The sequence below is a fragment of the Pristis pectinata genome, chromosome 27 (assembly GCF_009764475.1).
Source record: "Pristis pectinata isolate sPriPec2 chromosome 27, sPriPec2.1.pri, whole genome shotgun sequence".
Taxonomy (NCBI): Eukaryota; Metazoa; Chordata; class Chondrichthyes; order Rhinopristiformes; family Pristidae; genus Pristis; species Pristis pectinata.
Window position 1 is genome coordinate 2,615,704 of NC_067431.1, and position 72,089 is coordinate 2,687,792.

Below are 72,089 nucleotides of genomic sequence, written 5' to 3' on the forward strand. Positions count from 1 at the left end.
CCATCCCTTGGTATTGTGCACATACAAAATGCGCACACTTACACGCAGGTACACACAAACACGCACATGCATACAACACTCATACACACACAAACACACACATACATATACACATACACACAGATACACAGGCTTACACACATACACAGGGACACACACAAACATGCATACAGATAAACACGTGCATACAAACAGACCTCCAAGTGTGCGTAAACCCAAGCGAGTCGACACCTGAGGTTCAGGTGATCTTGTTTCGGGAGTGTAGTCACTGATGGTTGATCAGTTTAATGGTCAATGTGGTCGCCGTCAGGTGTAGTTCCAGTCAGCTCCACGCCCACGGGGAGTTTGTTGGAGGTGAGTTGCAATGATACAACAAGAAAGATTGAGAAAACCTTCGGGAGCAAAGTGGCAGCCTCGTCTGGCACCAGTCATCACTCCGATCCATTGCTTAATATTGTGGCTTACGTGGACACATGAAGCAAATGTAAGGTGCAAACATAAGGTGGAGCTGAATCCCTCCCAGGCCAACATCCCAGGGTAGACCAAGTCTGCAGTACACATCCAACACAAGTCCCCACAACAGGCACTGTCGCGGATGGAGGTTGCCAGGCAGACAGAGGAAGTGCAACATCCCCATTGAATCCAAGGAACCTCTGGCGAACAATCGTTCAGTGGGGAGGGAGCATTCCTGATGACACTGAGGACCTTGAGGCCTTGCACCAGGAGCACCATAGGCCCAGTGTAAGTGATGATCGAGAACACCATCTCACCAGCTACCCACCCACCCGCTCCTTCAGTCACCTCCTGCGTCATCCGTGGCAGAGTCTGCAGTTCCCACACTGGCCTCGTCAGTCTCCTCACACCCCACAGATTGGAGTGGAAGCAAGTCATCAAGTCATCCTCGATCACAGGGAACAGCCTGAGGAGGAGACAAACAGATGCACCCTCCCTGCTTATGTTTTGTAACTTACTCCACCTCTCGTGACAAAATTGCTGCTTCGTTGAGCAAGGCCAGACTCAAACCAAGGGCCTGATCACAGGTGGCAGACTTACTCCTCCCTGCACGGAGACTAGCATCAAGGCAAAGTGCCCTGGGAGTGAGTGAGTGAGTGGGGAGATGTTGTGAGCAATTGGTCTTAGTGTGGCCCTGACCATGGCCTGTGAGCATGTTGAGTGCCTGCCTGTCCACAGTGAGTGTTGGGAACAGTCTGGGGAAGGCGGGGGATGGAACAGAGTTAGACAAGCAGTGTGCAAGCTACACAGAAGCGGGAGCCTTGTCCACTAAACCAACACGCTGGTGGAATTCATGCACAAAGCCCAATGAACAAGTCATGGTTAAAGAGCGATGAGATAAATCCCTCAGGGTCACGGACTGGAATCCATCCAGTACACAACCCAGTTCCAGCTGATGGCAAGATTATACAAAAGTTGCACTCTTGTTTACATTCTCCCTTATTACTTCAGACAATTTTGCTAAGTTCTTTTTTAAACTTTCCGTGCTCTGACCTCATTCCCTGGAATCATACTGAAGGAATTTGCATCAGTTCTGGGCTGGGAAATTCTTATCCTCACTTTACTCAGGGGAAAGTTGGATTCAGTTCTGCTGACTGCTGATGGAAGCAGGAGCCAGCACCTCACCCCTACAGAGGACACTCCGTCAGGGTAGCATCATGGCACGTAGAGGTTGAAACTGGAGGTCATTTCAAACTCTGCTGCCCATGTCCAGACCCACAGCAAATCCCACTCCCCCTTCATGCCCCTGCTAAACAACCTGCACAAACCAACAAGCAACTCGTCATCGGTGTGTGTGTGTTTTAAACCCTCCATGTTTGTGACCCTCTCAATCTCTGAACCTCTTCCTGACCTATTGCCAATGACATCATTGCAATCTGCATCTGGGCCTCTGCTGCTTCCTCAAATTTAATTGCTCCATCATTGACAGCTGTGCCTTCAATCACCCATTGCCTAAGTTCTGGAATTTTCTTTGACTCTCCACCCCTTGCTTCTCATGCAAGTTTCTGTTATGGTGGGATTCCCCCATTCTTCAGCTGTAACTTCTGCAGGAGACACTGGAGATCCCCAAAACACCACCTAATCGTTTCCTTCATCTTCCAAACTCTCCCCCTAAATTTGAAGGCAGATAACACTGTCCAGGAAAATTCACCCTCAGTTCATCTGGACCAGACCAAACGTTCTGATGCCAGCACATCTGGTCCAGCTGACAGCTCCCTCAATGAACTTGGTTTGAAAGAAGAGGTGAGTAATTTTCTGTTGATAGCAGTATTTATCCCACAAAAAAGGATTTTGGATCTTTCTGTTGATCTGCCCCAATGAGCAACAGTGGTCAGGCTGGGAATTAATGCTGTGAATTGTTCCCTGAGATGGTAATGTTGGCCCTAACTTCTCCATGTGTCAACAGCATCCTCATGACACAATGGTACAGAGGTCTGTGAGATCCGTGTCGTTGGAGGTGACAGTGAATTGGGGGTGGGAGGGGAAAGTTCAGTCTCCGACGATGATTAAAATCTTTCTAAACATTGACACCAGAGACAAGGAGCACAGTGATGCTCTCATTATAAAGCAGTAGTTCACCATCATTAAATAGATCAAAAATCAGCTATTAACTTTTAAAGTATATAAATTACTCTGCCCAGTTGTACTGATTTATGAAAAATGTCCTGGTCAGGGAGTTGCAGATTTATTTGGAAATGAGCAAAAAAATTATTTCCAACAAGAAAGTTTGTTTTAAACACGTCAGTGATCGGACCCAAGGCCGAAATTCTACCCAGGCTGTTTTATTTCAAGGGGACACATTGCACAGTTATTGCTGGGAACCTATGAGTGATGTTGGATTGTATTGGGTACGTATAACAATCGATCAACAACAGCTGGAAGGAACAGTGTGGGCAGACACCCTCTGTTCAACGTTTTCAGTAACGTTGTAAATCCCTCCAGAGGAGCACTTTAATGATGTCACTTGACATAATGGCAGCAGCTCATGTGTGTAAGGGTTGGTTGGACACCTTCATAACAATCTGCTGATTGACCTGTGGGGCAAGTGGCTCATAAATAGGACAGGTTCCTGGTTAACAGCTCTGTGAGAGTAGTGCACGTGGAGACCAATGGTACTTTCTGCCAACAGCGAACAATAAGGCAACCGGGCAGCCACCAGTGAAAAAAATATACATTTCCTGTACGTCAAGGAACTTGCAATTGCAGGAGCAGACAAGGTCACAACAAGTCCATCACCATGAGAATCTCAGCAGGCTAGAGCCACACAATATTTAATGTAAACAGAAAATGGGTGGAGAGGGAGACGGTCTTTAATTTCGACCAACAACTTGAAAGCAAATCCCCATCTCTCCCTCTTCAAATAAAACACAAATGAGACTTTAATAAAAAGAATTACCTGATGTAGCTTACTGTAGATTACTAAAGAGGCAGTAAAGTAAACAACGCTCTCTGGCGTCTTCTCAATGATTCTGTTTAAAGACACACTCATCCTAACTTGTTTAGGATTTAATACATATTTTAAATACTTGTGGAGCCTTTAATTGCACCAGCCTCCTCCCACCATCCTCTCCAACCACAACTAAAGATAAACAGACTATGCAGTCCTGAGTGATAAAAGAAGTATGTCATTTTTATCTTGCTTCTGCTAAAGTAGCACCACCCTGTCAATGTGCAATTTTCTGTGATTGTGCGTGATTATAACCAAATGATCAAAGACAAGCTTTGAAGTTTGAATCAAGATGATTGTTTTGTTATTGAAGGACGGAGCTAGGAGAAGTTCCAATTCCCTGCCCTCCCCAGTTCTCCTTCTCAGATAGCTTCTCACATCGAGCTGCTTGCTTATCACAAGTCCTTCTCTTCAGGTCAGCTGTGGACATGGGGAGGTGGAGATGGGAGGAGAGAGGTGTAATCGGGGGGATTTGTTGATTCCTGCAGCTTTTCATGGCGGAGGGAGGGGACAGGGATTTCAGCCTGCCAGAGGTTTCTGTCTCCTTGATGCTGTTAAGATCTTCCAGAGCCACCAACCTGGGCACAACAACTAGAGGAACAGTTGTCCTGTGACCAGAGAGTGGGGCTTTTCAATTCATGACCCAACTCACAGCTTGGAGTTCCATCCCCATTCCAGTGCCCGGAATTCTCTTTCTGGTTCAGTGTCTGGAATTTGATTTACATCCACTATCCAGGATTCTTTCACTAGCTTAGTGTTTGGAATCTAAACCTGCGACACCTGGAATTAAATTCTTGGTCCAACATCTGTAACCTCTCTCCTGTTCTCTGTCCGCAATTCTGTTTCTATCCAGCATCTGTATGTTTAATTCCTGTTCCTTTGTTTGCAATTCCATTCATGTCCCAATGTTTGGAATCCTGTTCCTGCTCCCCAATATCTGGAATTCTGATTCCATTCCATCTATGGAATTTCACTGATGACCCACTATCTGGAATTCAATTCCAGATCCTGTGACTATCAGGAGTGACATTGAAGGTCACATGATGTGAAATCTACTCCCAGTCAGTGTCTGAAATTCCGGCCCTCTCCAGTGTGCTGATTTCTGTTCCTGCCTGCTTGCCCCACATTCTATCCTGCCTCATCTCATTCGCTCTGTGTCGGTCTAGGTTAATGAGAGAGTGTGTAATGTGAGATACCATAGAAAGACTATGGGCAGAACTGTTCTGAGCAAAATAGATTAAGGACTCTGGAGGGAGTAATACAGAGACCCCAGGTAATGCAAAAGGGTGTAACCTTGCTACAACTGTGTAGGGCTATATGGAGAGTACACCTGGCATACTGGACCAACACACAAAGGAGCTGGAGGAACTCAGCAGGTCAGGCAGCATCCATGGAGGGAAATGGACAGTTGATGTTTCGGGTCAAGACCCTTCATCAGACTAAGATTTTGGATCAGGATAAGGTAGCTTCTCTACAGCAAGGCAGAGATTGTCTATGGTGAATTAGGTCAATGAAGGAATGAGAAACTCCAGAGTGGAGCAATGTCAGATGTTCAGGAAAGCATTTACCAGTCGATGGATAGAAGTTATAAATACGTGAGGTCATCAACTTGTGAGCTAAACAGACAGAACAGAGCATTCTGGAAATAGTGAAAAGTTAGAAGTATTGCAAGTCTAACATGAGCTGGGCATTAATGTTGTAGCGTGATGTGGAAGATGGCAAGAACTTTGAAATCAGTTTCAAATAGTGATATTAGACATTCCACTTAGTTTATAAAAGCTACGTGATATGTCCACCAACACTGCAAAAGCCACTGGTGTGGTAATGATTAATATTCCATGAATGCGGTAAACAGCTTGATGAAGCTGGTTGCTGGGGTGATCTGCTGTGTGACAGAATGTAATTGATATGTGGATTAAAGGAAATTTTCCATTGATTGAGTGGACTGGGGTTGTGAGCTGTGCCAAGAGCCCTGAACTCTTATGTTCACCGTTGTCGAGAGTCCCTGACAGCAGAAGGAACATCAAGACACTGTTTTCTTTGAGAACTGTTTGCCTCTTGGATTAATTGAGTGACCTTCCCTCTTGATTAGTGGTCACAAGGGGTATCGTTGGCTATTGAAAACTCTTGTATTTGCTGTCGCCAGAGTTTCCCATCAGCAGAAGGGATATGAGACCTGTGTTTACTTAAAAGGGCAAAATCTATTTTCCTCCCCACCTTGTTGCTAAGTGTTTAATAAAGCAATTTTCTCGAACATATTGATTGAATCGGAACCACTATGTAATAAACTGCACTTTGCAACACATGTCTTGGGCTGGTGTGAAAAATAACAAAGTCTGCTGGAATACCAGACTTTGTATTGTGGGGAGCAGAGCCCTATGTTGGTGCCTTTATCCTGTGCATTGAACTCCACTCACCTGAGACGAATTTCCAGGGGTTGCATTTCTTCTGCCCTTTGAGCAGAAAGCAACAACACCTTTTCCATTTGCAGCAAGTGTTTGGGTTTTAAGGAACTCCCTTCAATTGTGGCTTAACAAGGAAGAAAAATGCAACTGTTGGATCCACGTCTAATCTCTGGAACAATCTTTCAAGCAGTGGTCTATGAACTCACATCCATAATTAGCGAGGCACCTTTCCCAATGGAGCCAAAAAGCAGGTTGCTGGAAGAACTCAGAGGCTTGAGCAGCATCTGTGGAGGCAAAGGGTTGGTGGATTGAGATGTAGAGAGATGATAGCCAACATAAGGAGGTGAGAGGGCGTGTTGCGACAGTGGCAGGTAGGTGATAGGAGGAACCAGTAAACGAGGGAAGATGGAGCCAGGTGGGGGAGGGGAGGGGGAACGTTGGGACAGAGGCTGGTAGGTGATGTGGAAACTGATAAAGGAGGAATGATTGCACCCGTGTGGAACTCGACAGTTTCATAAATTTCGCCACAAATTTTCACCCTGCTCTCCAATTCACGAAGACTGTCCATTCCCTCCATTCCCATCTCAGCAGATTCCTTATCCACTGACATCTTCTACAAACCCACCGATGCCCACAGCTACCTCGATTACAGCTCCTTCCGCCCTGTCTCTTGCAAGGACTCTACCCCTTTCTTTCAATTTCCCCACCTTCGCCACATCTGCTCCCATGATAAGGTTTTCCACTCCGGGACATCTGAGATGTCCAACTTCTTTACTAACCATGGCTTCCCCCCTACTTTGGTTGAGAGAGCTCGCACCCACATCTTTGCCATTTCCAGCACCTCTGCTCTCACCTCATCCCTCCCTGACCCAGCAGGGATAGGGACCCCCTTGTCCTCACATTTCATCCCACCAGCCTATGTATCCAACACACCATTCTCCGCCACTTCCACCACGGGACCCCACCATCAAGTATATCTTCCCCTCCCCACCTCTTTCTGCCTTTCACAGGGACCGCTCTTTCTGCGACTCCCTCGTTCGCTCCTCTCTCCCCACCCATCCCGCTCCCACCCCAGGAACTTTCCACCGCCCCTGTCATGGGTGCAACACCTGCCCCTACACCACCTCCATCCAAGGACCCAAACAGCCCTTTCAGGTGAGACAGAGATTTACCTGCACCTCCCTTAATATCATCTACTGCATTCGATGTTCTGAGTGTGGCCTCCTCTACATTGGTGAGACCAAATGCAGACTAGGTGACCGTTTCACAGAGCACCCGCGCTCTGTCCGTAACCGCGATCTGCATCTCCCTGTTGCCAGTCACTTCAACTCCCCCTCCCACACTATCACTGACATGTCAGTCCTCGGCCTCCTCCACTGCCAGGAGAATTCCAAGCACAAACTGGAGGAACAGTGCCCCATTTTCTGTCTTGGAACCTTGCAGCCTAACGGCATAAACATTGAATTCTCCCACTTTAAGTAATCCTCACAACCACCTCCCCCACACCCACCCCCAACCATGCCTCTTCTCTTCTTCCTTTTCCTAGCCTATCTCTTTTTTCTACCCCCTTTTTGCCTCCTTACCTTTGCCCCCTCCCCCGGTGGATCTGCTCTCCCCTGCTCCCCCGCACCTGCCTATCACTATCTCTTACCTGCATCTACCTATCACCACCCTGTGCCCACCCCGCCTCCCCTCTTTTGTCCACCTATCACTGCTCTGCTTTTCCCTCCTATATATTGGGCTTCCCCTTTTCCTATCTTCAGTCCTGAAGAAGGGTCCTGACCCGAAACGTTGACCACCTGCTTTTCTCCATGGATGCTGCCTGGCCTGCTGAGTTCCTCCAGCATCATCGTGTTTTTCATCCAGATTCCAGCATCTGCAGTCCTCTTGTTTCTCAGAGATGACTGAACATTGATTATATGCCGTGCTCCATGGGCAATTATTGAAGATAATGAAACTATTGCAAAAGATTTGGGAAATAATTGAGTAGATGCTTAAGGACAGGACTTATTCACATTTGGAAAAGCATGGACTTATTAGGGTAGTCAGCATGGCTTTGTGCAGGGGAGGTCATGTCTCATAAATCTGATTAAGTTTTTTGAGGAGGTAACAAAGATGATTGATGAAGGTAGGGCAGAGCATGCGGTCCACATGGACTTCAGTAAAGTATTTGACAAGGTTAGGCTGATCCAGAAAATTAAGTGACAGGGGATCCATGGAAACTTGGTACGTTGGGTTTAAAATTGGCTTGGTCATAAGAGACAGGGGGAAGTGGTGGAGGAATATTATTCTGACTGGAGGTCTGTGACCAGTGGTGTTCTGCAAGTATTAGTTCTGGGACCCAGGTTCTTTGTAATATATAAATGATTTGTACGAAACTATATGTGGTCTGATTAGAAAGCCTGCAGATGATATAAAAATTGGCAGAGTTATGGATAATGAGGAAGGTTGTCAGAGGATTCAGTGGGATATAGATCAGTTAGAACTTTGGGCAGGGAAATGGCAGATGGAGTTTAATCCAGACAGGTGTGATGTGGTGCATTTTAGGAGGTCAAATGCAAGAGAAAAGTATACAGTAAATGGCAGGATCCTAAGAAGCACTAATATACAGAGGGATCTTGGGGTGCAGGTCCATAGCTCCCTGAAAGTGGCAACACAAGTGGATAGGGTGGTAAAGAAGGCACACAACAGGCTTGCCTTCATTGGTCGGGGTGCTGAATATAAATGTCGGGAAGTCACGTCGCAGCTGTATAAAACATTGGCTCGGCCACATTTGAAGGGATGTGTGCAGTTCAGGTTGCCGTATTACAGGAAGGTTGTGGAGGCTTTGGAGAAGGTACGGAAGAGGTTCACCGGGATGCTGCCTGGATTGGAGAGTATTTGTTATTAGGAGAGGTTGGACAAACTTGGATTGTTTTCTCTGGAGTGTCAGAGGCAGAGGGGCGACCTGATGGAAGTATATAAAATTATGAGAGGCAGAGATAGGGTAGATAATCAATCTTTTTCCCAGGATGGAAATGTCAAATATTAGAGAACATAGGTTTATGGTGAAGGGGGGGAGGTTTAAAGGAGATTTATGAGGCAAGATTTTTACACAGAGAATGATACGTGCCTGGAGCACGTTGCCAGGGGTGGCAGTAGAAGCAGATATGATAGCAACTTTTAGGCAGACACATGAACAGGAGGGATATAGACCACATGCAGGCAGATGGGTTGAGTTTAAATTGGCATCATGGTTAGCACAGACACAGTGGGCTGAAGGGCCTGTTCCTGTGCCATGTTCTATGTTGGAATGCTCAGCTCGTTTCAGACTTCTGTTACTTCTAACATCACTATTTCAATAATGTTCTGTTCTGTCTGTTCAGCTTCCAAATTTACATTGAAATCCATTTGCCTCCTCTACCTGGCTATATCTGCCTGTCATCCTTCCTCTCATCTGGTTCCACCAATCACCTACCAGCCTCTGTCTCACCCCTCCCTCTCACTTTATCTACTGGCCCTTTTCCCTTGACACTCTCACTCTTAACCTTGGGTCCCAGTCTGAAACATCAGCCATCCCTTTGCCTCCACAGTTACTGCTCGACCCAATGAGTTCCTCCAGCAGTTTGTTTTTTGCTCTGGATTCCGGCATCTGCAGTCTCTTGAGGTCTCCTTTTACTGACCCCTCACTGTTTCGGGTCATTGTCACAGAGGATTGTGGTGGACCAGCAGACCACCAGTCTCAGCACTGACGAGGCAAGGCGAGGAAATCACTGCAGGCACAGTCCGCTGGGCCCTGGAATCGTTGGTTGGCAATTTGCATTCTCCAGGTTTCCACTCCCAGTGTGGATCCATGGAGTGTGGTTGAGGCAGGACGGTGGTCCCTCTCTGTTTGCTCTGCGTGACTGGTTGACAAACAGCGACAGAGACTGAGGTCTCTGACCGAATCAGTTCGTCGTTAAGCAGCTTACTTACCCTGTCAATGTCAGTTGTGACTCAGCCAGCAGTGTCTCTGGCTCTGAGTCAGCGAATTGTGACCACACAGACCTGGGCTGACTCATCACTCCCATCCTGATAGGTCGTTTCTGTTACAGAGGTCCGGTCTGTCAGAAAGAAATTGCACTGATGTTCCATCTGCACTTGCAGAGGTTGTAAAACGTTGCATGGGATTAAAAGCTGCATGAGAAGAGCCAGGGATTTATCGCTGGTGTCCTGGTTTATATCTATTTCTCAATCAACATCACTAAAGAGACAACCTTATCACTTTCATCTTGCTGTGTATAAACTGGCTGCTGCATTTCCTACATTCAACAGTGGTTACACTCAAAAGTCATCTTTGGTTATTAACAACAAAGATTCAGTGTGAGGCTGTGAAAGATGTGATGTAAATCGAAATCCTTCTTTAAAATGTAATAATTCCCATGTGAAATTCCCACAGGGAATTCTGCATGAACTTTGTTAGGGGATTGAATATGTTGATCGTAGTCTGATTCAGGATTTTAAGCAAAGTGAATGTAGAACTCCTGAGTACAGTGGAAAGAGAGTCAATGGGAGTGTGCGTGGGAAGCCATTGGTCGATTGTTCCATTCCCACTGGCTAAATGGATTTAATCCTGCAATTCCTATTCCCTTGGACTTAATTTACAGGATACAGGGGGCTGGTCAGGGTAACTCCCACACCCGGAACCTTCCCAGAAGATCGGAGCAGCACGTGGGCCTCAGGACCTCTTCCAGAATGTTCTGATGACCTGAGGCAGCTCAGGGGCTTTTACAAACTTTTGAAGCAGGCTTCAATAATTACAAACGTTATATAGTTTAAAAGTTTAAAACAAAATAAGTAATTAAAAATGTTTTAAAATACTGGACATTAAAATGAATGAATGTCATAAATGTAAGTCAGTTACCTGCATTGATGGTTCCCCAGGAGGACAGGCTGTTTGCTTGGCCTGTTGTGAAGCTGAGGGAATGCACGTGTCAGTGTCTGGCCCTCTCCAACACATCCATGCTCTGCTGCGGAGCTCAGTGCCGACTCCGGTGAGGGTGAAAGGTCAACAGCACCGACATCTGATCCTAAGCTCATGCCAGAGTTGTGTGTTTGGCTGATGGTGTGTGGACAGGCGGAATTGCCAGTGCTGTTGACCACAGAACCAAAGCTGTCAACCAGCTTGACTCGATCCATTCCACACAGCACAGGAGGAGCGGGTGGGAACTGCGTTGGTCGAACAGCATTCCAACAAATCAAGTGAGGTTATCTGGAGTCAAACAGCTAAAGTAAAAGATGGATCATAACTGGAGCTGTGACTATTTTAACAACCATGACCTTTCTCTGTGCATTTTTGCTTAAATTTGGGCAGCATTGTTGGAGGAGACTTCTTGTCATGCTGAGAATCCACAAACAGAATATATCAACCTCCCTCTGTCATACTGCGTTTCTTCAAATTAAACTTCAAATGAAATCGTTTGATTTAATGTTGGCCAAGATGACGAAATGGTGTTAATCTGAACGATATCACTTCTTCCCTGTCACTCAGTGCTGGGAGCATCACTCAGCATTCCAGTTACTGATCCTGTGCATGGTTCTCCTTCCAGACCTGGTGATACCTCTGAATGGAAGTTAATGCCACAAAATGCCCAGTTCACCAGTTGTCAATGCTGTTTCCTGATTTTAAAGAAAGGTGAGTATGAAGGTGAATCAGGGAACCAGATTCCAGTCACTGAAGCAGCAATGAAGACAATTTATTGTCAGCACACCACTCAGCAATCACTGTACAATTACCACCCTCAGATGACAACCCTGTGCTCAATGACCTTGGACAGATAGTACCTCATTTATTTGAAACAAGTTAATGCCTACGCAAAGCTAACAGGGATGTAATTGGAGCCATTAAATGCTTGTACACAAACTTCATCAATTGGAATTTCCACTGCTCATGGAATATAACAAATTAATCACTGCCCCAAATGAACAATACCCTCTGCTCGAGGGCAAGTGACGGCAAAGCCACTCCACGCCCAATCACACTTGGATAGTGCCCCTTCAAAAACTTGGGACTGGTGACTAAATTGAGAGAGCTGCCCCACAGACTAGTCAAGCAACAGCTGACATGGTCACTGTCACAGCTTACTGAGTGTGTCCCATCACCAGCAGGAAAGGCTCACCCAAAGTGGCAGCACAGTTGTGTACAGGTAAGGAGGAGTGACTGTGGGAGTCCTCAGCGTTGACTCTGGACCCCATGGGATCAGGTCAAAGATGAACAAATGAATAGTCCCTCTGTATTATCACCTATTTTCCTCCCTCCATGTTTACCATCACTTGAACAAAGTAACAAGGACACCACACACAAAGTGCTGGAGGAACTCAGCAGGTCAGGCAGCGCCTATGGAGGGAAATGAACAGTCAACGTTTTGGGCCGAGACTCTTCATCAGGACTGGAATAAAGAGGAAGGGGGGAGTGTTTTGGTGAAGCTACATGGAGTAGGTTGTACCTTGGCTCTGCTCCACTTACCTTTTAAGTCCTTATGCACCATCCTTTAATAAGACCTTTATAATACTTTTACAAGATTGATTTTGACTTCTAAGAGTCAGAATGAATACCAGAGCTAAGGCTGGAGCTGATAGTAAGGGTAACGGAGACCCTCAACTCACTTTGGAAGCTATCTCTAAACTGGATAAAAAACTTGACCAGAGATTTGCCACTTTGGAAACGCTGTTAAAAGATATGGAAGACAGACAGACCACACTCATACAGGAGGGTGCTAAACATCAGCAGCTAATTGCTGAACTGGATCAAGCTGGCAAAGAGAGAGATCGCAGGCTGGACTTACTGGAAAAAGATTTAGTGGTGACCAAACAAAGACTGGAACAGCAAAGACAGAGGATTATTGATTTAGAAAGCTGCAGTCAGAGAAATAATGTGAGGATCATTGGCCTCTCTGAGAACACTGAATCTGGTAATCCCATTTTTTTAATTTTTTTTTATTTACGGCATGGTAACAGGCCCTTCTGGCCCAACAAGTCTGCGCCGCCCATTTTAAACCCAACTAACCTACCTGTACGTCTTTGCAATGTGGAAGCACACACACACACACACACACACACACACACACACCAACAGGTGGAAGAAGGACTCCGGTAGTACACACAAAACGCTGGACACCAAATGTACTCTGGGTGGGGGACTTCAATGTCTAGCACCAGTGGTGACCCACCTTGAAGGACATAACAGCCACATTGGTTCTGCTGCAGATGATGAACACACGGTAGTGTAATGGTTAGCGTAACGATTTACAGCACCAGCGACCTGGGTTCAAATCTGGCAGCTGTCTGTAAGGAGTTTGTACATTCTCCCTATGTCTGTGTGGGTTTCCTCTGGGTGCTCCGGTTTCCTCCCACATTCTAAAGATGTACAGGTTAGGAAGTTGTGGGCATGCTATGTTGGCACCGGAAGCGTGGTGACACTTGCAGGCTGCCCCCAGAACACTCTATGCAAAAGATGCATTTCACTGTGTGTTTCGACATACATGTGACGAATAAACATACCTTAAAAATGAGGGACAAAGCCATTTAACCTTATCCACATGAATATACCTGATGCAGATGCAGTTGCCCTTGACTCAGTGGTAGGAATGGCCGCTGCACCAAGGAGATTGCGCGCTTCCCCACCAACTGTCTTGAGAGTGCCCAAATTGCTTGATGGACATCTCATTCCAATTCCAGGGCCGGAGGTGATTCCACATCATACAGGTTAGCCTACATTATCCAGGCAACCATCTCAATGCTTCTTTGTAAAGCAGTTCGCTGCCGAACTCACCAGCACAAGAAGCTAAACATGAGTATTGGTGACAAAACCTCCCCACTGTGGGCACGGATCCTTCCTCTTGGGGAAACCTACCCACAAACTCATGGCTACATGAATGCAAGGAATGCCATGTTACCACATAAAATGTGACTGAATGCCATGTAATTTTTTCTTATCCAAAATAAACTTTATTCATAATAAAAGACAAACTATATACAATTACAAAACAGTGCAAACCTTTACATTCTTGTACAGCTCATTCATTAATGTTACCTTTTTATATAGAAGACAGCACCAATGCCACACGTGTGGCTCCCTTGAAGCTACCCGGCCCCGTATTTACAATACTTAGGGGCTTTTTCGCCTGTCCCTGCCCCTCCCTCTCCAGAGGCAGAAGAACCCTAAACTGTAGTCCTTCCCCACCGAGCCTTTGCGTTGGCTGCGCCCAGCTTCAGTGCGTCCCTCAGCACGTACTCCTGCAGCCTGGAATGTGCCAGCCAGCAGCATTCCCCTACGGACACCTCGCAGTGCTGGAAGAACAACAAGTTTCGGGTGGACCAAAGGGCGTCTTTGTAATGTGACTGAACAGACAACTGGGACCTGAACTAATGATCTGGGGGTCTGACTGCTCTGGAAACCAGCAACGGTCAGTCACAACAGACACGTGGTGGGCACGACATTGGCATCACCACTTCTCCTGCCTGTCATCAGCTACTCGGTGAGCTGCTGTGGAACAGAAAATAATGGCACAAGAGGAAGAATGGGAGGAATTTAGGAGACGATGTTGATATCCGTTCTCTGACTGGACCAGTGGTGAGCAGACCCTCATTATGTTGCCTTATATGTTATGTATGTTGTGGAAGTTACATACCACAGACCAGCTCATGGTGAATGGACCCTCAGGCTTTCTGTGTATTGAAATGGACCATTACTGTCTGAGCATTGAACTGTGTCAACATGAGCAAAAATCAGGACTGGAAAGGAAGAGGGCAGAAGCCAGAATAAAAAGGAAGGGGGAAGGGGAGGAGAATAAGCTGGCAGCTGACAGATGGTTTCCAGCCTTCTGATGGAAGAAAAGCCATGGAGGAAGCAGTCAATCCTACGTGGGGCCAGGGCGCAGACCCAAGGCGCTCGTGCAATGATGTCCCGCACTGGGACAATTGACCACTGACCCAGACGACCCTCCTTTGTCTGGGGTGTGATGCCAGCCACAAGGTTGCTCCTACTACCTGCACTTGGGTAATTTGTCAGTCAGAAAGGGTTAGGATGTGGGAAGAAACCAGAGCACCTGCCATAAGGAAAACGTGCAAACTCCACACAGTCAGCACCAGAGATCAGGATCAAACCCTGGTCACTGGAGCTGTGAGACAGTAGCACTAACTGCTGCCCAACTGCCCATCCATGTCCACATCGATCTTCCTTTGCCAGATCTGTTACCTCGTTATTCCTCCTTTGCACTGTTCATTTGTGTAACTTACAGTAATTTTTATGTCTTTATGTCCTGCACTGTACTGCTGCCACAAAACAATAAATGTCAGGACTTAAGTCAGTGATAATATAACTGATTCTGAACCTGATTCTGTGTTGTCTTCCAGGGTCTTCTTCACAACTTTCTTGCTATCTTTGTGCCATTAGCAAATTTAACAATGATACACTCAGTGTCTTCATCCAAGTCAGTTCCATAAATTGTAAGAAGTTTATCACACACCACCCTACTCACACACCAATACAACGTCTATACACACACACCATCTCACTATCTATACTCACACACCAACACCACATCTACACCCACACGTCAACACAGCATCTACACACACACACACACACACACATCTTCACCCACACACCAACACAACATCTACACCCACACACCAACACAACATCTTTACCCACACACCAATACAACATCTACACTTACAGGCCAACACAGCATCTACACCCACATACCAACACCACATCTAAACCTACACACCAACACAACATCTTCACCCACACACCAACACAACATCTACACCTACAGACCAACACAGCATCTACACCCACACACCAACACTACATCTACACCCACATACCAACACAGCATCTACACTCACACACCAAAAGCACATCTACACCCACACATCAAAACATCTACCCCACACACCAGCACATCAACACACAGACACCAACACCACATCTATGCTTACACACCAACACCATATCTACACCTACACACCAACACTATGTCTACATCTACACACCAACACAACATCCACACCCAGACATAACACAATGTCTACACCCACAAACCAACACAATATCTACACCTGCACACCAACACAGCATCCACCCCGACACACCAATATAACATCTACACCCACACATCAACTCCACATCCACACTCACACACCAACACCTCATCTACACCCACACATCAACATATCTACACCCACACATCAACACAACGTCTACGCCCACACACCAACAGAACATCTACACCCACACACCAACAGAACATCTACACCCACACACCAACACATGTACACCTACACATCAGCACATCTGCATCCACGCACCAACACCTCATCTATATAAATACGTCATATGGTCTACACCACACATTAACACCTCACCTGTACCGACTGTTCAACACATTCATCCCCATACATCAACACACAAAAAGTGCTGGAGGAACTCAGCAGGTCAGGCAGCATCCATGGAGGCAAATAAGCAGTCAACGTTTTAGGTCGAGACCCTTCATCAGGACTGGAAAGGAAGAGGGCAGGAGCCAGAATAAGAAGGTGGGGGGAGGGGGAGGAGCGCACGCAGGCAGGGGAGAGGTGAGTCCAGGTGAGGGGGGAAGGTAGTGGGTGGGGGAGGGGGAGAAGATGTAATAAGCTGAGAGGCGATAGGTAGAAGAGGCAAAGGGCTGAAGGAGGAGGAATCGGGCAGGAGAGGGCAGTGGACTGTGGAATAAAGGATGGGGAGGGGAGGAGAGGAGATGGGCAGGTCATCAAGCCAGGGGAAGGGAGCCACAGGAATAAGGGAAGACAAAGGAGTTGAGGGGGAAGAGAAAGAAGGGGAGGCTTTACCAGAAGTTAGAGAAATCGATGTTGAGGCCATCAGATTGGAGGCTCCCAAGGCAGAATATGAGGTGTTGTTCCTCCAACCTGGGCCTGGCCGCAATGCGGCAGTAGACGAGGCCGTGGATAGACATGTCAATATGGGAGTGGGACGTGGAATTGAAGTGGATGACCACCGGGAGATCTTGGCTGTCGCAGTGGACGGAGCAAAGGTGCTCGACGAAGCGGTCACCCAATCTGCGTCAGGTCTCACCGATGTACAGGAGGCCACACCAGGAGCACCAGATGCAATAAATGACATCAGTGCTTTTTGTGTATTGCTCCATGGTCTCACCTATCACCTGATCACACCTCTCCCCTGCCTGCGTGTGCTCCTCCCCCTCCCCCCACTTTCTTATTCTGGCTTCTGCCCTCTTCCTTTCCAGTCCTGATGAAGGCTCTTAACGCGAAACGTCGACTGTTTATTTCCCTCCATAGGTGCTGACTGACCTGCTGAGTTCCTCCAGCACTTTTTGTGTATTGCTCTAGATTCCAGCGTCTGCAGAATTTCTTGTGGCACTCCCATACATCAATAGCTCATCTACATCCTTACAACAACAATTCATCTACACCCCCACGACAACCTAACATCTTTCATAAATAAAAAATTGAAACAAAAGAACATGGAGAAGCAACAGATGTGTCCAGGAGTCCAGGAGACTGGGTACTGGGAGGTTGGAGAGTTAGTGATGGGTTGGAGGTGGGTTAGTCATGGGCAAGAATCAAAAATAGAGAGATGGCCAGTATAGATCCGGAAGAGCAGGACTGGTGCGTGAATGAATTTTCGTAAGAGATGGGAAATGATTAGCAAAGGTCTGGATGACCGAGAAGGTTGAAGATGGAAGAACAGCCAGAAAATGAATGGATGAGTCAAGCTGGGAGATGCTGGAGGCATTGGTGAACATTTCAGCAACATGGCATTCCTTGAGGTGGGATTGAAAACTCTGCCTCAGGGTTCCTTGTCTCTTCGGTTGTGGAGTTTGTGAACATTTTGTCTCAGGATGAGCCTGATTGTGTGGGAACAGATTTCAACAAAGGAGAGTTCATTGAGGTTCAGTGTCCTCATCTTTAAGTGGAGAATGTTGTGATTTATCCATCACTGGATGTGGAACAAATAACGTGTCTGCAGAGCAGAACTCCAGCAGTATTCAGAGGGAAGTTAACCCCTTACCTGCTGATTGTATCACCAAATCAGAAGTTATTTCTTGAGTGAGAAATGTTGTGCAGGAATCCATAGTTGTATTTCTCTGCCTAACCAGTGCTGTATGCAGCCCAAGCATAACCTGCCTCCTCTTATATTCTATGTTTCAGCTAATAAAGGAGAACATCCAGTGTACTTTTTGATACATTAATGGGCAAAATGTCCTTCAGTGTTGTAAATATTTTCTGATTCCATGATATTCTGACGACTTAAGGTTGTAATGTTGTGGCAATTCCTCACATTGCAATAATGTTGATCAGTAGGTGAAGCTGATTTATCCATTGTTGTAATATTGCTGCTATTTATAAATATGGACGGGAGTGAAGCGGAACTCGTGAGTTCTAACACTTAGGTCCAAATGTCAGGAGTTGCTCTGATTGTTAACGTCACCTCATAGGTTCCTTCACAGAACCATCTCACAGATCTCGGCAGCTTTTTGCCAATGGGCAGAAGGCCACTCCTTGGATGGAAGAATCAAACATTTCCTTTCTCTACAGGGGATGTCAATGATAGATTCTATCATTGTCAGGGATCCAGTTTAAAATGAGGTCTACTCACTTACTTTAGGATTCAACAATCATATCTTCTGGACAAAGACTTTGTTTCAGAGGTTATGAAGCTGCCTAGTGCAATCTGCATTTGTCCCTCAGAAGCTGTGAGGTGGTGATCAACAGAAGACCTTTAAGACTCTCTGCCTTTGACTGAAATCTTGGATGGACCAGGCAGCCCACTGTGGGTGACTGAAACACCAAAGGAGTTTCAAAAGTGATTCGAATCCCTCAGGCGGGGCCAGTGTTATTTTCTGCGTTCCGTGCTATCAGAATGGGTTCAGGAGTTGGAGTAATTGGTCCTGTTCCCGGGCAGTGTACAAACACCTGCTTGTTTCTGGTGCTGACTGAAAAGATTCAGACCATTGAGCGTGATGAGATAACATTAACGGGGGGGGGGGGGGGGGTTAAATCGGAAAGCTCCTTGGCCTTTGCTGCAGGGAATACAATGTGATTGCTTTAAACGTGCTGTTATTTGACTCATTGGCTCAACATGGAGCCTTATTTTATGAGAAGCTGTCAACACTTAAAGCTAGCCTGAGCAATTCAAAGCCTCTGGAACAGAAGGGGCAATGTGGGGCAGGAGGAGCTGGTGGAACTTACACTGACCTGGAGAGAGTGGGCTTCACCGTTGTCCAGTGTGTTGGAGGTGAGTGGAGGAGAGAAGTCTCCCAGGCAAACAGGGGCTGGCTGTGACCATCACAAGCAACACTGCACACTTACACACCCTGGTCTCTTGCAGGATAAGGTACCTCCAGCTAACTGCTGGGAAACAAGACCGGCCACATCACCTTACTCCCATCAGTGGAGACAGTGCTTGGGACGATTAGAGCAGCCATTACTGAGCTTGGTGATTTTTTTATTTATCACTGGATGTGGGTGTCACCAGCAATGCTGGCGTTTATTGTCCATCCCCAATAGCCCTGGACTGAGGAGATCGTAAAGGGTCATCACTGCTGGTGGGTCTGGAGTCACACATGGGCCAGACTGGGTAGAGATGGCTGATTTCTTAAACGTAGTGAACCAGAAGGTTTTTTTACAATAATATGTAGTTTTATGGTCACTGTCACTAGATGGGCTTTAAAGAAAATAATATTTAACCACAAGAATTTAACTTCCTCAGCTCCGTGGTGGGGTTTGAACTCATATTTGGATCAATGGTACATACCTGGAGTCTCAGTGCTACCACTCGCTCACCTCAAGGTGACTTCAGTGCTGTTGAGGACGTTATCCATCTACATCTGAAATGTCTGCTTGCCTTCTGGAGGATTAACTACTGCGTGACTGTGCCCCATTAAGGAAGTCAGTAGCCTCAGACCCGAACCTGGTTTTTACAAACCACTTCCGTGTATGTTGCCCCAGTGTGTTGGTGAGTGGAAAAATCTGGGGGCAGTGGATGGGGATGTTGGGAAAATAATTAGAAGGAAAATTAATGGGGATTGGAATGTCTGTGAGCCGGCATGGATTCAATGGGCACTATATCCTCCTTTTCTTCAAGGAAATATGGTATATGATAAGGAGGTCAATAACATCCAGGACACAGCAGCTAGCTGGATTGGCACCCCATTCACCACCTTAGTCATTCTCTCCACCAATGGGTGTGTCCAGTATGACCAGTGTGCACTGCAGTTACTTCAGTTACTCCCCAGGGCTTTTCCATTAGCTTCTTGATCCTACAACCTCTGTTACTAGAAAGGCCACTGCCTGCAGCTTGCCCTCCAAGTCACCCTCCATTCTGCCATGGAAATGTATCGTTGTTCATCTATCGGTGTTGCAGCTAGATCCTGGAACTCTCCGTCCAACAACACTTGGCAGGGTCATTAAGGAACTGCAAGGACTCCAGAAGGCAGCTCCCCACTGCTTTCTCAAAAGCAATTTGGAGTTGACAATGAACATAGGTCTTGCCAATCGTGTCCAGGCCAATGAAATAAATAAAAGTAAAGCAATTCGAGGGGCAATGGTGCATTTTGTTTCAAGCAGCAAGTTGTTGTGATTGGTAATGCACGATCTGAAAGAGTGGTGGGAACAAACTCAAAAGTAACTTTAGAAAGGAAATGGGAGAAATAGTTGAAAGGAGAAAGAATTGCAGTGCTTGAGGGCAGAGCTGAGAGTGGGACTAATCGGATAGCTCTGCAGAGATTAGAGCCAATCTGCACACATGTGGCCAGAGTAGCAGTCAGCTGTCGAAGGATTTGTCACATTCAGAGCAGGGATTTGTATCACTCACTCACAGACTGAGCAAACCAAAGCTGGATGTGATACGGTAGGTCTGGGGTGACAAGGCTTCAAAGAGCCGAGACATGATCGCTGAAGAACAGTGTTGAGAGGAGAATGTGGGGGCCGACGGCCATCAGTAGCTCCCTGAGGTATCAGTTGGGAAGCACATCTGCCACACATATTGATTAGAATGGGCTGCAGACACACAAACAGTACAGGCTGGGTTCTCAGCCTGAGCACAGATCACCCTGCTCTATCAGAGAAGAACATACAGAGCTTCAAGAAATTCAGTCCACGTGTTGTTGCTCTGAGGTTGTCCATGTGCATGTATGTTTGTGTACATATATGTGAATGTGCATATATGTACATGTTTATATATTTACATGAATGTGCATGTCAATGCACAGGTATTTTGCTCTGTGTACCTGTGCATTTGATGTGTCTCTGTAAGGATATCCCTGCATGTTGCCATATATCTGTCTGCATTTATGTGCATTAGGTCACAAGGAACAGGAGTCAGCTCTCCGGACTGCCCCAGTGCTCAATCACAGTACAACAGACAACCTGAGGACCCGACCAACATAACTCCTGATTCCCCACTCTTCAGAAACCGACCAACCTGAGCCATGGACTTGCTGAACCGATCACCCACACACACCAGGAGCTCAGAATACCCCACATCAGCAGCACTTAAATCAGACACATTGCTGTGTGTCTGGGGCCACACATAAACCAGAATGCCAGTGTCAAATGTCCTTCTTCCTTTTACCTGCTGCTGAAATCGATCATCTATCCCTTGATTCCTCGAGCCAATATTCCAATGGACGGCAGGCGGCTTCACACACTCCATCCCCCAACCCCAGAAATTTGAGGTCCTTTAAGATGATGCTCTCCAGTACTATCCTGTGCCAAGTCACATTCATTCTTCTCTTTGCTGACCTACTTTGACTTCTGATTCAGCAATGTTTGAATTTCCATTCTTCTTTTCAAAAGTTGAATGGCTTCACAGCCAGCTTCCCCCCAGCCCCACCCCCCACCCCACACACACACACACACACACACACACACACACACACACACACACACACACACACACACACACACATTCTCACGCACTCACTCACACACACTTTCTCATACACACACTTTCGCACAAAAACACACACAAACGCACACACACTTTCTCTCACACGTACACTTTCTCACACACACATTTTCTCACACAAACACACACACAAACATACACACACAAACACACTTTCTCACACACACACACGTTTTCTCACACACACTTTCTCGCACAGTCACTCACACACACGCTGATACAAACACATTCTCTCACACACTCTTTCTCACACAAACACACACACACTTTCTCACACACACACTTTCACACACACACACACATTCAAAAACACAAACACTTTCACATGCATGGGCACACTCACACACATACTTCCTCTCTCACACACACACTTTCTCACACACACATTTTTCGCACAAACACACACAAACCTCAACACACACAAACTGGTCACCTTATTATAGGAAGGATGTGGAAGCTTTAGAGAGGATGCAGAGAAGATTCACCAGGATGCTGCTTGGATTGGAGCGCATGTCTTATGAGGATAGGTTGAGCAAGCTGGGGCTTTTCTCTTTAGAGAGAAGGAGGATGAGAGGTGACTTGATAGAGATGTACAAGATGATAAGAGGCACAGATCGAGTGGATAGTCAGAGACCTCTTCCCAGGGTGACAATGGCTAACATGAGGGGACATAATTTTAAGATGATTGGAGGAAGGTATAAGGGGGAGGTCTGGGGTAAGGTTTTTGCACAGAGAGTGGTGGGTGCGTGGAATGCACTGTGGGCAGAGGTTGTGGGAGCAGATACATTAGGGACATTTCAGAGACACTTAGGTAGACACCTGAATGATAGAAAAATAGGGGGCTATGTGGGAGGGAAGGGTTAGACAGATCTTAGAGTGGGATAAAATGTCGGCACAACATTGTGGGCCGTAGGGCCTGTACTGTGCTGTAGTGTTGTATGTTCTAAACACACACAGTCACACAAACACACACACACTGTCTCAAACACACACAAGCACACAATCACACAAACACACACACTTTCACGCACTCATACAAACACACACACACACTTTCACACGAACATGCTCTCACACGCACCTTCTCTCTCACACAGACACACACGTTCTCTCACACACACAGACTTTCTCTCACACTCACACACACACACACACACACACACACACACACACACACACACACACACACACACACACACACACACACACACACACACACACATCATTTCCTTAGTCCCATCCAGACCAGTTACCCTGAGACTTAAAATCAGAAAATGCCAGAAACATTCAGGCAGCATCAATGGAAGGAGAAACAGATGTAAAAATTTCATCCTTCAACCTGACTCATTTTCTCTCTCCACAGATGCTATCTGACTTGCTGAGCATTTCCAGCATTTTCAGTTTTCATTTCTGAATCCCAACGCCTGTAGTTTTGTGATTTTCAACCCTCTGTTTTTCTGCACTTCTGTTGCTCTGACTCCCTGCTCAGCAGACAGCACCTAGAACATGTCCAGATCCTAAGACCTAAGACCTCTGGAACTTTCTCCCAAAGCTCCCTGTTACTTTATCTTTCTTTTTTCTGTGAAAATATGCCTTAAACCTGAAAGCAGGCCCAGCTTTTAGTTATCTGCCCTGACATCTCCTTCAAAGGTTTGATAATAAATTGTCTTTGAAGAAGCGTCAGTGATGACCTGAGAGACTTGGCCCCATGAGATCACAGAGAAGTTACTTCTACTGATGTTCTGAAGTTGAGCAGTGAGAGGCGTCTGAAGATAGCAGGATGGGGAGAGAGCCTGGGGCTGACTAGAGTGAAGAGTTTGGAACAATACAACCCCAACAACAAGCCACCTTCAGCCCACCTTCACACACTTTCACAGGAGGCTAAAGAAATTTTGTTTGACTGTCACCAACTTTTACAGATGCACCATAGAAAGCATCCTTCCTGGATGTATCACAGTTTGGTACGGCAACTGCTCTGCCCAGAACTGCAAGAAACTGCAGAGAGTTGTGGACACAGCCCAGCGCATCATGGACACCAGCCTCCCCTCCGCGGACTCTGTCTTTACCTCTCGCTGTCTTGGTGAAGCAGCCAGCATAATCAAAGACCCCACCCACCCGGGACATTCTCTCTTCTCTCCTCTTCCATCAGGTAGAAGATACAGGAGCCTGAGGGCACGTACCACCAGGCTCAAGGACAGCTTCTACACCACTGTGATAAGACAATTGAACAATTCCCTTATACAATGAGATGGACTCTGACCTCACGATCTACCTTGTTGTGACCTTGCACATTATTGCACTGCACTTTCTCTGTAGCTGTGACACTTTACTCTGTACTGTTACTGTTTTTACCTGTACTACATCAATGCACTCTGTACTAACTCAATGTAACTGCACAGTGTAATGAATTGATCTGTACGATCGGTTTGTAAGACAAGCTTTTCACTGTACCTCGGTACAAGTGACAATAATAAACCAATACCAATACCTCCTCACGCCTGGTCTTTCCTGAAAACTGCTTGAACTCTAACATTTGGCGTTTTTCTCCTCCATTGGTTCTCCTCCCCCTCTACCCAACGGAACAGCTGTTTCTTCTGGATACTAGTAGATTAATCTATAACAATGTAACTTGCTGTAACATAGGACATGAACCTTGTGTTGGAAGGCGGGAAGGTGATATGGAGGGATATGGATCATGTGCAGGCAGAAGGAATTAGTTTAATTAAGTGTCATTAGTTTAATTAGTTCAGCACAGACACGGTGGGCCGAAGGGCCTGTTCCTGTACTGTTCTATGTTCCACGTTCTATAAACAGCACTACCAAAAGTCCTGTTTTTGGATAACAAGACCTAACTAGCTCTCTGGAGCAGTCTCAGGAGAACTCTGGCTTCAGAAAGAGGCAGCCAGAGTGGAACCACAAGCAACTGATGATTTGGAGCAAACAAGCAGGGATCCAGGCTTTGGGACAATACACACAAAGTGGTGGAGGAACTGAGCAGGTCAGGCAGCATCCGTGGAGGGAAATAAACAGTCGACATTTCGGGCCGAGACCCTTCATCAGGACTGGAAAAGGAAGAGGGCAGAATCCAGAATAAGAAGGGGAGGGAAGGGGGAGGGGGAGGGGTGCATGCAGGCAGGGGCTAGGTGAGTCCAGGTCAGAGGGGGAAGGTAGTGGGTGGGGAAGGGGTGAAGAGGTGATAGGTAGAAGTGGCAAAGGGCTGAAGAAGAAGGAATCCAGTAGGACCGGGCAGTGGACCATGGAATAAAGGATGGGAGAGGGGAGGAGATGGGCAGGTCATCAAGGTAGGGGAAGGGAGCCACAGGAATGAGGGCAGACAAAGAAGTGGGGGTGGGGGGGGTGGTAGGGAAGAAGGGGTAGGGTTACCGGAAATTAAAGAAATCAATTTTGAGGCCATCGGGTTGGAGACTCCCAAGGCAGAATACGAGGTGTTGTTCCTCCAACCTGTGTCTGGCCTCAACGTGGCAGTAGAGGAGGCCTTGGGAATTCTGAGGGAATATGGAAATAATGAAAGTTGGGTCGGCAATGACCTGGGAGAATTTGTGAGGGCTGAAGGATGAACCAGGTAGGATTCGTGGTTTGTCATGGAGGGCACAGAGAGAGACAGAGAACACAATGGGTGGGGTGGGGCAGATTCTAGAGAGCAGGTTTGAGCTCTGGGACACCCTGATGTATTACAGGGGCACCCAATGAATTGTTAGCTTTTGTTTTTGGTTCAGTTTGGGGTGTTTATCAGTTTTTATTACAGCTTGGCAAAATCAGATACTTTTGGTTATTAAGCTAACAATCAAGAGATGCATCAACATTCGGTAATGTAACTGAACAGTAATCGGTCGCAATAAAATACAGTGCATATTATCTTTTTAACATTTATACCAGCCCCCTCGGTCACCACTGTCACACCACTGACAAGTACATCTCACAAAGAGATGGAGTGGTCAGAGAATGGTCTGAAAGGCCCCTGCAGCATTCTTAGAGCAAGATCAATTAACATCTGCATTCTGCACTTGTCATTTGTGGCACAAAACTTTATTGGTGAAAATGGTAAGGCAGGCCTTTTGTTTCAGTTTTTATGTTAAAACTTAAAGATTAAAGTCCAAGATACTGTTGGGTGGTGTGGTGAGGAGGGACTGTCAGGAGATCCTGACATGCTAGATAGTCACCGTGAAAAAAGTGTGTTAACATAATGAACAATGTTAAAGATGTGAGGTCCAACCAAGAGGGTCTGCTCCTGGGGAGATCCACCCTGATGTATCACATAGACTCACATGGAGTCACACAGCACAAAAACAGGCCTTTCAGCCCACCAAGTCTATGCTGACTATCAAACATTCACTGTCACTCATCCCCTTTCCTTCTCCCCACTATCCCATCAACCACTCCCTCTGGATTCTGGCACTCACCAACATACTAATGGAACTAACAGTGACCGCTCAACATGCCAACCTGCATGTCTTTGGGACGTGGGAGGAAACCAGAAATGTGGTAACTCCAGATTTACCAGAGGTCGGAAATGAAGCCAGGCCCTGGAGCTGTGAGGCAGCAGATCGACCAGATGCCATGCTGCGCTGCCCTGTGTCTGCAAAAGTAAGGACAGCTTTAACTCTGATGTCTGGGTCATAACTCACTTACACCACGGTATCAACATAAGAAGGGAAAGGCAGAACGGAGGGAAACTGATGAATTAATATGATCCCTTTAAGACAAACGAAGTGAAGGAGGTCAATGAATAACTAATGGGTGTCAGTTTGAGATTGTGCTTCTGATAAATTTCTGTGAGTGGCCCAGTGACTCCTGATTTCTTTTGATGTCTGCCTGATATCAGTCGTCACACCCTGATACATATTCAGTTTCTCAGCACTTCTTAACTTTCTTTAACTTGCTTCGTTGTGGTGAGTTGTTTCTGACATTCACAATTCCATTCGACCTCCACAATGCCTGAAATTCAGTGTGATCCACAGTAAAACTGCAGAGAAATTATGGTTCTTTTCTAAAAAGTGAAAGTAAACAGCGTGTCAGCAGAAGTGGGAGAAATGAACTGGCTCGACAAGAGTACATTCCTTCACACAAAGCACTACTATAGAACACAAATTGAAGCCAGGGAGCACAGTACACTTAAAAACATCATGAGACTGGAAAGTTTCTGCATGTTTTCCTTGGAAAGAGCACCAGCATATTTTAACCATGTGTGCCTGAGGCAAACCTTCTCTCTTTTTCATTAAGAGTGGACTGCAGAATGGGGCTCATATCAACATCACACCCAGTGCTGTGTGTGGCACAGTCAGGTTACAGTTTAAAACAAGCTGGGTCAGGTTGTAAGCAGCTTTCACATCCAATGGAAATGATTCCAGGAATCTGCTCAATCAGATTTTATTTACTGAACACTTCTCCTGGCACTCCACACACTCTGCCAACTTCTTCGTGCTTTCCCTCTTGAAGCAGATATGTTGGTGAAGTTCTATTGCCCTTCATATGTCTGCACGTATGAAGCAGTGCACTGCTCTCTGTTCCTGTGGACTGCAAATCATGACCGATCCCCACCCTCCACATGGAGGCCAGGAGGTGAAAATCCGGGGTGTGGTCTGATCCTTGCCCTTCCTATTATTGTCATGGGGTGGCACATTTGGGCAGCTGGCAGAGCTGCTGGCTCACAGCACCAGTGACCTGGGTTCAATCCTGACCTCCGGTGCTGTCTGTGTGGAGTTCTCCCTGTGACCGTATGGGATTCCTCTGGTTTTATGCAGCTGGTGAATTAAACAGCCTTTAGTGTGCAGGTGAGTGGTAGGATATGGGGGGAGTTGGTGGGAATCAGAATCAGAATCAGGTTTATCAGAAGCAGGCACTGTAGTGTAGTGGTTAGCGTAATGTTATTACAGCGCCAGCGACCTGGGTTCAATTCCAGCCACTGCCTGTAAGGAGTTTGTACGTTCTCCCTGTGTCTGTGTGGGTTTCCTCCGGGTGCTCCGGTTTCCTCCCACATTCCAAAGACGTACAGGTTAGGAAGTTGTGGGCACGCTGTGTTGGCGCCGGAAGTGTGGCGACACTTGCGGGTTGCTCCCAGAACACTCTACGCAAAAGATGCATTTCACTGTGTGTTTCGATGTACATGTGACTAATAAAGACATCACTGTCTTACGTGATGTGAAATTTGTTGTTTTGCAGTACAGTGAAAAGACATAAAAAACTATAGTTTACAAAACAAATAAATTGTGCAAAAAAAAGGAAAAATGAGGCCGTGTTCAAGGGTTCATGGACCGTTCAGAAATCTGATGGCAGAGGTGAAGAAGCTCTTCCTGAATTGTTCAGTGGGGGTCTTCAGGCTCCTGTACCTCCTCCCTGATGGTAGTAACAAGAAGAGGCCATGTCCCAGATAGTGAGGGTCCTTAGTGATGGATGCCACCGCTTGAGGCACTGTATCTTGAAATATCCTCGATGGTGGGGAGGGTTGTGCCCGTGATGGAGCTGGCTGAGTCTACAACCCTCTGCAGCCTCTTGCGATCCTGTGCATTGAAGCCTCCATACCAGGGTGTGACACAACCAGTCAGAATACAGAATATGGGGAGCATAGGTTACAGGGAAAATTTATGAGGAGTAAGATCACCCTGTGAGCTGGCAGAGACGTGATGGGCCGAAAAGTCTCCCATGTCATGAGGAAATATGGATTTACTTCCAACCCAGCTGAAATCAATGCAGATCAGAAAGTCTGCCAGTCCATATGTGCTGCAGGGTTTGGGAGATTTTCAGATATTGAGTGAATCAAGGACAATGGGACCAGAAGGTGGCAGTGAGGTAAAAGATCCGTCATGGTCTTATTGAATGGTGGAGCAGAGAAAAGGAGCTGAACGGCCTATTGCTGCTTCTATCATTTATGTTCCTGTGCTCTGTTTATTTTTGCTTTGTCTTCATTACACGTTTGATAGGTCACTGTGAGGCCGACACAGAATGCAGCTGAGAATGGTAACTCTGATAAAACAAACTCATCATATGACCATTTTCCACCAACCTCCCTATCCCTTTCAACCTGCCACATTCACCTGGCAGGTCCATCATCAAGTGCCTCCACCTCCCTGTTCTCATTGGAAAACAAACAGATCTCCTGCTACCCAACTGGATGACTGTTGACTATCAGTTTAACAGCCTTACTTCCCATTACCAAAATTTTATAATGGAAATTAAAATAAGATTTTTTCATGTTCTTGCAGTGATTTTTCTGGGTTGCATGGTGATTAATGTTCAAATTGCAGCTAACTTTGAAAAGCCAACCCTTCCAAACTCTTCACATTGTAATGTTAGTCATTGGGTGGACTCTGGGCACTGGTCCCTGTGCTCTGGGAATGCCAAGTGCCTATTGTTCTGTTGAGTGGAGTGCAGGAGATTATTAGGTGGGGTTCTGCAGCATACCAATTGGTCTGAGACCCAAACAGAGCTTATAAACTGATGGTGACCGGGAATTCCGGTCTGCTCTGGAGAATAGCAGCCTTGGACAAGAAACAGGAACTTTAGAGGCTCTCTGTAAAAGCACAAATCTGGACTAGTAGAGGGGAGAGGTGATGTGCGTCGGATGGATGCGTAGGAAGATCACTCTGTAAATTTCAAAAGAATGCAAAATGTAAGATGGAAAGAGATGATTGGAAAATGTCGATGCTGTGGAACAGTGTTTACATGAGAGCCTCTAGTTGTGCTGATGAATGGAGCTTTTGAAGCTCATCTTTCTTGTAGAGTAATCCTGCTCCTCACCACTAACATTCCCAGGGAAGGTGGCAGACGTGGAAGCTTCACCTGACCCTGGGCTCTAAGAAATGGCTCTGCTATTGGTGACTTCTACAAAATTTATCCTTGAGATGTGGCGATTGCTGCTGGCAACGTGGTGTTTTATTGCCCATCTGTAGCTAGCCTTGGAAAGGGCATGGTGAGCTCTCTTCTTGCAATGTTGCACTCCAGGGGACCCTGCATTTGACCCAGAAATGACGAAGAGACAATAATAAACATTCCAGTGGGAGTGGTGTATGTATCAGTTCTCATTGATCTGCCACTTTATTCTTTTAGATGGTGGAGGTCATAAGTTTGGAAGGGGCCCTGATTTCCTCTTTCAGACATGTTCAGATAGAAAATTCATGCACACCAGATTGATACTTTTTTAAAATTTTTTTTTTAACTTTTATTTACAGCGCGGTAACAGGCCCTTCCGGCCCAACGAGTCCGCGCCGCCCATTTTAAACCCACATTAACTTACCCGTACGTCTTTGGAATGTGGGAGGAAACCGGAGCACCCGGAGGAAACCCACGCAGACACGGGAAAATGTACAAACTCCTTACAGACAGCGACGGGAATCGAACCCCGATCGCTGGCGCTGTAATAGCGTCACGCTAACCGCTATGCTACCATGCTGCCTGTGTCACCTCTGGTGAGTTTCCAAGCTCCTCACTGATTGACATCTTTAAATCTTTGCTGGCCACAAGCGAGGTACCAGATAACTGGAGGACAGCAAACGTAGTCCACTTCAAGAAGGGCAACTGGGAAAACCCTGGTAATGACAGACATCTATTTCAAACACCTACCCCCCTACCTGGCTGCAGCTGCCCAACGTGCCCCACCTCATCGGGTTCCACCGATCACCTAGCAGCCCCTCTCTCACCCTGTCCCTCACCTCCTTATACCAGCTATCTCCCTCAGTCCTGATGCTGGGTCTCGACCAGAAACACCGGCCATCCCTTCACCTTCACAGATGCTGCCCAACCCGCTAAGTTCCTCCAGCAGCTTGTTTTTTGCCTCAGAGTGCAGCATCTGCAGTCTCTTGTGGATCCAAAAGTTGCCTTGGCGATGGAAAAGGAGGGTTATGGTGGAGGATTGTTTTTGTGATTGGATGAGGATACCTAGTGGTGCTCCACAGGGACTGGTGCACGAAACTCTTGCTGTCTGTAATGATTTGGATATGGATATAAGTGGGGTGATCTGAAAGCTCAGAGATGACATGAAGATTGATGAGGTTGTTGATAGTGTGGAGGGTAGAATTAGGGTGTCATCAGTGTGTTGGTGAAATGAGCTGAGAAATGGCAGATGGAGTTTAATCCAGATAAATCTGGATATTGGTATTGGTATTGGTTTATTATTGTCACTTGTACCGAGGTACAGTGAAAAGCTTGTCTTACAAACCGATTGTACAGGTCAATTCATTACACAGTACAGTTACATTGAGTCAGTACAGAGTGCATTGATGTAGTACAGGTAAAAACAATACCAGTACAGAGTAAAGTGTCACAGCTACAGAGAAAGTGCAGTGCAATAAGGTGCAAGGTCACAACAAGGTAGATCATGAGGTCATAGTCCATCTCATTGTATAAGGGAACCGTTCAATAGTCTTATCACAGTGGGATAGAAGCTGTCCTGAAGTATGGTGGTACATGCTCTCAGGTTCCTGTATCTTCTGCCCGATGGAAGAGGAGAGAAGAGAGAATGTCCCGGGTGGGTGGGGTCTTTGATTATGCTGGCTGCTACACCAAGACCACGAGAGGTAAAGACAGAGTCCAAGAAAGGGATGCTGGTGTCCGTGATGCATTGGGCTATGTCCACAACTCTCTGCAGTTTCTTGCGGTCCTGGGCAGAGCAGTTGCCATACCAAGCTGTGATACATCCAGATAGGATGCTTTCTATGGTGCATCAGTAAAAGTTGGTGAGAGTCAAGGGGGACAAACCAAATTTCTTTAGCCTCCTGAGGAAGTAGAGGCACTGGTGAGCTTTCTTGGCCATGGCATCTACGTGATTTGACCAGGACAGGCTGTTGGTGATGTTCACTCCCAGGAACTTGAAGCTCTTAACCCTCTCGACCTCAGCACCGTTGATGCAGACAGGTGCATGTACACCGCCCCCTTTCCTGAAGTCAATGACCAGCTCTTTTGTTTTGTTGACATTGAGGGAAAGGTTGTTGTCATGACACCATTCCACTAAGCTCTCTATCTCCTTCCTGTACTCCAACTCATCGCTGTTTGAGATACGGCCCACAACGGTGGTATCATCTGCAAACTTGTAGATGGAGTTAGAGCAGAATCTGGCCACACAGTCATGAGTGTGTAGGGAGTAGAGTAGAGGGCTGAGGACGCAGCCTTGTGGGGCACCAGTGTTGAGAATAATCGTGCCGGAGGTATTGCTGCCTATCCTCACTGATTGCAGTCTGTTTGTTAGAAAGTCAAGGATCCAGTTGCAGAGGGAGATGTTGAGTCCTAGGTCTCGGAGTTTGGTGACAAGCTTGCTTGGAATTATTGTATTGAAGGCAGAACTGTAGTCAATAAACAATGTCGTATTTTGGGAGACGTATTTTGGGAGAATTAATGAGGCTAGGAGGTACACCATGAATGGTCAGATCCTAAGCAGTAATGATGAACAGAAGGACCCTGGTGTACAAGTCTAAACATCCTTGAAGATGACAACACAGGTAGATATCATGGTTACGAAGGTATATGGGGTACTGGGCTTTATTAATCAGGGCATTGAATACAAAAACAGGGAGGTAATGCTTCAACTTTATAAAACCTTGGTCAGACCTCAGCTGGAGCACTGCGTGCAGTTCTGGTCACCACACTATAGGAAGGATGTGATAGCACCGGAGAGGGTGCAGAAGGGATTCACCAGGATGTTGCCTGGGATGGAGCAGTTCAGATATGGGGAGAGACTGGAGAGGCTGGGTCTGTTTTCCATGGAGCAGAGGATGCTAATAGAATACGATTGAGATACATAAAATGATGAGGGGTATAGATAGGGTAGGCTGCAAGAAACTTTCCCAAACATTAGAAGCAGGTAAAATTGAAGATGTAGATTTAGGTTAAGAGGTAAGAGATCAAGAGGGAATCTGAGGAGGACTTTTCTCATGCAGAGAGTGATGTACTTGGAATACACTGACAGAGAGAGTGGGGGAAGCAGAGTCGCTGACAGCTTTAGAGGAATGTCTGGATGAGCATTTGAATTATCTTGGTAGAGAAGGCTACAGGACAAATGCTGGAAGTGCTGGTCTGCATGGACATGATGGGCTGAATGGCCTCTTTCCACACTATGTAGTTCACGACTACATTCTGCTGCACTGACCACTTCCAATTCACCAGAGACTACACCCAGAAGTTTAGAGTTTCCACCAATCATTCACCGGACCTCCTCAAAACAAGAGCAAGGTATCTAGAGTAACAGAGACAGCTTCTTGAACAGATGATAGAACTCTGAATGGAATTATCCAATGTGACCAGTGGAGGGGATGGAATTAATTGACCAACTGACGTCTTTTTTTCCGATGATCCAACTCGATGTTTCATTCCACTGGGATTATCGTCTGAAATGTAATTATAAATAAATATTCAAGGAATTTTGTTGTGTACTTTAAGATCTTGTCTTTGGTTCAGAGCCAGACTGGAGCTACAAACACAACATTTGGAGATAGAATATGAAGGTTTGAAACTGACTACACAGGGATGCAGTGCCCTAATCATTGCCAGCACCACTACCCTCAGACTCTGACTTTACAGATATATCTATCCATTCAGCCATATCGTTAATTAGCTGTTGCTAACAACACAGTATCAGCTTCACCTTGCAAGTTTTGATCAGATGGAGTAATGTTCTCATTTTCTTAATTCATGCTCAGGAAAATGGACCGGGCCTTAAGTGGCCAAATTCACCATTGACAAAGGGCAGTATAATTCCAGCTCACCATTTCATGTTCCTGCTGCTAAACCCAGTTGAACTGAAATCCACTTATCCTTCTCACTTCAAATTTCCACGTAGAAGGAGGCTATTTGGCCCATTGAGTCTATGCTGGCTCTCAGCACATTCCCATCAGTCCCATTCTCCTACTTATCTCCCTGCAACGTATTTACTCATGAGGGGTCACCAGCCTGTCTCCATGTCCACATTCACAGTTCAATAGCTCACTTGCATTCTGTGCAAAACTTCTGTACAATTTATTTCATCTTCCTGCTTCCCGTTATTTGTAGGCGTTCTCCAGCTTCAGGTAAAGTCCTACAACGTGATGACGCCATAATCTGTGTCTAACAGGTGAATGAGGGAAATGAACTAAATTAAGTTTTCTGATGTAAAGAACTCAAAGTGCCGAACTATTGGGGAGATAATACCGAGGGAGTGCCGCACTGTCAGAGGGACAGTACTGAGGGAGTGCTGCACTGTCAGAGGGTCGGTTCTACAGTCATCCGACCCTGCTTGCAGTTGTGCGCACTTGTTGTCCAAGTTCCGAGCCATTTCCGACTAGTTCACTGAAGTATATGAGAGGATGGGCCTGACACTTGACATCTGCAGAAGGTCTTCACCAACTCACCCTCCAACAGTAAAGGCTCACAATGTGCACCACTCCTTACATCTCAGGAACAATTTCATGGTGAAGACAGACATCAGTGGTGAGGACACAAGAGGCTGCAAATGCTGGAATCTGGAGCAACGAACAATCCGCTGGAAGAACTCACTGAGTCAAACAGCATCTGTGGCAGCAAAGGAAATATCGACATTTCATGTCAAAACCTTGCATCAGGAAATTTACTAACATTTCAGTGCACCAGCACGTCAGGCAGGAGGTATGGGAGCCTGAAGACACACACCTCAAGGTTCAACAACAGCTTCTGCCCCACTGCCGTCAGGTTCTTGGACCCACCTGAAAAACCCCAACACCATCTCGGACTGTATTTCTTTTTCTCTCTCTCAACTTGCACCAGCGTCGTTATGTTTATTTTTGTGTATGTGTAAGTTAGGTATAATTTATGTTAACTTATGTTAACTCATGCTTGTCATGTTTGCAATGCACTGTACTGCTGCTGCAGAAAGCTCATTTTATACCCTGTGTATGTGTGCCTCTGAAAATAAACTTGGAACTTGAACTTGAAAGAGAAGAAGGGTGTATGAAGATCAAGGTCTCAGATTTGGTGCAAAACTCCACAATGGTCCACCAGCCTGCTTGTTTGCCTCTGAGAACTGGACTGCCCATATCAGACACCTCGAGGGACTGGACAGATGCCACCAACTTCCCCTCTGCCGGGGTTCTGTCCATGCTTGAGTGCCTCTTGATAGAGAACACGGTGTCCAGAGGCAGTCTGGGAAAATTGGGAGTTGTGGGGGATTGACTACATACTAGATCAGGATGACAATATTCTAATTTGTAGTTTTGGTTGTTTGTAGTTTGTACTAGTTTGATGTTGTATTTGTAATAAACTTTCTTTTGTAAAAAAAACATTTTTTACAACTTTATTTACAGCACGGTTATTGGCCCTGTCAGCCCAACGAGTCCGTGCCACCCATTTAGACCCATGTTAACCTACCCGTACGTCTTTGCAATGTGGGAGGAAACCAGAGCACGCGGAGGGAACCCACGCAGACACGGGGAAAACGTACAAACTCCTTACAGGCAGCGGCCGGAATTGAACCCCAATCCCTGGTGCTGTAATAGCGTTACACTAACTGCTACGCTACCATGCCACCAAAATTCCAAATTGAAAAAACACCAAGATGCTGGAGGAACTCATCAAGCTATGCAGCTTCTGTGGAGAAAAATGGATGGTCAATGTTTCGGGTCAGAACCCTTCTTCACAGGAAGGGGAAAGGGGAAGGGGAAGCCCAATGTATAGAGGGGAGAAACAGAGCAGTGATAGGTGGACAATTTGTTCCAGATTGAACAAACCGTTTTCAATGTTCTCTCCATCACTGAGGCCCTGGTCACTTTCAGTCAGTGACAGTGAACTGGCCACATCACTCACATGCCAAAAAAGACACTGAATTCTGAGCTCTGCCGTGGGAAGACATAACTTAATGGGTGAACAGAGGAAAAGGATGTACTCAAAGCCTTCTTGAAGAAACGTAACATCCCCACTGACTCGTGGGAATCTCTGGCCCGTGACCCTCAAAGTGAAGAAGGAGTTTTCTGAATGGCACTGAGAACCTCGAGGCCTTACGTTGGGAGACACAGAAGCCCTGAATAAGCAGCCATAGGAGTGCACACCTCAAGCAAGTCATCCTCGAACCCTAGGAACAGCCTAAGTAAAAGATCAAAGGAGCGCTGTAATGTCGGAGTGGCAGTATCATGGGAGTCATCCTGTAAATCATCCACCATTCTCATTTATAAGATAAGATATCTTTATTAGTCACATGTACATCAAAACACACAGTGAAATGCAGCTTTTATATAGAGTGTTCTGGGGGCAGCCTGCTAGTGTCGCCACGCTTCCGGCGCCAACATAGCATGCCCACAACTTCCTAACCCGTACGTCTTCGGAATGTGGAAAGAAACCAGAGCACCCAGAGGAACCCCACACAGATAAAGGCAGAACATACAAACTCCTTACAGACAGTGGTTGGAATTGAAACCGAGTTGCTGGTGCTGTAATAGCCTTATGCTAACCGCTACACTACCGTACCTGCTCATTAGATGTACGTTGTCATTCCTTTGTTGTTGCTGGGGCCTCAGTACTGCACCTCTGACAGTGCAGAGCTCCCTCAGTACTGCCCCTCTGACAGTGCAGAGCTCCCTCAGTACTGCCCCTCTGACAGTGCAGAGCTCCCTCAGTACTGCCCCTCTGACAGTGCAGAGCTCCCTCAGAACTGCCCCTCTGACAGTGCAGAGCTCCCTCAGTACTGCCCCTCTGACAGTGCAGAGCTCCCTCAGTACTGCCCCTCTGACAGTGCAGAGCTCCCTCAGAACTGCCCCTCTGACAGTGCAGAGCTCCCTCAGTACTGCCCCTCTGACAGTGCAGAGCTCCCTCAGTACTGCCCCTCTGACAGTGCAGAGCTCCCTCAGTACTGCCCCTCTGACAGTGCAGAGCTTCCTCAGAACTGCCCCTCTGACAGTGCAGCACTCCCTCAGTACTGCCCCTCTGACAGTGCAGAGCTCCCTCAGTACTGCCTCTCTGACAGTGAAGCACTCCCTCAGCACTGACTTTCTGACAATTCAGTGTTTTGTGTCGTTTATCCCAGACGGCTTAATTCAGTGAACGTCCCACTTGACAATGTCCTGCCCTCACTCTTCTGATTATTGTGTTAACCTAAAGTGTGAGAGAATGAATAAAAAGAGGGAAGCTGTTAGAAGAGATGACTTGTGCAGAGGTTATGTAAACAGGCAACCGAACTGTTGATATGGTACAGCACAGAAATTCCAAGTGACCATTCCAAGAGTGTGGCTCTTTCTGCAGTGGCTCCATGCGATAGCAGAGGCGGTGTGGGACGTGTGTGTCGTCATTGCCAGAAGCTTACGATGATCACTTCTGTATTGTTGCTCAGGCCTGAAACTGAGGCAGACTCACTTCCAGCCAGATTTCATCACAGAATTAGAACAGTTTGGGAAATAGGGTCAGGAAACAGATTTCTCCTCTTCAAATCCACAAGGTAGATTTGGGAAGTTCTTGGGTTTCGCTGGGATTCCCACTGACTTCCCTCCTTAAAGTCCTCTCTTTGTTAGCCACAGGAACATTCCCATCTCTTGCAGGTCTTCCTGCCTCATGAGATTGTGGCACTCTGTGAAGCTGCCTTAATATGGTGTGTTACAAATTATAATTTCAAATAATGCTGAGTTGGGTTAACCTTGGCATTTAGCAGTTAAAGTGTTTTGAAAGAAAATAATTCAAACAAAACCCCACGAGTGTTGCACGTGATCTGTGCCCTCGTTTGTTCACACCGTCACTCAACATTTCCTGTAGCTTCACCGTAGAGTACAAGGTCCTCACCAGAAAGTATCCTCTTATCTGTTGGTGAACTTGTTTCTGTTGTCGTTTCTCAGGGGAGGTACTTTGGACTTGTTCACCCTCGAATAAGATTCCCATCTTTGTTTCTCTGGACAGTGTATAAGAAGTGCAGGACCCGAAAAGGCAGATTTTCTTCTCATTATTTCCAAAGAGCAGTTCTTCTCAATTCCCCACTCCATCAAAGTAATTGATTAATTTTCCCTGAAAATGTTCAGAACCATCTGTTGCTTAGGCTATTAATGCACACATTAATTACCCTATATTTAGGTGTGCACATTTTCCCTTTTCTCACTTTTGATGAGTGTGTGGCAGCCTCAAATAATATATCTATCCATCTGTTGTGTTCTTCCTTAAGGTCAGGTCCTAATGCACTTATAATAACACACTTTATAACTGTTGATATATTCATGACAATATTAAAGCTCTACGCACCATGTTAATGGGATAATTTGTTATTTGTGTGTGTGATGTGGGAAATTTTTCAGGTCTGCTGTGACTGATAATAATAATAAGGCCTTGCCCGACACGATTTTTCCATTTCATGTATTTGCTGTTGTAAGCTGCGTCTCTGGCTAAAATGCAAATAAAAGCTCAGTACAATGTTGAAAATATGTTCAGATCAAATATTTTCCTTTGTCTGAAGCAGAAGGCTTAGGCAGATTGGCTGTTTGCTGTGTTTCTGATATAAACATCGTGCATTTCTCCATCCTGTGTATTGGCTGCATCCTGCAATCAAACCAATTGTATGGGGCAGTAGCAGCTGACTGTGTCACCAACTTTAAGCCACCCCCGTTATGCCTGGTGCAGCAGCTGCTGCTACAGGAAGGTTGTGGGACGATTGCCGGAAAGGCTTCCAGTTGCTCAGCTTGCACACCCACTTTGACTGAATCCTTGCAGGAAAAGTGCAGCAAAAGAAAAGGATATACGTTAAGTTTTGAGGTGCTTCATTACAACATGCCTCACAAGAACCATGCTGTGCATTTCTTTTGGCAATTCCCTTACATCCACAGCTTCTGAGTACTGACTGTTTTGTCTTTTTTCCCGTACTAACACTGCTAAAATCCTTCCCCGAATTTCGAATACATTTTCTCATTTAATGGTAAGCATTTCACGTCAGGTCTAATTTTGTTGTCAAATTTTATATTACCGATAGAAGCACCAACCAATTTGTCACACTTGGTTTGGGCATTCACAAAACTCTGCACTAATATGGCATTAATTAGTCATCTCCTTGCCTTTACGGAATGGGATTAAATTTAACAAGCCCTAAAGCAAGAGCTGCAGCAGCATATTGATGTCATTTTGTTTCATTATCTTTCTTTCCACCTATTGGTTGGAGGTGTTCAGGGTTCAGGCACTGAATTTTCATGGTACAGGTCAGCTATTGGGACACACTTCCCCTCTTGGCTGCAGGCTGGCAAGGTGGGACCTGTCCATCCCCTGATCAGGGTTCTGGCCAATAGCGAGCCGTTCCCCTACACCTAAAATCTGATCATCGTACCGATGTCACATTGGAATTTACAGGACTGTGGTGTGCAGAAGTTGCACGTCCTACACCACACTGCGGAAAATTATTCCATGACTTTCAAGTCCTTTGGGGCATGCTATATTGGAGAAGGTACAAGGGAGTCGAGGTGGGTCCAGGTTGGAGGGAACTTGAGACTTCAGGTCATTGGAAAACCCTAGGCTCTCTCTGGGGCCTGTAGGTGCCTCCCACTGAATGATCTTGGAAGGCAGCGATAGGAATTGGATTAGGCAATGGGAATCTTTATTTGTCACATGTACATCGAAACACACAGTGAAATGCATCTTTTTGCATAGTGTTCTGGGGACAGCCTGCAAATGTCGCCACGCTTCCTGTGCCAACATAGCATGCCCACAACTTCCTAACCCGTACGTCTTTGGAATGTGGGAAGAAACCAGAGCACCCGGAGGAAACCCATGCAGACACGGGGAGAATGTACAAACTCCTTACAGACAGTGGCCGGAATTGAACCCAGGTCGCTGGCACTGTAAAGCATTACGCTAACTGCTACACTACCGTGCCTGCCCCTACACTACCGTGCCTGCCATCAGCAAACCCTGATCTCCATGCACTAGTGGGCTGTGATGCAGGCAGTGTTCCTCTTGCCACTGGTGAGTGAAGTGAAGTTTAGGTATGGTAAAGCTTTTGCCTCATTCACTGTCAATACTTCGTCAATGTTCAGCCAGATCAGGGAAGAAAAAAAAATCAAGTCTAACTCCCTCCAGAGCAAATTGAAATCCTTCCTTCTGAGGGGGACTTGAATCAGGGGACACATATGTTGGTAGTGCTAAGCTCTTTAATGCAAGAACATCTGTATCCACACCACATAGTCACAGACACCTGTAAGCAAATTACTCAGTCAACCATTATTTCATTGCTATTTGTGGGATTCTCCTGTGCGTAAATTTGCTGTTGCATTGTTTACATTAATACAGTAACTGTAAAAAAGACATAATTGGTCTTAAAGCACTTTTGGGTGGCCCAAGGTGATGATAGGAGCTAAAATAATCGATTCTTTTAATTTAGAATTAGAAGGGGTTGGAGAGGGTTTGGGCCCTATGGACACACACCAAAACATCAGATGCAGACTAGCAAACCAAGTACCAGAGTGCAGTAGCAACAAATAATCTGCTGGAGGAACTCAGTGGGTTGAGCAGCATCTGTGGGAGGAAAGGACTTGTTGAGTTCCTCCATCAGTTTGTGTGTTGCTCCAGCTTCCAGCATCTGCTGTCTTGTGTGTCTCTACCAGGTCTGTGCCAGATAAAAAAACTCCTCGATATTCTAGATTATTATTGCAGGCCACTCTAAGAATGGTGCCAGATAACACCAGACACAGACTGTAATGCATTAAAAACAGTGAGAATTGGGGGAGAGATTCATGTCCATCCCAAATGGATAATATTAAGATTAAGACCAAAGAACCAACTGTCCAGGGATGTCATTTGTAAAAAAGTTCAGAATTTGCTTCGGCTTGGAGAACTGCAGTAACACGGTGACGGATGATTTACCAAAGCAAATATTGTTATTGTCTTCATTAAAGTGAATACTTATCATCAATCATAGAAAGAACTTGGATGCTGTTCAGGCAAAAAAAAAGAGTTTACTTTCTCTCACTGGATAATGTTCCTTTCCTCACGGACCACGATTTTAATCATGAGATGAATCAGAGAACCTTTGCCCAATGATGACAGGCTTGGATGTGACAACTTTGACACTCACCAACTTTTATCGATGCACCATAGAAAGCATCCTATCTGGATGCATCACAGCTTGGTATGGCAACTGCTTTGCGCAGGACTGCAAGAAACTGCAAAGAGTTGTGGACACAGCCCAGCGCATCGCGGAAACCAGCCTCCCCTCCGCGGACTCTGTCTTTACCTCTCGTTGTCTTGGCCAAGCAGCCAGCATAATCAAAGACCCCACCCACCCGGGACATTCTCTCTTCTCTCCTCTTCCATCAGGCAGAAGACACAGGAGCCTGAGGGCACGTACCACCAGACTCAAGGACAGCTTCTACCCCACTGTGATAAAACTATTGAACGGTTCCCTTATACCATGAGATGGACTCTGACCTCACAATCTACCTTGTTGTGACCTTGCACCTTATTGCACTGCACTTTCTCTGTAGCTGTGACACTTTACTCTGTACTGTTATTGTTTTTACCTGTACTACCTCAATGCACTCTGTACTAACTCAATGTAACTGCACTGTGTAATGAATTGACCTGTACGATCGGTATGCAAGACAAGTTTTTCACTGTATCTTGGTACAAGTGACAATAATAAACCAATATCAATACCAACACTTCGAATGGGTCTAGAAAGAGACAGAAGTGAATATAAGACTTTCAGGGACAATGGAAAAAAGCTGAAATTCTGGCAAAACGTTTCAAACTGGAGGGGGAGAGGGATACAGGAATAAATATTGAAGTACTGTATATCAGCCAAGGCTCAGCCTGAAGAAGAAGTGACAACCTAAAGCTGTTCAGCCTGAAATGAGAAAGTATAGGCAGGCTGCATTCCACTTAGAATCACAGAATTGTTATAGCACAGGTCATTCAGCCCTATGGCTATAAAACGGATTGTACTTTCAATGAAGACAAGTATTCAATAAAACTATTTAAAAAGGGCATTCTCTTCTCTTCCCACCATCTTCCTAACATCTTCATCTACTGTGATGAAGTGCTTTGAGAGGTTGGTCATGGCCAGAATTAGCTCCTGCCTGAGCAAGGACCTGGACACTTTGCAATTTGCCTACTGCCACAACAGGTCTACAGCAGACACAATCTCACTGGCGCGCCTAGACAACAGCAAAACGTTCATCAGGCTGCTGTTTATTAATTACAGCTCGGCGTTCAACACCATCATCCCCTCAGTACTAATCAACAAGCTTCAAAACCTGCGCCTCTGTACCTCCCTTTGCAACTGGATCCTCGACTTCCTTATTGGGAGACCACAGTCAGTGCGGGTTGGTAGTAACGTCTCCTCCTCGCTGACAGTCAGCACAGGCACACCTCAAGGACATGTGCTTAGCCCACTGCTCTACTCTCTCTACACTCATGGCTGTGTGACCAAGGACAGCTCAAACGTCATCAATAAATTCGCCGATGACATTCACTGTTGGTAGAATCTCAGACGACGATAAGGAAGCGTACAGGAGTGAGATAGATTGGCTGGTTGAGTGGTGTCGCAACAACAACCTCGCACTCAATGCCAGCAAATCAAGGAATTGATTGTGGACATCAGGAAGAAGAAGTCAGGAGAACACACACCGGTCTTCATTGAGGAGTCAGTGGTGGAAAGGGTGAGCAGCTTCAAGTTCATGGGTGTCAACATCTCGGAGGATCTATCCTGGGCCCAACATACTGGTGTACTCACGAAGAAGGTACACCAGTGGCTCTACTTTGTTTGGAGTTTGAGGAGATTTGGTTTGTCATCAAAGACTTGTAAATTTCTATAGATGTACGGTGGAAAGCATTCTGACTGGCTGCATCACAGCCTGGTATGGAAGCTCTAATGCACAGGATCGAAAGAGGCTGCAGAGGGTTGTAGACTCAGCCAGCTCCATCATGGGCACAACCCTCCCCATCGAGGACATCTTCAAGATGGTGTCTCGCGAAGGTAGCATCCATCACAAAGGACCCTCACCATCCGGGACATGCCCCCTTCTCATTACTATCATCGGGGAGGAGGTACAGGAGCCTGAAGACCTACACCCAATGTTTTAGGAACAGCTTTTTCGTCTCTGCCATCAGATTTCTGAACAGTCCATGAACCCATGAACACTAATTCATTATTCCTTTTTTTGAATTATTTATATATTTCGTAATTTATTGTAATTTTATGTCTTTACACCACATTGCTGCCGCAGAACAGATATCACGACATAACAGTCGGTGATAATAAACCTGATTCTTGTTCGAATTCTTCTGATTCTGAAGAAAATCTCTACTCCTAAACAGAATTCTAGACATCAAGCGAGATGAATTTTGATGTGTATTTACTGTATTTTTTCTTTAGTTTTCCATTTAGCCATCTGATCTTGCTGCAGATTTAAAAGAATTGGATCAGTTTACAATGGCAATAAAACAAAAACTATTATAGATGCAATTGAACTACATTAAAATGACATTTTTTCCTGCAGAATTTCTGGTCATAATGTTGACAAGCCTCAAACAAAGCCCAGATAGAAGGTGCTGGGGTTTGTGGATTGGGAGACACTGCCACTCTTGTGGGTGGCTGTTTGCTGGACTGATCAATGAAGATAAGAGACTTGCAGAGCCTCGGGTTTAATCTTGTCACTGCTCAACTCATTTAGATTCAAATCTGTGAAATATTTAAGATCGTGCTTTCAGATTTCACTGCCTGTTAATGCAAGGGAAAATCCTGGTCCAGATGTTCTCTCCTGAAGCATATGGCAAAAATATTTGGGAGACGGGGCATCCGTTGAAAGATTCCCATCTTGACTCTGAAGTGTGCAGACTTGATAGTGAAGTGTGAGCTGTTACTGATAATCAGTAGCAAGAAATACAAATAAACTCAGGTGAATAAAAAAACACAGGGACTACCTGAAGGTGCTGGGGATCTGGTTCGGAGGGGCTGAGGCACATAACAAGAATTGGCTGGACCGGACTGGGAAGGTAAAACAAAAATTCGGTTTGTGGAAATGGCGTTCTCTGTCAATAACTTGGAGGAAGTTGATCATCAGGTGCGATGTGCTCTCAGGGCTGCTGTACTTGGTGTAGGTGTGGCCTGTTCCTCACTCCTCTGCCTCGTCTTCCAGTTTATCTAGGGGTGCAAGATGGAGCGAGTCCGACAGGTCACAATGCTCAAGACCCCTGAGAATGGGGGAAAAAGTGTACCTAACATTGCCCTCATCCTGATGGACACCTTTGTGTGTGGCTGTACCAGTCGGTGTGTGGACCCAAAGTACGTGGGCACCAAGTGTCATTACGTGCTGAGGTTCCACCTGTCCCTGGTGTTGCAGAGGATGGGCCCGGCCCCTCTACCACCCAACGTCCCAGTCAGCTGGATGTTGTCACACGACTTGTCCTTTGTGGAAGAGCTCTTCCAAGTAAACACCTTTGACCACAAGTGCATCAGGCAGTGGTCAGCGCAGAATGTACTGCAGACACTGCAGGACAGGGACACTGTGGATTCTGTGGGTTTGTTCCCTGAGCAAATGATCCAAACCACATGGCAGAACGCCTCATCGCCAGATCTGACCAACAAGCACCAAGACCTCGCTTGGCTGGTGGTGAGAGGGGCCCTCCCAGTCAGAGCTTTCCTCTACAGACGACACATCACCCCCAGTGCACACTGCCCTCGGGACGGCTGTGGTGGGGAGGAGACAGTCACCCACCTCATGGCAGACTGTGGATTTGCTCAGATGGTGTGGAGACGGATGTGAGGGTCCATGTCCCAGTTCATCCCCAGCAGCTGCGTGGCAGAGGACTTTCTGATCTCCGGGCTGTTCCCGGGGACACACACCGAGACAAGCATCAAGTTCTGCTGGAAGGACAACAACTCAGTGAAGGATGCCCTTTGGTCTGCCCAAAACTTATTGGTCTTCCAGCACAGCGAGATGTCCATAAGGGAACGCTGTCGACTGGCACAGTCCCGGCTGCAGGAGTCCATGCTGAGGGACACTCTGAAGCTCGGTGCAGCCAATGCTAAGGCTCCGTGGGGAAGGACCACAATCTGGGCTCCTTCCGCTGCCACACACGGAAGGGCAGAGTTCGGTGGGGAAGTCCCTTGGACAATGAAAGGGGTGTTACCTCAGGGAGCCACGTGTGGGATAACGGTGCTACGGTTGTGTTTTTTTTCTATAAGGTTTGCACAACTGAATGTAACAACCATGAGTGTTAAGGTTTTGCTTTTTGCACGAGTTCTTCCTTCGTATATATTTTTTATTTTGAATAAAGTTTATTTTTGAAATAAAATAACAAAAAGAAACACAGTTTAATTATGATCACATGATCAAACATATCATTGCAGTACAGGGTAGTGGAGCAAAGGTGGTGGAAAGTAGTACATGTGAAACCCGGGCAGAGAGTGCATGGAATGAGAAGTCACCGGCAGCTCAGTATCAGCAGAAAGGCCAAGATAATGGGTGGGGATTGAGTGAAGTGTGTCACGAACCAGCAACAAAAGAAACACACCGAGTCATGATTTGGTGTTAAAAACTATTTTATTAATCACTACTTATGATAATACGAAAAATAGAAGTAAGAATGTTAGTATGTTAGAAATTCAAAAATATTAAACCTTGATCATTAACCCCTAAAACTAAACTCTTCGTGTGTGTGTGGCAAAGTCCCAAACTCCAAGTTCAGGAATGGTTCTTAAAGTTCAGTTCCGCAAGCCATAAGGTGAAACATGAGCAAAAGCTTCTTCAACAACCACCGTTGTCTGAAGATAAGACGTAGATGTAGAGAACATAGAGAGAGTAATTACGAAATCCAAATGTTCCACGATGGAACCCAAACGACACTTCAGTGTTTACACGGTAGTGATTTCCTCACCCCAAAAAGTATCCGAATCGTGGTCATCCACACAAATACCTGTTTCCTTCTACAGGTCAGCAACAAAGTGAACTCCACTGGATTACTTCCAACTTCCATACATGGATTTCAGTGGCAGACACAGTTATTGTTTCTCATCCATCGATAGAGAACACTAGCAGGCTGGTGTCTCTCTCCCTTCTCTCTCTCTCTCTCCCTTCTTCTGCTTCTGACCTCTTCAACAGCGTCATTATGTCCTTTATCTTCTATTGATGTAAGCACGCCACACACACACACACACACACACACACACACACACACACACACACACACACACACACACACACACACACACACACACACACACACACACTCACTCTATCTTAAAGGGGCTTTCACCGAGTCCGTAATAAGTGCCATAAAAGGGTTCGATCAGTGAACAGGGTGGGTGATGGGTGAGGGAAACAGAGAGAGCATTGTAAGAATAATTGAAGAGAATAAAATGTGTTGCTGAAATAAAGAAATTACGTGACAAGGTGCTTGAAGGGAGGCTTTTCAGAAATGTGCATCAAAGAGTGAGAGGCTAGGACTTTAATCTGCTCAAGGCAGAAGGGAAATAAAAGACCTGCATTCTTATAGCACCTTTCCGAAGTTTGGAATGGCTGAAAATGCTGAAAAGGATCAAAAAACAGCTGGGAAACTCAGTGGGCCAGGCAGCATCTGTGGAGGGAAATAGACAGTTGATGCTTGGGGTCAGGACACTTTACTTAAAGGCTGTTTACTGTTAGAATGTGCACAACGTTGCAGCCACTCTGTACACCACAAGATCCCACAAACAGCACTGCTTTAGTGATGTTGATTGAGGGACTGAATTCAAGACACTGCAGAGAGCTTTGAACAGGGCCATGTAATGTCTTCTATCCAGCTGAGAGTGTAGTCAAGGCTTTGTTTTAACACCTCAACTAAAAGGTGGCTATCCATCACAGCAGCATTCCCTCAGAACTACATTTGTCTCAACCTTTATCAAGCATTGTACATGAACGCAGTACAGCATGAAAACAGGCCATTCGGCCCAATTCATCCACACTGTCCAGTGGGCACCTGTTTGTACGAACCCCATTGCGCAACATTTGGTCCAACATCCTCTGTTCATCTGGGCACTTCTTAGATGCTGTCAGTGACTCAGTAACAACCACTCTCTCAGGCAGTGCATTCCAGGTACTCCCCATTCTCTGGGTGAAGCAGATCTCCCTCAGATCCCCGCTAAATCTCTTTCCCTTTACCCTAAATCTATGACCTCTAGTTTTATATGCCTCTGATATGGGATAAGGTTTCCCGCAGTCTACCCTATCTATACCCCTCACAATGTTATATACCTCAATTATATTCCCTGCTCTGCTCCAGGGAGAACAGACCCAGCCTTTCCAGTCTCTCCTCATCACTGAACTGCTCCATCCCAGGCAACATGCTGGTGAATCTCCTCTGCACCCTCTCCAGTGCTGTTACATCCTTCGTGACCAGAACTGCATGCAGTATTACTCCTTCCATTGTGATGGAAGTTTTGCCTTCCTTCTACTTGTTCATCTGTAGAGTCAACTGGTGCCAGATATAATAAATACATGGATTAGTTTGGCAACAGCAAATGATCATCTACACTTTGCCCTCAATCCCCTTCCCCTGGAACTGAACAAGCACAAGGTCAAAGGCAAAGCTCTTCAGTGGTATCTAAATCAAAACCAGAAAATGCTGGAAATACTCAGCAGGTCAGGCTGCATCTGTGGGAAGAGAAACAGGGTCAACGTTTCAGGTTGGAGACCCTTTGCCAGAGCTGAAAAGGAAACAAGAGAAGCTTGAAAAGCTGCCAGGAGGGTGGGGGAGCGGCGATGTCTCTGATGTGGTAAAACTGGGGTAACCATGGGGATAAGCTGTAAAACACGGCTCTCTGGTCACTGAGTGAAATGGAAGCAGCTGGAGAGTGAGAACGTGGACAAAAGAATCTGGACGAAAGGAGTTGTGAAATGCAGAGCAGGAGGACACGTCAGGCTGGGCACGTTCTCCACACACACAGAAGGAAAGAAAGAGTAAGCAAGCTGAGCAAGTTCTGGTTTTGTTTTAGGTTTCTAGCATCTGTAGTTTTTTGATTGTTCTTCAATGGTATTTCAGTCATTCCTATTGGTTAAACCAACAGAGTCATGGAATCATCAAGTCATAGTGCCATGGAGTCATGAAGTTACTGAGTCATGGAATCATGGATCATGGAGTGATACAGCACAGAAACAGTCCCTTTGGCTCACGACCCATTCTGACCATCGTCCCCATCTAGATTAGTACCATTTACCCACACTTGGTCCAGAGCTTTCAGTGTTCAAGGCACCTGAACAGGATCAGCTTCTGATTCAACAGAAGGTCAAAGGACTCAGACCGTCAGCCATGAAAGGTCAGACCAGTCGTCAACACAGAAAATGCTGCAAACACTCAGTGGTTTGCAGCAACCTGAGGTAATGTCAGGCAGCATTTGTGGTGAGAGAAAGAGTTGATGTTTCAGATCGAGAACTTATTTTCAGAACTGGGGCAACAGGTCAGTTTTAAATTGCAGAAAAGGTGGCATATGGTCGGATTGGATGTTGGGATGTCTGCGATAGGGTGAGGTCAAGGCTGGTGTGGGGATCAGTTGTTGAGGTTATCTGGTCGATAGGTTAATGGAAGCAGTTAGAGAGGGAGAACACAAACAATGGAACATAAAATGCCAGGGTATGCTAATGGAGAAGTAAAAATTGAGCCAATGTCACAATGGATGATTTACAGAGAAAGTGAGTGATGTGAAGTTGTAGAATTCACTACTGAGTCCAGAAGTCTGCAGTGTTCCTAGATAGATGAAGTGTTGTTGTTCAAGCTTACATTGGGCTGTATTATAACAAAGCAGGAGGCCACAGAAAGATAGTTCAGTATGGGAGCGTGGTGAAGGGTTAGCTCGGGGTACTGCTGCAGAGTGACGCAGGTGCTCTGCAAGGCAGTCGCTGAGTGTACATTCGATTTCTCCACATTGTGAACACCAAACGTAGTACACAGGATTGGAAGAAGAGAAAACAAAGTGCTGTTTTATCTGGAAGACCTGTTGGGAGCCCTGGAAGGTAGGAAGGGAAGAGGTGAAAGGTGAAATAACTTGTCTTTCCCTCTGGGATATGAACAGAAGAAGCAAGCAATGTTCCTGCAGTAGCTAATCTGAATCTTGTCATCATACGTGGTAAAGAATACTTTTTCTGTGTGTTGAAGGAGGTCGGTAAGTATGGAAAGTGATGGCTTTCCGTGCCTTGGGTCATGGTGACCACTGTAACTAAATGACCCTGTCTACAGTGAATTATATCTCCAAGAGTCTTGAAGTACTGCCAGGAACTTAGATGGAGTGATTCCAAAAACCACTGGATTCACTTAAAACAATCTGCTCTCTCCAGAGAGGACAATTTGTCACACTTTTAATGATGCTTCATTTATGAAAACAAAATAAAATGAATCACATGCTATAATTAGATGAGAAGGTCACCCTTCTGAATGGAAAACATACAATTGGCCAAATGAGCAGCAAGGACCAGGAGGAAGAGTGTCTCCGCAGGAGAGCAGTGCAGAGAGAAGTGAATGCCCGGCTGGTTATTTGCACTATATTCCCTCCCAAGTCATGAGGAATTTACTCTCAGTGTTTGCCCCTGGTGTCAGATGTGCTTTGTTCGTGTGGGTTGGCAGTGACAAGAGATCATTCTCAATGACCAATAGAGTAAAAGGGGGTTAGGGAAAGTTGGCTTGGGAAATGGGAGACTGAGATGTTGCAGTCAGGGTTACGCTGCATGGGAGACACTGAGTCCGAGTGACCACTAAACACCCATTTATGGGAATCCTGCATGAAGCCCATTGTTACCTCTCAACATTCCCATCAACTCCCGCCAGGTACTACCACTCACCAACACACTAGGGACAATTTACAGCATTCAATTAACCGACCAACTTGCATGTCTTTGGAATGTGGGAGGAAACTCGAGCAGCCAGAGGGAACCATGAGGTCACAGGGCAAACCTGAAAACTCCATATAGTCAGCAATGCAGGTCAGGATTGATCCTGGGGCTCTTGATTCTGTGAGGCAGCAGCCTTTCAGTTGCACTGTCATACCGCCATATGAAGGATGTAATGCTGAGGCTTTATAAGGCCACATTGGTCAGACCACATTTGGAGTCTTGTAAGCAGTTTTGGGCCCCGTATCTAAGGAAGAATGTGCTGGTGTTGGAGAAGGTCCAGAGGAGGTTTACGAGAATGATCCCGGGAATGAAAGGGTTAACGTATGAGGAGCATTTGATGGCTCTGGGCCTGTACATGCTGAGCTTAGAAGAATGATGGGGGAATCTCAGGCGAAGGACACCAATGGGAATAGTCCGAGATAATTCACAGGCAGGCGTACCATAACCTCATGGCCTCTCACCTTACATCCTCTCAGAGCTTTCTTTAAGTGTCTGTTCACCTTATCGAAACCTATTCCTGACCCTGCTGCTGAAACTTTCCCTGGGAATGTTATTTCCCTTCTCTTACTTTCTTGAAGTGACAGAGCAATAAGAAGCAAGGTTTCTGGTGTTTGGTTACACCATCCTGTCCAGAGGGAGCTCACTTGCTCCTTTCCTACAGAATAAAAACTTCCAAGCATGGGGAGCTAAGTACTGAGGAGAAGGGCTGTGCTGGGTGAGCTGTGGATCGGGGGTGAGCAAGGGGTGAGAGTATGGCTGAGACTTGGCGTGAGATTTCTCAGGCCATGGATATTGCTCACCTATAACTGTCTCTACCAAGTGAGTGGAGAAGTGCCGTCTTGAGCTGCTGCTGAGGATGTACTGAAGGTTGGTAGGAAGGCTGTCTTAGGATTTTGGCTCGGTGATGATGGAAGAACGGTGACATTGTTCCACATCAGGGTCGTGCGTGATGTGAAGGGGGATCCTCAACATGGTGTCGCTCCCCTCTGCCTCCTGTGATTGTGTTTCTAAGCAGTCAAGGTCACCTCCTCCTGAAATGCTGTTGAAGAACTCTGAACGAGTTACTGCAAAGGTCCTTGTGGAATGTGCACACTGTAGCCTCGGGCCTTGCATTTAACAGGCACTCACAATTTGTGGACCATATCAGATAGCATGGTTCAAGTGAGCCTATGGAATGGCTGTGAACTTCAGGACATTCACAACAGAGACATTTGTGTCCATTTTACTTCCTGTGCAGATGCTCAGACTTCTGGTACAATGTCTCAGGAACCAGACTGAAACAAAGTATGTCTCCCAGTCTGGGCAGCCAGGCTACCAGTGGCAAACAGACTTCATTACAAGGATTTGCATGAAGTAACATTGACCATCACTGAGTGGGATTCACCGTTAGTAGTGTTGATCAGTCCGAGTGGGATTGACTAACATGGAGTGATATGCAGGGCCTGGCTCTTCATATCCTGTATTTATAGTTCCAACACTGTAGTTAACACTGGAATGGAGGTCTGGAGAGGCACAAGGCTCCTATGCACCTCTGGTAAATGCCCAAAGTTACACTTCCAGTCAAAGAAGTATTGAGAGGTTAACATAGCTATATGTCTGTCAAATGACTGAGCCTCAGTAACATCTCTATCAAAGATCCAGAATCCCTCAACTCTCTTCTTGTTCCAACTACTCAAACAATTCAATGGGAGAAGCAAATAAACAATAGAATGTGTCACTACATCAAAATGGTTCCTTGAACTAATAGAACTGGAGGAGACAAAGCAGCAGACCGCGGTCAGGAGTACAACCTCATTGGTCTGTATACACATTAAGCTTGAAGTGGAACAGCTGATTGGGCCCAGTCTTGTGGTTAATTCCTTGGTTTTCAACTCCAAGGGATATTCTCAGAATGATTAAGCATTGAAGTCTGCTATGTAGGAAAATCATTGCAGACACGTATGAAACCTCAGTATTACTTTGGTTGATTGTTCTATGCCTGCAGCAGAAGAAAAGATACGTCCTCTCTCACTTCCGACTGACGCATAGAGTGAACCAAAGAACCACATTAGAACAAAACAGAAATGGTAATCATAGAGAAAAATATTACCTGATATTGAGAAAAAAATGAGAGTAAAGCACTTAAGGAAGGAAAGATTTGGGAAAAACCAGTAACTCTTTAAAAACTGATCCCACAAGAGGCTGACTCTCCCACGGAAGCCCCTGCCTTTCCAGGACATTACACTTTCCGCTGAAGACGTTCCCTCTATTATCCTGACTCCCCACTGAACTCTCACAAAAGATCCACTCTTCTTGAATCTACCTCTCAGGGATTCTCCTGTGATACCTGATCTGCCCATGATAAAAGTGAACTGTAATTTGAACATTTCTATGATGGACCAATGACCTTGGTGATGCCCATTATGTGTGGGGCTAAGTAATATTGGGGAAGCATGAGACAGACGGGAAGCTTTGGGAAGCTACTGAAATACAAGTGGATATGAGACAGAAATGTCATACCTTGATAAGGAGTCGTAATGTGTAGCTTGTGAGGAGGTGGAGATGCTTAGGGATGTCTAGGAGATATGAAAAAATTAAGGCATTAGTTCTGTAATGCACCAGCCCACTGCAAGGTCAGTGAGCTGATCTGATAGGGGCTTTGCTGGCTTGAACAGCATCAAGCTGTTAGACAGTGTGTATGAACATTCCAGTCAATGTCGTACTTGACAAGACAGACTAAAAAGCAGCTAGCAAAGCTGAGGAGAGCAGCTGTTGACAACAGGGACTGGCACAAGACCAACTACCCAAATTCCTATGAGTAGTTAGTAACCAAGAACTAATCATCTGCAATTTCTGAATTACAGAAATTAGGTGGGACTTTCAAAGGCCAAATAAAGATAGACCAACATCTGAGTGTAGCAGGGCAGCACTACAGTCCGTACTCTGATAAGCTTTTATTTGTGTACAGACTAACCCAGTCTGTGGCATGGTTCCCCTTGATATCATCTAGAACTGCAACAAGCGCTATTTTTCAATTATTGCTGGGGAATCCCATTAACCGAAACCAGATTCCACCTCACTAAAAAATTTACAATAATTTACATCAATTTACTGTTAACATCTGGAGAAGCAATAATACTGTTTACATCATGGTTCTATTAAACAGGGATGAGGAGTAACCAGGGAGGGAAAGTGGGTGATGAAGAGTGAAGCACAAGAGAAAAGTGGATGTTCCTGGCACCTGAGGTTGAACACTGGCGAAACTTGTGCTCCAGTCTCAATGTTGATGTGTGCAAGGTGATTCAATGAAACACAATTGTTTGTGGAATCAAGAACTCGCAGTGACATCAAAACCAGCACAAACAAAAAGCAGAATGCTCAGTGGGTCAAGCAGCATCTGTGGAGGCAAAAGGTGTATGTCGACGGTTTGGGTCTTGAACCTGCATCAATATACTGGCAATCTTTGTTCTTCTTTCTCAGTCCTGTTGCAGGGTCTCGACTCAAAGTGTCAACCTACACTTTTTGCCTCCACAGATGCTGCTTGACCCATAGAGTTCTTCCCACATTCTATTTTCCATTCAGATTCCAACATCTGCATTCCCTTTTGTCTTCAAAACCAGTAGCTTTCTTGTTGTTCTCCTACACCCTGGCTTACAAATAGGTGGATGTTCCCGGCATGTACGTGGGGTCTAGCGGCTAGTGAGCCGCACCTGGAATCCATTTTCATGATTCTCAATCATTCTTGCAGGATTCACTTATCCCAATGCTGGTCTCCACAGCACAGGAGAGGCCTGTTAGTTAAACTAAGGTTAAAGGGGACCTGTTTGAGTTGGTCCCAGTGACTGTAGTCCCACACCACCAAGTGTCTCACCTGGGTTCCTTCACAGTTCCCTCCTAACCAACCACACCATACTGTTCACTCCAATCTCGCCTGCCTGTTGTCCGTACACTGATTGTGAGCACACCCCCCCATCGCAAGCTCAACCCTCCTCAACTACCTGTACCACCAGCTCCCACATTGGGCACCTTTCCCTCACAGCTTGCAGCCAGTCTTCATTCAGACAATGGCCACCCCCCTCCCCTGTTCACAAGATTGAACGCCCCACCCTCCCTTCCATCAATCAACAGTGAATCGGAGACCCACCACTCATGCCCCTACCAGCAGCCTGACCCTTAATCCCAGCAGTCAATTGTGACCTCCACCGAATGATTCCTCTCCGCATCCTCCTCATCTCTCTCCTGGTGATCCCATTCAACCCCACCACCACCAAGGTCCCATAACACATCTCATTCCTTTATGACGGTGGAGTGGGCAGAGAATTTCTCGGCCCATGCTCCCAAACAAGGTACCATGGGATTAAGCACAATCTCCTGTTCTCCTGCCATTATGCTGATTAACATAACATAGATATGGATTTTACCGGGGAGCATACGTGCTGAGTGAAATGTTTCAGAAAGTATTTCAAAGGACTGAGGTGGTCATTGATACTCTCCAGGCTAAAGTTCCTTCCTGGAGAGGAGGACCCCCATTCATTTTCCTTGAGGAATAGGAAGTGGAAGTCTTTTGAGCATTTCTCCTTACTTATTACCAGACTGGGGCTTGCAGAGTGCATCAGGTCTGCGGTTGCTTTCATTTAGAGGGATGCTATTGCCCACTTAATGGGATGTCAATCATTGTGTTACTCAATCCCAATGTTCTGTAGTACATACAGTCTAACCAACAAAACAAATCCAATCTCTTCCTGCTTTCTGCTACCTCAACCCCAAGACACAGAACTGTTTCATGGGTTGTCAACAAGAGAACCATTCTTTATCTTTCCACCTTCAGATGTTGATAATCTTTTGGATCTGTAACTGAACCAATCTGCTCACATGGTTTTAACATTCCTTGTTAGACAAAGCTGCCTTTCAATCTCTAGCTATTCACCACAATCTGGGATTTAGTGTGTGGACGTAATCTTGCAGGGGAGTTTCCATAGGCTGGCACTTGAGATACATTGTTGATGAAATGGGGTTTCTTTGGGCTAGCGGTCAGTAGACTTCAGCTACAGCTAACGCCACATGCTGGAGGTTTGCTTTACATCCTTCATTGTACATCTGTAAATTCAGAAAGGCTAATATTCTTGTTTCATTTCTAGCTCTTGTTTGATCTAAGTCTCAAAGCTCCATTGGAGTTAATTTAATTACAGACCCACAGGAGGCAAGTCTTTGGTGTCAGACTATGAAAGGAGCTCAAGAGATCCGGGTCTCTTCTCTGATGCTTGACTTCACAGTAAATTCTTAACCTTGTTCTTGTTAAAACTGTGTGCTCCTATTGAGTTGACATCACCTTGTGGTCTTAAATTTCTTTCGATAAAATAAAATCAATCAAGAGACGGCGATTGGTCACATTCCATCACTCAGCCCAGCTGTTCTGCTCCCTTCAGGTAGTTTTAATATGTCCTCACTGATCCATCATTCACTAAACCATATAGCAATTCCCTGGGACATGTCAGAGATTAAATGTAGATTCAAATTCACCATCTCAAGAACGTGAACAATTTCAGATCGTTACAGAAGTAATAAAGTACCATTGCCATGGCAAACATTGCTCATGGTGACCCTTTGGGCACATTGTCCTTATGAAGTAAAGAAATGGTGAGGAGATTGATGTGGAGTAATAACAGTTCATGTAAGTTATGCCAAGTGTGCTTTAAACATCTATTCATGATTCTTTCCCATTAATGAAAACTTGAGAGGCAAGTGACAAGGGGGAGAGGAACAAAAAGTTAGCTTATTAACACTGGGAAACAAGTTATTGAAAAGAAAGATTTGGAAGTAGTCTCAACTGAACGTTATGAGAAGCAGTGTGATTTTTCAGAGGAAGAGAAATCATGGTCCTGGAGTGGTAATAGTCCCTCAGCAGATGGAGGTGGGTTGGAGGAATCTGAACCCACTGCCTGAAAGAGTAATGGAGACAGAAACTCTCACTGCCTTTAGAAAGTACTTCCGTGTGCACTTGGATAGCCAGATATCTGCCGAGCTGTGCATCATGATGGGTCAAATGTAAATTTCTATACTCTCTGATGGTCACATTGAGGCACCTGATCTAACTCTCACACATCATGCCCAGGTCAGTCAGACCCACAATCTCAGCTGTGGCTTCTATTGTTCAAACATTTTACATCGTCAAACACAACCGGGGCCGTACAATGGTACAGGAGTTATAGCTGCTGCTGCAGGACTTGAGCCCCGCAGTTGGATGCTGACTCCCGGTGCAGTCCATGTGGACTCTGCACGTTCTCCCTGTGACCATGTGGGTTTCTCCAGTGCTCCGGTTTCCTCCCACATCCCAAAGATGTATTGGTTAATAGGTTAATTGTACATTGTAAATTACACATAGTGTAGGTGTATGGAAGGAGAAACTGTGGAGAAAGAGTTGATGGGTAAACACATTAAAACAAACACACACATGCACGCACACATGCACGCATACACACAGACACATGTACACAAATACGCGTATACACACACATGCATGCATACACACAGACACGTACACAATACTCACTTGCACGCATGCATACAGGCACATGTATACAAATACTCACGTGTATACACACATGCAGGCAGTGGTCCTTTTACACTCCCACAGAAGTGCTGGAGTGTTACTTGACAGGGAGTTCCTGAATTCTGGTCTACTAACTGTAGCAAGTGTGCTGGAGGGGTGCCCAAAGGTGTCAATGATTCCAAGCACCTACTGTACCTGTCCTACCAATGGTGGAAATTCAGGAGGTCTTGTCAAAGAACCCTTGATGAGTTGCCAACTGCATCCTGTAGACGATGTGGGTCAGTTCTGGACATGAGCTCCCAACAGGTCTCATCCTGGTAACCTCCAATGCTGATGCTGAACCTTTACTGGATTATCTTCACAGCTGCGCTGATTTTGCTTCTGGGCTGCCAGAGTTGAGGGTTGCACCGCACTTCCAGCACAGTTAAAATGTATTCTATTAATGGCTATTGAAGTTGGAAGGTACGTTGCGTTCAAAATACAAACCGCTGGGCCAGGCAGCATCTGTGGAGGTCGATGTTTCGGGTGGGGGCCTTGCATCAGAGAGTGTGGAGGGTAGATAGCCAGTGTAAGGGGATGGAGGGGTGATATAAAACAGAGAACATAGAACATAGAACACGAAGCATTACAGCACAGTGCAGACCCTTCGGCCCACAATGTGCTGACATTTTATCCTGCTCTAAGATCTATCTAACCCTTCCCTCCCACATAGCCCTCCATTTTTTCTATCATCCATGTATCTATCTAAGAATCTTTTAAATGTCCTGAATGTATCTGCCACCACAACCTCTGCAGGCAGTGCGTTCCATGCACCCACCACTCTCTGTGTAAAAAACATAACTCTGACATCCCCCCTACACCTTCCTCCAATCACCTTAAAATTATGCCTCCTTGTATAAGCCATTTTCACGCTGGGAAAAAGTTTCTACCTGTCCACTTGATCTATGCCTCTTATCATCTTGTACACCTCTATCAAGTCATGTCTCATCCTCCTTCTCTCCAAAGAGAAAAGTCCTAGCTCACTCAACCTATCCTCATAAGACATGCTCTCCAATCCAGCCAGCTTCCTGGTAAATCTCCTCTGCGCCCTCTCTAAAGCTTCCACATCCTTCCTATAATGAGGCGACCAGAACTGAACACAATACTCCAAGTGTGGTCTAACCAGAGTTTTATAGAGCTGCAACATTACCTCGCGGCTCTTGAACTCAATGCCCCGACACCATGCACCTTCTTAACTACTCTATCGACCTGGGCAGCAACCTTGAGGGATCTATGGACCCCTCGATCCCTCTGTTCCTTCACACTGCTAAGGGTCCTGCCATTAACCTCGTATTCTGCCTTCAAATTTGATCTTCCAAAGTGTATCACTTCACACTTTTCTGGGTCGAACTCCATCTGCCACTTCTCAGCCCAGCTCTGCATCCCATCAGTGCCCTGTTGTAACCTACAGCAACCTTCTACACTATCCACAACACCACCATTTTTTGTATCATCAGCAAACTTACTAACCCACCCTTCCACATCTTCATCCAAGTCATTTATAAAAATCACAAAGAGCAGGGTCACTGACCTCCAGGCAGAATACGATCCATCTACCACCACCCTCTGTCTTCTATGAGCGAGCCAATTCTGAATCCACACAGCCAAGTTTTCCTGGATCCTATGCCTCCTGACCTTCTGAATGAGCCTTCCCTGAGGAACTTTATCAAATATAGGGACTGGTAGGTGATAGGTGGAGACAGCTGAGGTGAGGGATGGAGCCAGGAGGGGAAGAGGCTTTGAAGAGTTTAGAGACAGGGAGTTAGGTGGAAACAGAGAAGGAAAAAGAAAAATATGAGCAGATAATGGGTAGTTCCACATGGGTCTAGGAGGCAGCACCAATGCAGCTGTCGATGTTGTGGAGAAGGAGTTGGGGAGGTATTTTAGAATAAGTTTGGAACAAGGACTGTTCCATGTAGCCAACGAAAAGGCAGGTGTAGCTGGGGCCCATGTGAGTGCCCATGGGTACACCTTTGACTTATAGAAAGTGGGAGGAATTGAAAGAGACTTTGTTGAGGGTAAGAACAAGTTGGGCCAGGCTGATGAGAGCGTTGGTGGAGGGGAATTGGTTGGGTCTTTGTTTCAGAAAGAAGCAGAGGGTCCCAAGACCTTCCTAAATGGGAATGGAGGTGTATAGAGACTTGATGTCCGTAGTGAAGACGAGGCGGTTGGGAGCAGGGGATTGGAAGTTGTCAAAATGGTGGAGGACAGGAGAGATGACCTGGATGTAGCTGAGAAGTGAATGGAGAAGGGGAAACAGGACAGAGTCAAGGTATGAAGAGATAGGTTCAGTGGAGAAGAGCAGGCAGAAGCAGTGGGTCTACCAAGACAGTCCTGTTTGTGGATGTTGGGTGAGAGATGGAAGCAGGTGGTGGTGGGTTTGGGCACTATTACATTGGAGGCTGTGGAGAGGAGCTCCCCTGATGTGATGAGCTCTGTAATGGTCTGGGAGACAGTGGCCTGGAGTTCGTTAGTGGGGTCATGGTTCAGGGGGAGGTATGAGGGGGTGTTTGAGAGCTGTTGTCTGGCCTCTATGAGGTCAGTCTACCAAAATGCAACAGTACCTTATCTGTGAATTTGAGGACGAGGTCAGGGTTGGTCTGACGTTGCGGAGTGCTCCACGTTCGGAGGGGGCTGAGGTTGGAGTGGGGAAGGTGAGTGGAGAAGTCAGAGCGGTCAATGGTACATTGACAACTAGAAATGGAAAGGTCAAGAGAAGGTAAGAGGTCAGAAGGGTGAGTCCAAGTGGAAGGGGAGGGCTGAAGACATGAGAAAGGGTTATCAGTGGGGATGTGGACTCCTTGCCAAAGAAATGGACACAGAAGTGGAGGCAACCGAAGAAGAGAACATCATGTCGGGTTTGGACCTAGTTGAGTGGGGACACAGGGGTATAAAGGCAAGGCCTTTGCTGTTGATGGACCACTCAGCATCAGAGATGGTGAGGTGGGGGGGGGGGTGGTGGGCGTGGATGGTGAAGAGATGGCAGGGGTTGGAGCTGGAGTGAGGTGTGGGATCAGAAGGGGGCAATGGGAATATTTCCTTGTCCTCCCTCCCTACTGGTACATCTGATGTATACTTCAAGTGGTGATTATTTCAGAGAAGGAGCGATTGCTCACTTATCCAAAAAAACCCACTGTGAACATTGCAAATATGACCAAAATGACAAGAACTTCTTGGAATTTGTTTTGAATTTTTCCTACTGGTACTGTATAGTAAAATATTGATGACTTTCACCATCCCTTACAGTGCAGAGTCATAGACACTCACTGGCAGCTTTATTAGTACAGCAGGGATCAGACTTTGGTCACACACAAAGGCTGCTCAGTTCAGCTGTTCTCACTCAAATGTTTCATTTGGAACTCGATTCCACTCACATGAGGCCGTCCAACCCCATTCCATAAAAACGCTCTTGTTGGAGCATTCGGGGTCTAATTCTGTCTCTCCTGAAGAGGCTGGGTTAGATAATTCTAAATAACATCTGCCACAGACACACCCAGTCAAGGGGACTGGACTCCTGAAAGGCCATTCAAGAACATTAAACTGCTGTCATTGAGAGTTAACCAAAAATGAAGACAAATAGCCTAGTCACAAGAGATTCTGCAGATGCTGGAATCTGGAGCAACACACACAAAATGCTGGAGGAACTCAGCAGGTCAGGCAGCATCCATGGAGGGAAATAAACAGTCGACGTTATGGGTCGAGATCCTTCTTCAGGACTGGAAAGGAAGAGGGAAGAAGCCAGAATAAGAAGGTCGGAGGAGGGGGAGGAGCACACGCAGGCAGGGGGAGAGGTGAGTTCAGGTGATAGGTGTCCAGGTGAGGAGCGGGAAGGTAGGAGGATGAGGTGGGGGAGAGGGGAGATGTAAGAAGCTGAGAGGTGATGGGTAGAAGGGGCAAAGGGCTGAAGAAGAAGGAATCCGGTGGGAGACGGCAGTGGACCATGGAATAAAGGGAAGGAGGTGGGGAAGGGATGGGCAGGTCATGAGGGCAGGGGAAAGGGAAAGAGAAGGGGGAAGGGGGCCACAGGAATAAGGGAAGACAAAGGAGAAAAAAAAGAGAAAAGAAAGAGAAAGGGGGAGAAGAGAGGAGGAGTAACCCTCTCTTCTTGTCTCTTGTTTTCTTTTTTTCTCTCTCCTTTGACATCCCTCATTCCTGTGGCCCCCGTCCCCCACCCTCCTACCTTCCCCCCTCACCTGAACTCACCTCTCCCCTGCCTGCCTGTGCTCCTCCCCCTCCCCCCACCTTCTTATTCTGGCTCCTGCCTCTTCCTTTCCAGTCCCGATGAAGGGTCTCGACCCGAAATGTTGACCGTTTATTTCTCTCCATAGATGCTGCCTGACCTGCTGAGCTCCACAAATAACCCAGTTTTGGTTTAGAGTCTTCTGAAAGTAAGATGTATTTTAGCAAAATTTCAGAGAACTAATCAGTATCAGACACCAATTGTGTTTCTGTGTGGCCGGTTATTGCCAATAAAGGTCTTTTAAAGGCGAAGGTTGTAGCTTCGTCAGAGATTTAGCCAGTCCATTGCTGAGTGGAGTAAATTTAGACAAGCCGTGCTTCAGGTGCAATATATTTTCAGTCGTGGCTAAGTTGGAGTCCTGGGCTTCAAAAACTGGTTAGCTCTGGTTTTGAGCAAGATGTGGTCTTGATAAAAGGCAACACGATTGCTCAGGGGATGATATTTCTGGTTGACTCATAAATTGCATCCTAATAGTTATTAAACACACAACATGCCCATGTAGCTGCCGGGCACTGCAACTGACTACTTCTCCTCATAACCATTGTTTGGACAGTTCAGAATAAGTTTGTAGATTTAGACATGTGCATGAAAGCACAAATTCTAAAGTTTCTGAACAGCCAGAACAATTTAAGACTGCTAACAAACCAACAATGCTTTTCTTATTTAAAATGCCATGAATGATGACTGTTTTCTTTGACAGTGTAATTTGCTTGAAATCATTTTTAAAGCCTTACCAGTCCTGGAGACTTACCACTAATCTGGGCTTTTATTCCTACCAGCATCTCATCATGGATTTTAAAATATTGTTTTTTTGATATATAAATTAAACATTCCTTGCAACATAGACTTATTTTGCTGGTGTTTTTTTCTTACATTTAAAATAAAGTCCTCCAGTTTTCTCTCCTAATCTTTTCTCCACTTGTTTTCAGCCACTTGCATGTATGTTTATACTTTACTGAATGATCAGTCAGCTCCTCATTTGAGACAGGCTTAATTTCTTTTCATGGGAATTTGTTCCATATACTTGGGATTTTAAATTGTATGGAACAGTTCTGATGTTTCCCCGAGTCTGCAGAGGAACTCTGTGACTGCATGACTCTATGACTCCATTGAATCTTCCAAGGAAAAGTTTTCTTCTCTCTTATGTGGTGGAAGTTATTTACAGGTAAAGTATTTTGCAATTCTGAAACAAAGCTCTTAGTGGATGTGGGTTATGTTTCAGGATTTGTGTACGATTGTTGCAGTGCCTGTGGGCTTTGTCATGCTGCTGCTGCTGTTGAATAAGACAAATAAGAGGCAGAGCAGCCAACAAAACATCTTTTATTGAAGACGGTAAGCAATGGCTGATGCAAGAACATATCAAAGGTCAGACCAAGTGGACTTACAGACACAATAACATCATCGCTCTCTCCACAGTTCTCCTTGTCTGCTCGTTCCTCCCCACCAATCTCCCTCCAGGCACTGATCCCTGCAACTGCACTGAGTGTTGCACCTGCCCCCACACCTCCTCCCTCACCACCATTCAAGGCCTCAAACTGTCCTTCCAGGTGAGGCAGCGTTCCACACGTGAATCCATCGGTGTCATTCATTGAATCCAGTGCTCCCGGTGTGGCCTCCTCTACATCGGTGAGACCAAACGCGGATTGGGAGATCGCTTCGTCGAGCACCTTCGCTCCGTCTGCCGCAACAGCCAGGACGTCCCGGTGGCCACCCACTTCAATTCCACTTCCCATTCCCACACTGACACGTCTGCCACGTTGAGGCTTGATACCCAGATGCAGATCAGAGGAACAACACCCCGTATTCCGTCTTGGTAGTCTCCAACTTGACGGCCTCTACATCAATTTCTCTAACTTCCGGTAACCCCTCCCCTCTGTCTGCTACCCCCCCCCCCCTTTGTTTTCCCTTATCTCTCTACCCCTTCTCCTTTACCTCCCCCACCATCATGACCTGCCCCTCACCCCTCTCTCTGGTTCCCCACCTCCTTCCCATTATTCCATGGTCTACTGACCTCTCCTCTCCATCAGATTCCATCCTGTTCAGCCCTTTGCCTCTTCCACCTATCACCTCCCAGCTTCTCACATCACTCCCACCCCCACCCACCTCCCTCCCCCCCCTCACCTGGATCCACCTATCACCTCCCAGCTTCTCACATCACTCCCACCCCCACCCACCTCCCTCCCCCCCCCCCTCACCTGGATCCACCTATCACCTGCCAGCTCGTGCTCCTCCCCCTCCCCCCTCCACTTTCATTCTGGCTTCTGCCCTCTTTCTTTCCAGTCCTGATGAAGGGTCTCGACCCGAAACGTCGACTGTTTATTTCCCTCCACGGATGCTGCCTGACCTGCTGAGTTCCTCCAGCATTTTATGTGTTTTACTTCACATCATAAGTACTGTACTCTTTCCCTCAAAAAAATAAAAAATCCAAACAAACTTTCAAATATTTACACATGTAAAATTATAACATCAGTTGACTATTTCTAGAAGTTACACGATCAACAGATCATTTAGAGAAATATACAGCTATAAATCTAACCAAATATACTATTAGTCTCTTAGGTTTCTCTATAGGTTATTACGGGAAGCGAGGGAAGAGATTGCTGCACCTTTGACGATGACCTTTGTGTCCTCGCTGGCCACAGGAGTAGTGCCAGATGATTGGAGGGTGGCAAATGTTGTTCCTTTGTTCAAGAAAGGGAGTAGGGATAACCCTGAGAATTACAGACCAGTGAGTCTTACTTCAGTGGTGGGGAAATTACTGGAGAAGATTCTTAGAGATAGGACTTATGGGCACTTGGAGAAGCATGGGCTGATTAGGGACAGTCAGCATGGCTTTGTGAGGGGCAGGTCGTGCCTCACGAGCCTGATTGAATGCTTTGAGGATGTGACAAAACACATTGATGAAGGTAGAGCAGTGGATGTGGTGTACATGGATTTCAGTAAGGCATTTGATAAGATTCCTCATAGAAGGCTCATTCAGAAAGTCATGAGGCATGGGATCCAGGGAAACATGGCTGTGTGGATTCAGAATTGGCTCACCTATAGAAGGCAGAGGGTGGTTGTAGATGGAACGTATTCTGCCTGGAGGTCAGTGACCAGTGGTGTTCCGCAGGGATCTATTCTGGGACCCCTGCTCTTTGTGATATTTATAAATGACTTGGATGAGGATGAGGAAGGATGGGTTAGTAAGTTTGCAGATGACATGAAAGTTGGTGGTGTTATGGATAGTGTAGAAGGTTGTTGTAGGGGAGGCAAAAGAGAAAGGGTAGAGGGATAAGGGAAAACAAAGGGGGGGGAACAGACAGAGGGGAGCGGTTATTGAAAGTTAGAGAATGAGGAGGCCGTGGACAGACATGTCAGTGTGGGAATGGGCATTTGGAGAAGTATGGGCTGATTAGGAACAGTCAGCATGGCTCTGTGAGGGGCAGGTCGTGCCTCACGAGCATGATTGAATGCTTTGAGGATGTGACAAAGCACATTGATGAAGGTAGAGCAGTGGATGTGGTGTACATGGATTTTAGTAAGGCATTTAATCAGGTTCCTCATGGAAGGGTCATTCATAAAGTCAGGAGGCATGGGATCCAGGGAAACCTGGCTGTGTGGATTCAGAATTGGCTTGCCCATAGAAGACAGAGATTGGTGGTAGATGGAGCGTATTCTGACTGGAGGTCTGTGACCAGTGGTGTTCCACAGGGATCTGTTCTGGGACCCCTGCTCTCTGTGATATTTATAAGTGACTTGGATGAGGACGCAGAAGGGTGGGTTAGTAAGTTTGCAGATGACATGAAGGTTGGTGGTGTTCTGGATAGTGTAGAAGGCTGCTGTAGGTTACAACAGGACATTGATAGGATGCAGAGCTGGGCTGAGAAGTAGCAAATGAAGTCCAACCCGGAAAAGTGTGAAGTGATACACTTTGGAAGATCGAATTTGAAGGCAGAATACAAGGTTAATGATAGGATGCTTAGCATGTGGATGAACAGAGGGATCTTGGGTTACATGCCCATAGATCCCTCAAGGTTGCCGCGCAGGTTGATAGGGTTGTTAAGAAGGTGTATAGTTTGTTGGCCTTCATTAGTCAGGGGATTGAGTCCAGGTAATGTTGCAGCTCTATAAAACTCTGGTTAGACCACACTTGGAACATTGTGCTCAGTTCTGGTTGCCTCATTATAGGAAGGATGTGAAAGCTTTAGAGAAGGTGCAGAGGAGATTTACCAGGATGCTGCCTGGATTGGAGAGCATGTCTTATGAGGATAGGTTGAGCAAACTAGGGCTTTTCTCTTTGGAGAGAAGGAGGATGAGAGGGGACTTGATAGAGGTGTACAAGATGATAAGAGGCATAGATCGAGTGAACAGTCAGAGACTTTTTCCCAGGGCGAAAATGGCTCACACGAAGGGACGTAATTTTAAGGTGACTGGAGTAAGGTATAAGGGGGATGTCAGAGGCAAGTTTTTTACACAGAGAGTGGTGGGTGCGTGGAACGCACTGCAGGCAGAGGTTGTGGGGGCCGATACATTAGGGACATTTAAGAGACTCTTAGATAGACACACAAATGATAGAAAAATGGAGGGCTATGTGGGAGGGAAAGGTTAGATAGATATTAGAGCAGGATAAATTGCCGGCACAACATTGTGGGCCAAAGGGCCTGTACTGTTCTGTAATGTTCTATGTTCCATGTAAAACTCCGCACTCCTGAGCTGTTCTTAACATCTCTAAAGTGTCCACTGCAGACACCAGTGATACGAGTGGATCACTTCTCCGTCTTGGATTCATACACACCTGACAGTAGGTGCTGCGTTACTTTTGTTCTTTTCACGTAACTGTCTTTGTAACATTGCATCGCTAGAAATATATTACATGATTTTTTTCTAAAACATCAACAGTTAACACTGAGTTCAGCACCTATCAAATCCTGCAGTGGCTACAGTTATCCATTGGAGACACAAGCGACTGCAGATGCTGGAAATCTGGAGCTACACACAGATAGCTGGAGGAACTCAGCAGGTTGGGCAGCATCTATGGAGGGAAATGGACAGCCGACGTTTCGGACCAAGGCCCTTCATCAAGACTGACAGTCGACATTTTGGGTTGAGGCAAAATGTCAACTGTCCATTTCCCTCCATAGATGCTGCCTGACCTGTTGAGCTCCTCCAGCTTTTTGTGTGTTTCTCCAATTATCCATTGGATTTTGTCACATTGTTAGATACTATAAATTACAGCTTCTACTTAGGTTGTATCCAAATGCTCCCCATTTTTGTGCTCCTGCTCTCTCTGCCTTATATCCTAGTTCCCACTCTGACACCCTGCAGACACCAGACCTTCCCTCTTTCCTGTGGTCATTGAACTTACAAAGTCATCTCTACTAATTCTCCCTCTCTGGATTGTCTCCAATCTGACACGAGTGTTTTCAGCCTCTCCTACACAGTACAGTATGTCCCTGCCTACTGCATCACCCCTCAGAGGATCCTCAGAACATTCAAACTGCCTCCACGTCACCCGCGCTAGCACCTCCTGGACACTGAGCTCTTCCCCCACACCCATGCAGTCTCACCTTCCATAACAGTAACTTCTGTGTCAGACATGGCTGAAATGACCAGCTACAGCACCCACACTGCACTTGTTGTCTTCCACCTCACCTGTGGATTTCTGTGATGGCAAAACCATTGTCTTGATGCTTCGCTGTGCTAGCTCTCTCTCACTATCCAGTCTTCCTTTGAATTGCTGGCTCTCGAGGGTTGAGATATTACCACTGACCTGAAAATGTCCATATTTATTGTTTTCATATCTATTCAGTTTCAGATCTGGACTTCACCGGCAAAGCCAGCATTATTGCCCATCCCGAATTATCCTTCAGATGGTGGAGGTGAGCCACTGCCTTGAACCACCACAGTCCTTCTGGTGAAGGTGCTCCCACAGTACTGTTGGGGAGCAAGTTCCAGGATTCAATCCCATTGACAATGAAAGACCAACGATATATTTCCAAGTCATAGAGGTCTGTGACTTAGAGGGGACCCACAGGTGATGATACTCATACACACCTGCTATCTGAGTCCTTCTTGTTAGTAGAAATCATGGGTTTGGGAAGTGTCATCGGAATAGGCCGGGCAAGTAACGACAGTGTATTTTGTAGACGGTTCACACTGCAGCCACTGTGTGCTGGTGGTGGTGAGAATGAAATGTTTAGGCTTTTGGATGGAGTGCCATCAAGTGAGTTGCTTTGTCTTGGATGTTGCCAACTGTCTTGAAATAGCTGTTTGGAGCAGCACTCACTCAGGCAAGTGGAGAGTATCCCATCACACTCCTGACTTGTGCCTCGTAGGTAGTGGGGCAGCTCTGGGAGATTGGGAGGCCCTGTGTCCAGGTACCCAAGCCTCTGAACTTCTGTTGTGACCACCATATTTATGTGGCTGGTTAGGCAGAGTTTTTTTGTCATGGGCAACCCCAAGATGTTGATGGTGGGGGCCTCAGTAATGGTAATGCCATTTAGTATCAAGGGTAGGCAGTTGGACTCTCTCTTGTTGGAGGTGTTCTCCAGTTTGAGTACATGAGGTGATTTAGTTCACATGTCACTCCCGTAACACAGGCATGATAAACTTGTTGCAGCAAACAATCTGCTGGAGGAGCTCAGTGGGTCGAGCAGCATCTGTGGGAAGAAGGAAATTGTCAATGTTTCACCTGGCCGTCTCGCCTCTTCACTCTCAGTCCTGATGCAGGGTTTTGAACCAAAACATTGACAATTCCTTTCCTCCCACAGATACTGCTCGACGCACTGTTGCTCCAGCAGATTGTTTGCTGCTCCAGATTCCAGCATCTGCGGTCTCTTGTGTCTCCATGATAAACTTGTTGACTGGTTGTACTGCTTTATCTGTTATGAGGAGATTCTTGTGGGTAATATGTTTCTGTCAGTTACTTGTTCCTGTCACTATTACCATGTTTACGAAGCTAATTAATTCATCTCTAATAAAGGGCTCTTAATGAAAGGCTATCTTTTCTTCTAACGGCTTCCTTACAGCCTCTCTTCGTGGGGGATGCTATTTAGTGCCACATCATAACGAACTATGAAAAGCTTTACGAATTCATGCTCAGGCAGCAGAAGAATCTATCATGTAAGGTTGTTGCAGTCAGCAGAGAGACAAAAGCTAAAGTACTGCAGATGCTGGAAATCTACAATAAGTACAGAATTTGCGGAAAATACTGAGCAGGTTGGATACCATCTACGGAGAGAGAAACACATTTAACATTGTCAATTAACTTTTATAGGTGTAAGAAAAGTAACTATTCTGGACAGGATTTGAAGAGAGATTGGAGCCATGAAAGGACAACAAAAGGACGTGATAGAATAGTGGCTCAGTCCCTCGGATGATGACCAGAGGCACAGACTGTCCATGTGGAAATGTGAATTTGAATTCCCAACCTCATAGGTATGGAAGTTAAATTCAAGGAATTAAATAAATCTGGAATCAAAAGCTCCTGAAATTATTAGATTTAGTATGTTGGCTCACTCCTGTTCTGCAGGGAAGGAGATCTGGTTAATATGTAGACACAAGAAATTCTGCAGATGCTGGAATCTGGAGCAATACAGAAGAAGTGCTGGAGGAACTCAGCAGGTCAGGTGGCATCTATGGAGGGAAATAAACAGTCGACGTTTTGGGCCGAGACCCTTCATCAGGACTGGAAAGGAAGAGGGCAGAAGCCAGAATAAGAAGGTGGGGGGAGGGGGAGGGGCACATGCAGGCAGGGAACAGGTGAGTCCAGGTGATAGGTGAGTCCAGGTGAGAGGGGGAAGGTAGGTGGGTGGGGGGAGTGGGTGTAAGATGTAATAAGCTGAGAGGTGATGGGTGGAAGAGGCAAAGGGCTGAAGAAGAAGGAATCCGGTAGGAGGGGGCAGTGGACCATGGAATAAAGGATGGGAGAGGGGAGGAAAGGAGATGGGCAGGTCATCAAGGTGGGGGAAGGGAGCCACAGGAATAAGACGAGCCAAAGGTGGGGGGGGGGGGGGGGGGAGCAGAAAGAAGGGGAGGGGTTACCGAAAGTTAGAGAAATCGACGTTGAGGCCATCAGGTTGGAGAATCCCAAGGCAGAATATGAGGTGTTGTTCCTCCAACCTACGTCTGGCCTTAACGTGGCAGTAGAGGAGGCCATAGATAGACATGTCGATATGGGAGTGGGATGTGGAATTGAAGTGGGTGGCCAGCGGGAGGCCCTGGCTGTTGATCTCCAAGCTCACCTCTGCAATGACTCCCATTGCCCTCTGAAGTGACTGAGCAAAACCCTCAGTGCAAGGGCAACTGGAGAAGGCAATGAATGCGGCCTTTGCCAGTGACACCCACATCCTGGGATCCAATGCAGAAAACTACCTTCTGAGACACTGGTAAACACAGAGCAAGGATAGAGTTCCCAGTCAGATTCCTTTAATGTTTGTTCATCAGTCAGGTCTGAACACAAATCTTTTACACCAGGTCTTTGCTCTGCACAAGTAGCGGATTCTGAGGCTGTGTCACGACACTGCAGCACTGATCTCCATCTGTTCTGACTGTGTTATTGCTGCTTCTCACAGGATTGCTTGGTGGTGGATTCCACAGAAAGACATTTACAAAAAAAATCCCCTATCAATTTCAGTCCTTCAATTGACATTGAAAATCTGAGTAAGACCAGCAGAGGTCTGTTGGATTGATTGAAAACGATGCATCTTTCAGCTCTCAGCTGGAACATTTTGTCTACGGTGTCTTTAAGAGGTCCCCATAATCTCAGAATTAACAATGATAGGAAATCCGTGAAGCTGAGGTCTCTGTTAATCATCAGCCATTACCCGACAGCAAGTCTGCCCTCAGCCTGCACTGTATCAGTGTAAAAGTCATTCCATTTTACAATAACGGAGAGCAGCTGGACACTAACTGTTAAATAGCTTGAGTATAAGGAGAAAAAACACTTTAATAATTTACAGTAAGACTTCTGTATTGTGTCTTGGACACCATGAGAAAGCAATGTGTTGATAGACAGGATTTACAGTAGAGCTAAAGCAGGCTCGTGTGTTAATTCACTCTCTGCCAGCGAACAGTTTGACAGAACAGGTAAGGGTTCAGGAAGAAAGCATTTAAGGATTCACAATCCACAATCCTGCCAATCCTCAGGGGGGATTCCAAGAACACAGTTCCATCTTGGTGCTTCACTCCAATGATGCTGATGTAGTGGTGGTGTGATGGGCAGTTGGCTTGGGAGTGGAGTTGCAATGTAATTTCTCACACAAAAGCTGCACCTTTGAAGCACACTCATGTATCTTTGAAGTCCAAAGAAAATCAGGTGCTCATTTAAGCCAATACATGTCCTCGGCACCGTTCCACACGGACGGTCAGTGACACCCTCCATACACGTGGTGCTGCATGTTGTACGGGGCTGCAGAAAGAGTGAAGGGATGGCAGTGCAGTGTTAACCCACACTATGTGACATGATGCAGGATACACACAAAATTCATCCCCCATCCACAAGGTATAATTTTGTCGGTAGTGCTGCTTGAAGCCAGGACGCTCAGAGTCATTCCACAGGCTTTGGGCAGCAGCTGGTTTCCTGATCTGGCTCTGAACACGATGGAGAGAAGGAGAGAGGTCCTTCATGTGCAGGGGCCCAGGACTTGTTCAGGCTCATGATCAAGTTGCATACAAGGCCAGTCCTGGGACAGAAGCCTCAAGGACATGGTCCTCTAAGGAGTTTAATCCACTCACAGATCTTTTCAACTCAGCAAAGATATCTTCGAGTTCCAGTGCACAGACATTGTCCATGCTGTTCTCTTCATGGCTCACCTAATGACAACCTGTATCGGATGGGACCGATCTAATACCCGCATACCCCGCACACCCTCAAACGCTTCCTCTTTCTCCAAGACTCGCACCCACATCTCACAGCTTGCACACACTCCCATCATTCACTTACACAGGGCAATCGCACACACGCATGGTTGAACACTCTCTACCACACTCGTCCTCGGGCAGCTGAAGTGCAAAATCACCCCAGCATCAGCACACATTGGCTGGGTATGAACCCACCTCCATCAGCTTGGTGGCTGAGAGGTGCTGTTCATCAGTAAGTGGCCATGACAAACCCCTCAGTCACCAGCAGCACAGAGAATACTAAAGGTGATATCATGCGTAGCCAGACCTAATGGTCATCTTCACACCTCCCTCGTTCTACAATCTGTTCTGATCCTCAATCTGCAGAATGTGCAGGACCCCCCCTGCCTCAGGGATCACCCTTTCCAACATTTCTCCAGCTGCAGAGACCCAGCCAACACAGAGAGCCTGTGGTGATATTTCGGCTCCACTGCAGCACATGGAAGCCAATCCGTGTCCGAGGACTGCAGTGAGAGCTCAGGATCCTGCCATCGAGGCTGGGGGAGCCGGAGGTGATCAGAGGCTATCACAATTGACCAGAAACTTGTCCTGCAGATCACTGAGAATGTCGAGCAGGCCAGACGGGGGAGTGTTAGAAGCTCCATAGAGCTCTAATCTCCAATGGGTGGTGATGGCATCTGCAGGAACACACAACCCTCTCCGCCAGTCACCCAGCCAGCCCTGATACCACCATACATAACAAGATGGAGCAGTCTAAAGTCAGGCTATCAGGGCCCAGCTGCTTTGGGCACCTCTCATGGCTATCTGTCACCTCCACCACTGCTGGGCAGAAACTAGCCACACTGCAACTATTGAGGGGGACTGTACAGGAGCATTAGGACAGGCAAACACCTGAAGAAGGCAACACTCAGGGTAAGCACAAGGGTGATGGTGAAAATTTGCACATTTTTTTGTCTTGTTTTGAAGTAAATGTCCTGGAATGAAAAATCGATAGGTCTTGTATTCGTCACTTATAGTCAAGGTGACGCTGAGATCATCAACAACAGAGGCAAGACAAGGTGAACTCTGGTGAAGTGAAGAATTTATGCTTTGCCTTAATTCACTCTTGGGATGAGGGTGTCACTGGCAGGTCAGGGTTTGATGTTCATCCCTAATTGTCCTCGAGACAGCGGTGGGAGCCACTTCTCTGTGCCAGTGCAGACTTTGTGGTTTCTACATTGGAAATTTGCCTCAATGACAGCAGTGAGAGGGTGTAGTCCTATGGAAGGATGTGTGTGTGGCTCTGGTGCTGGTGTACCCATGTGCTAGCTGCCATTGTTCCTCCAGAAGGTATGGGTCACAGTTTTCCAAGTGTGTTGCTGCTTTTGTTGTACACACTGCAGGCATGGATGTGCTGGTGGTGGAAGGAGTGAATGCTTGGGGCTGTGGTTCAGGTGCCAATGAACTGGGACACCTCGTAATGGATGATGTCAAGCTTTTCAAGGGTTGTTGAAACTGAACTCGTCCAGGCAGGGAATGTGTATCCAGCACACTCCTTACCTGTACCTCCTTTCTGCTGGAATGGCTATAGTGAATAGCAGAATAGCCAGACACCAGCATAATCACATAACTAAAGTCAGGTCCATGGTGACCCCCAGGATGTGGATGAGCTGGTTCCAGCATGGTAATCTGGTTGAGTATCATGGAGAAGTAGGTGAATGCTCTTTACATGAATGTTATTTGCTATATTTTTCATCTGAGGCCAATGTTGTCCAGGTCCTGCTTCCTTCCCTGAGTCTCGCTGATGCTGACCCCTTTCTGTAAACTAATCAGTTCCTCCTAGTAGTTCCATGGAAGGTAAGTTAATTGGTAAAT